General features: G+C 39.1%; 1 protein-coding gene across 1 annotated transcript; it reads right to left on the bottom strand.

Annotated features, from left to right (window-relative positions):
* Positions 1-17,800: 17,800 nt before the first annotated feature.
* On the bottom strand, positions 17,801-68,976 carry GPR63 (G protein-coupled receptor 63). The gene is made up of 2 exons (XM_060115319.1): positions 68,724-68,976; positions 17,801-22,888 (listed from the first exon to the last, which is right to left on the bottom strand). The coding sequence occupies exon 2, from the start codon at positions 22,736-22,738 to the stop codon at positions 21,479-21,481; it is 1,260 nt and encodes a 419-aa protein (XP_059971302.1). The 5' UTR covers positions 22,739-22,888; positions 68,724-68,976; the 3' UTR covers positions 17,801-21,478.
* Between the last annotated feature and the right edge of the window lie 3,113 nt (positions 68,977-72,089).

Genomic DNA, 72,089 nt, shown 5'->3' with positions numbered 1-72,089 from the left:
ATGCTTTCAACCTATAGTAAGAAAGCTTTAGAAATTTCTAGAAAACTATGTCTTCTGTTAAGGTGATATTAAGGATGCTATTCAACATTATCCCCAGTGTCTTCTCTTTGAAAGAAAACTGAAAGTGATTTCTGATTTCAGTGTCAGGAATAGTTTTATTCCTACTGAGACTGAATTTTGCTTACCTTGTGGACTCTGAGATTCTCTTAAATGACCATATTTCCCCCTTTGAATTGGCTGTAAGAAAGCTCAGATTAGAGTTTGTGCCATAGACATGTACTTTATGTGCTCACTTTACTCCCAACTCTATCTTACAACCTTACCCTTCTTGTCCTTGTACTTCCTTAAATTAATTTATCTTATTGAATTGTGGGGATCATATTGGCACCTAAATGAATTTTAAAGTAGACAGGGTATAAATATATATCTAACTAAATATTTTAACCTCCATTTCCATTCTTTTAAACATTGCAAAAACACCATGATTGGAACTCTACTGAATCTAAATTATGACTCAAATTAAATGAGTAAGTAAAGAAAGATTACTCCATCTGTACCAAAATTTCACTAAATTCTTCTCACCTTGTGCTGATCTATAAAATTTGACTAGAAATTGTGGTAATTTGTATCTCTGGTAAGAGAAGAGTCAAGGCGCACCAGAATTCTCTTCAGATTATGCAGATTGTCAGGCATGCTAATTGCTACCTGGTTAACTCAAGCTTAAATTATTAATGATAAGTTTTCTGCTGATAACTGCTTTGAGGCCAACACACATGGAGCCTTTAAATTAAAGTAGAAATCGGCACTCAAAATTCAGTCTTCCTAGAAATAGGCCCCTATGTACTACAATAAAATCATGCAAAGAGCAAACTAAAATTACCTGAAACATCATTTTAAAATATTACTAGCTACAGAATAGAAAACTCTAATTATGTCAAAAAGGATCCAAATGTACCCTAGAGTGCTTACTTAGTAATTTGCTTCCATTAACCTTCAGCGAATTACAAATTCAAGGCTATTAGTACAATTGAGAGAATTTCCCTCTGTTCTCAAGCTTCTCCCTGTATCACTCCACCCACAGAAGGCTATCAGCATATTCTACCCAGGAAAAAAGTGTATTTCACAAAATAAAACCTCAGCTTATTGTGATAAAAACCCAAAACTAAGAAAACCCAAATATATTTATATTGCTATCCTAAGAATAAAAGTAAAAAGATTTTTGGTCTTGCTTTGTTCATCCATTTGTTCATTTGTTTTGTTTCTGTTTTCATTTTCAATGACTTGATGAAGGACTCAGGATTTACTGTCCCTAAGCCTTGGCTCATTTTATACTTAGACAAGCTGAGTACAGTTATCTCAGGAAAAATCATGCTTTAGTCTTTGCAATATTTCTAACCTCAGAAAATTACCCATGTTCCTAGAGTCTAAAATAACTATACCCAGAGGAGCTAATTTTCATCTGTGCTTTGAACTTACACAGAAACCACAGCTGCCTTTATCTATCTGGCTTATAGGTTAATTTACCACAGAGTGTTCTGTTTGGTTCTCCTTGGTGGTTAGCTGATAAAAACCGCTTGGAAATATTGTGACTCCCTGTGTCTTGCCCTTATTATATTGTCCAAATTAGTTCATATCATCCTTCCTCTCTCTCCCGGCTCTCTCGCCCTCTCTTTTTTTGTGTCTCTGAAATTTGGTTTAGCTGTTGTCGAGAATGAATTGCTCCTTAGGGAAACCAGGAAAAATCCTGATTGTATGCCACCTTGAGCACAAGTGTGCCAGGTAATTTTAGTTTTCTCTCAGTTTGAAATCGCTGTTTTCTCTTCCTCCATACCTTCTTCCACCTTCCAAGGGAGGTGGGAAGAACTGACATATAACTGACATCATAAAGTCACTTACTTACTCACACTTTCAACTATAGCATATATATATATATATATATATATATATATATATATATATTTACATCTTTACTGGAGTATAATTGCTTTACAGTGTTGTGTTGGTTGCTGCTGTATAACAAAGTGAATCAGTTATATGTATACATATATCCCCATATCCCCTCCCTCTTGCGTCTCCCTCCCACCCTCCCTATCCCACCACTCTCGGTGGTCACAAAGCACCAAGCTGATTTCCCTGTGCTATATGGCTGCTTCCCGCTAGCTATCTATTTTACATTTGGTAGTGTGTAAATGTCAGTGCTACTTTCTCATTTCGTCCCAGCTTCCCCTACCACCCCACCATGTCCTCAAGTCCATTCTCTACATCTGCGACTTTATTCCTGTCCTGCCCCTAGGTTCATCAGAACCTTTTTTTTTTAAGATTCCATATATATGTGTTAGTATACGGTATTTGTTTTTCTCTTTCTGACTTACTTCACTCTGTATGACCAACTCTAGGTCCATCTACCTCACCACAAATAACTCAATTTCATTTCTTTTTATGGCTGAGTAATATTCCATTGTATATATGTGCCGCATCTTCTTTATCCATTCATCTGTCAATGGACACTTAGGTTGCTTCCACATCCTGGCTATTGTAAATTCAACTATAGCTATAGCATATCTACTAACAAGGAATTAAACTATCCCCAATCAGAAAGAATTAATATTAAAAAATAAAAGGTATGTACCCCAATGATGATAAATAAAGTAATATACCTAAGAGTTAAATCTTCAGTTCAAAGGAAGAACACAGTCCTTATTTGCTGGGTTAGGGTTAAAATATTAGATCTTTCTGGGTTTTATCTAATTTCTGGATCCCTTGTGAAACCATTACTTTATTAGTGGTAGCTGAAAAGTCTCCCTGGGGCTGTTCCTCAGGTGTGGTTTGTTACAAAGAGCACAGAAGAAAAAAAAAATTCCAATTATGATAAGCAGAAGAAAGGATCATCTTTTCTAAAAACAAATAAATAAATAAAATTCCCAAATGGTAAACTAGATGCCTTAACACTTGTGAAGTTTACATACTCCTCCCAATACCTAAGTGACTCCATCAACCACTGTTTTCTTCTAATGCTCCAAATTCACGGGCATAAAGTAGAACAATAAAAGAGAAAACAGTTAAAGGCTCTATAGTTAAAGAAAATAATGTGAATAAAGCTCTATGAGAAACATTTAAGCAGAGCAAAGATGCAATGAGATATAGTTGTGGTATGCAGTTATTAAGAATAAGTTATATCTATGGAGACTGACCTGTAAAAACAGCTATGATCTATTAATTAAAAAACAAAGATACTCCACAATAATGTATACAGTATGATGACAGATTTTGTAAAATGAATGAACTAACAAAACTAAACATGATAGACATATATTGGTTTCTATAAGCATAAAGGAAAATATATAAGTACATATAACTAATGGTTAACATTGGTTACATCAGGAAGGTATAAATAGAAAGAAGAAAGTAAAGATTGAAGGTTTTTTCCATATGTCTATATTGCTTTGACTATCAAAAATGAATATTATCTTATAATTAAATAAAATTAAAAAGTAAGGGGATAAAAAAAAGGTATATACCAAGGAAGACACATGTATTATATATGGGAGAGAATTTTCTATTTGATTCAGTAAGTATTTGTTGAGAACTAAGAACTGGTCATATAGCTTCAGTATAGTGCATCTGGCCACAAGTAGTAGAAAACTCAACTCAAATTGGCTTAACTAAAGACATTTATTGGCACACACAACCAGAAGTCCAGCAGTGATGTGGGTTTCAGGAGTGACATAATCTATGGACTCCAGCTCTATATCAGTGATATTCTCTTGGTTTTCCCTTCTTCTGTGCATTGACTTCATCTTCAGTCTTATAGGAAGAATCAGATTTCCATGTATCACATGTCCAGAAGAAGACAGAATTGCATTTTGAAAATTTCCCCAGAAGACAAAGTAGATAATCCTATCAAATCTCTCCTGGTGACTTGCTGGCCCAAATAGCAACACATTACCACTTTTGAAAAATTTATTGGCAAAGGAGATGGATATTAGGTCAATCAGGGCTACTTAGAGTGAGGTGTGAGCAGTCTACAGAGGAACATGGGCTGAGTTGGGGAGGGGACAGAATAGACACCAGAATAGCATTCCATTAGCAAAGAGAGCAGAGAAATGATGACTATGGTCAAACAAGTGACACAGTCCTCACCCTAATGGATTTTACATTGTTGTAGAAGGCAAACAATAAACAAGCAATTATGACTGTGAACAGCATTAGAAAAAAGAAGTATACAGAGTTTTGCTTTGGGAACAGATAGCAAAGGATCTGTCATTGACAAATGGGGTTGGAGAAGTTTACAGAAGACTACCCTGAGGAATGCTCATGACCTGAAGAAAGCAGGGAGAAGACAGAACATGGGAAGACAGGAAGGTCAGCAAATGGTTTAAATATCCGAAAGCAGATGGCCAGAGGCAAGAGAAAATGATGCAAAGGCTGTGTCTTCTGTACATTAGAAAAACTCTTACAAATTCCCAAGGCAATCACCCAGAGAGAAAAATGGACAACATAGATCATATGTAAATAAATAGAAAAGGCAAATGAAGATATGATATATTATTTGGTCCAATATCAAAGAAATACATTTTGAAATAAATATTCCATTTTTCATCTAGCAAAATAAAAATAGAGGGGTCCCAAATTTAATTGGGGACACATCTTAATAGAGATAACAAGAAGATGATTCAGTCATTCTGATGTCATTGCTCAAAATTTATTTTTTAATATTAATGTTTGGAATGTATAAAACATGAGATTTCAACATAGACACTTGTCATTTGTAATACTGCTAAATGTTTCTGTTTTGCAAACACAGGAATTCTGAAAAATTCTCCTTCACATTATTCCCATCCCAAAAGAAACTTATATGTAAGCTGAATTTTTTATTGTATTATTTAATATGTTGCCAACAGAAAGAGAACTTCTGCTTTTACTAGGCTTCAGTGAGAACTGAATTCTCTACTTATAATTTTACATATGTGAAGATTGAAAGAAATTTCCACAGATTAATTTCTGGCTCCAAATACTTCAAATATTGTTTCTCCTCCACTATCCTCATACTTCCGGTGCCAGGCACCAAAAGATGCATTCGCACAGCACCTTCATATCACATTGCAGTTGTGAGCCAGCACAGTGAGGAATGGGAGTATTCCTGGAAGCCATTCCTACCCTAGTCTTGCTAGCAATAACTTAACTGTATACTCATCCCACTAAATCTGAAATAAAATGTGTCCTCCATTCAATTTGGATCCCAAAATGCCTACTTCCCTCCAAAACACAAAGGAAATGTGACAGAAGGTGAGTCAAAGTGGACACGGTGGTCCTAGAGTGAATGAGAAAGTATATACAGAAATATTACCGTTAATATGTCTTATTTTTGCACATTGTGCAAATACATATGATCATGTGGCTACACCACTAAGTTCCACCCAGAGCCTTGAAAGGGGCTCAGGCAAATTAGAAGCCCTGAAGATTATTTAAGCTTCATTGGCTTTCTGGTAGGTAGATCCAGCTCTGACTGTGAGAGAAATGCACATAGAGAGGAAGACTTTGCAAATATAGGAGAGAGGGTGCAATGATAACTGGAGGTTTCCTTTATAGGAGAGAAGGCTGAAGTAGAGGACACAGGAGCAGGAAAGGAGGTAAAACTGGTCTCAATATAGACAAATTTGTATATGTAGAAACAGGAAGTTGAGGGAGGTCTCACCTTTTATCCTACAATTTCCTGTAGGAAGTAAAAGGCAAGGCAATCTGCTGAATGGGGAGCTGGGCCTAAGGAAGAATAGTGAGGTTAGGAATAATTACTTCTGGAACCTGTAAAAGACATGACCAGGGCAATGTGAAAAGTTCATTGAGTAGGACTGAAGTCAAAATAAAGTTGAAGAACATGAACTTGAAATGTCACTGATCTTTAGGGTTGTGTAATAGTCTCCAGCAGCATTCAGCAGCTCAGCTGAGAAACCAAATGTAATGAAAATGTGTTCATTTTTAACCACTCAATATTGATAGACCATCCTTTTAATCATTGTACCCCAATTTCTCAGAGAACCACTCATTCCTCCCCTCACTTTTAGACCATGCACTTCTGGGCTCCAGAGTACAGCATGTTCCTTAGACCCAAACCAGACTGTGTGGTTCTCTGTCACTTACAAGTGAAAAGAGTCCTCATAGAATTTAGAAAAAAAAAAAGGAACTGGAAGTAGGATAGTGCAAGTAATGGGGGAAAAAATGGAATAAGCAAAGGTAGGGTAGAAAGTAGACTTTCCATCTTGGGCAGGAAAGTTGGTAATCCCTGATGAGGAGTAGAAAAATATTTACTCTTGTATCTTGGGATTGAGACCATGTGCCTCTTGAAGTTTCCCAATAAAAGATTTGATAAGATAAGAGATAAGAGTGTTATTTATTGTGCCTTTCTGTAAGGTCCTACAATGAAAAGATTCACTTAGGCTCAGCTGAATTTGGCCCATCTCAAAGCAGAAAGGAATGAAAATTATGAATATGCTGATGGAAATGATTTCTGCCTGTGACCTGCAATCTGAGTTGGCTAAAAATCCAGTGAAATGAAACCAGGGGCTGGAAAAGATGAAATGCTTTGCTGTCAGTTAAGGTTCTTGCCAGAAAAGGCAGGGAAGAGTTATTCCAGGAGACAAAATTGGGATGTGTTCCCACTCAACTATCTGCTGTCATGCACTCTAGGAATGACTGACAATGGGAACAACTAACTTAATTGCAAAGAAGAAGCTGGGATGGAGCCTAGGATCAAGAGGCAAATTACTGGTGACTCATACCACAGCTATTGTTTAATGTTCTCCCTAGGCAGAGACCAAAATGAAAGCCATTTAGTTGAGAGTCAAGTGCATAAGCCAATGTCTGAGACTAACGGAACACCAGCTACTGAGAGACTGAAATTCCCACGCCCAGTTTCATATTTCAAAAGCTATGCCTTGATATGATGTCTGACTTTGGGTTGCTAGCCCATGAAATCCAGGGAATGAAAGGGAGGTGGTGGGTGGGAAGTCTCCTAAGTTGTTAATGAAGTTGCTTTGCTTGAACTCTAAATCAACTCCCAGGACCCTGAAACTCTACTAGCTCAAAGTAGAATGTCCCATGATGATATTAATAGATAGCTCATTCTCCCCAGTACCCACTAAGATGTAGCCATGGAAAGCAGTGGATGAGAGAGTACCTCCTAGAAAACAGAATAGGGACCAAGCTCTTTACTAAACATTCTGACCCAGTAGGTCTTGGTTGGGGCTCTGTACTTTTAGTAAGCTAAATGGGCTTTTCCCACATACACACAAATATTTGGAATATAGTAATTTAGAGACAAAAGAATCGAGATACAGGCAAGTTAGGGCACTAACCTTCATTGAGGATTTGTCCTATCTGTTCAAATGGTCACATATGCCCATCTTCAGCTCCTGAGGCCCAGGAAGCCCCAGCAGGAGAGCTGCAGATTAAGGCTTAGGCGATCAACAGGAATCTTGGGGAAATCTTGGGCCAGCAAAATATTTTCCCAAGGAAGCTTGCAGCCACAATTCCAGGAGCATAATATGAATCATAATCAAGGAGCTACAACAGGAATTTATGGCCAAGCATCAGATTCTAAAAGTACAGTGAATTCATAAATAGAAGAATTAAGAAATATGGTCAGAAGGTAGGAGAATCTAATTCATGAGTTTGCACAAATGCTAGGGTCATAGACACATGAGGTTGTTTAAGATCCACTTTTACATGTTATGCCTGTGTGGTCATATGGTTGACCTCCAGCACCAGGGGTTCTATGTGATTTACCACCCAGACATTCATGGGTCATGCACCCTCCCCCAGTGTCCATCCCCCAGTGGGAATCAATGGTGTATACTCAGACTTGCACAAATTTGGGGCAACTCAGCAGCTGAGTCTAAGCACCAGGATCCAGAAAACAGGATTTTCTACAGCTACCATTCTATGGGTTTGTGCCCAGTTCACCTCAGTCCCATGAGCACCCAGAATCCACTGGCTTAAGAGAGAAGAAGAGAACAAGCTAGAGGAAGAGAAGAGAAAAACCAGCAGTTTCACTTACTAGAGCAGGCTGCACATTTCCCATCACTGAGTAAAGGGCACCTTGAATAGAGGGAGGGTAATATTTACAGAAGTAGCTGGTTTCTCTAGGGTACAACTGTAGACATACCCATTGACTGCACTTTCATATGGCAACAACATGCTTCCTCCACTCACATGGGTTATCTCCAGTCCTCAGCCAAGGAGACTGCATGGCTGGCTTACCAGCTGACTTTCTATGCATAGACAACTGACTTTATGGCCTAGACTAATAAAACACGTAAGTATCATGTAAGTGTCCAGAAAGCATTCCTGAGACATTCAGGTTCTCCTCGTTGTTAAATAAAATGTGTACCAACAACCAGAACTCCTTCCTATACACAGCAACACATTGTCTGATGTCCCCGTACAGATGACAGATGATGGAGACACTTGCTGTCAGGTCGGATGACCTGATGTGGCCTGAAACACTTCCAGAAATCCTGCATGGTGCTTCAGGAGGAGTCTGTCTGGTCATGAGTGTGGGATTGTTCGTCTATTTGTCTCTCTTCTCGGCCAGGATATCAAGATTTTTACTCACTCTGGCTCACCCATAAATTTCACAGCCTCAGATACAGAGTTCATCAATAGCATAAGGAAATCTAGGTGCTAGACTATGTCAGGGGAAGTTTTTCTGCTGAGAGTATCAAAGGGAAGCTGGGCCTGCATATGGGGTAATTGCCCTGTGTCACTACCAAACAGTGAGGGAAGCCCATGGTCTCAGGTGGTTTCTTCTCTTTGGGATACTCTGGTCAGAAACAAAAAGGTCTACTGTGGCAGAAAACACCGTTTTCACCAAAACTCATTTCTTCTTCATCAGGGGTTGCACAACTAGACCACATTTCTCAGTCTCCATTGCAAGAAGGTGTATCCAATGTGGCCAAATTTTATCCAGTGAAATATGGGGGAGAAGTCATGAATGCCACCTCCAGGCTTGGCCCATAAAAATCTCCCAGGTGTCCAGGCATGATACCTTTATCCAGTCTACTGACTGGATATTGGCACATTGGAATCCACCTGCTGAAGATGTAGAGTTTCTATCATCCTGGATTCGTTTCTATCATCCTGGATCCCTGAATGATTACTTGGAGCCAAACCAGGAACATGTAAATTGAATTGTTATATGAAAAAGAAATAAACTATTGTTGTTCAGATACTGATTTGAGGAGTTTGCTGTCAAAAAAGCTAGCGCTACTTTATTGAATATACCCACTGATGTTCATGTCACATTTGTCGGGCCAGGATAATAACACCCAGAGTTACGGTTGGACCAGGGGAGATGACTGTCCAGGGTGGCCTGAGGAAGCATAGATAGAGAATTTCAATTGTAGTATAAGAAGGAAGCCAAACCAGATGCTAGGAAAGCATTCCCAAAAGTCAGCGTCAAGGAAGGAAGCCATTCACAACACAGTAAGTAATGGGGATTGAGTCAGGAGGGCTGTGAGCCAGTTGGGTTGCTGGGCATGAAGACAAATAGAGCACATGGTACAGGATTTGGGCAGAGATATGAGGGCAGCAAAGGTCCATTTTCTGTGCAAATCCAGACAACTTCAGCCCTCAACTTTAATAGCCAGCTCTTTATCCATTAGCTTCCTGAAGCCTCTACTCACTGGCCTAATTCCTGCAAACCCCATTTCTCAAGGTTCAATCATTTCCCAAATTCTTTTATTTAACTTTGGTCTGCACCTGCCACACATTGACAGTGTTCTCATATTCTACTTCCTCACCGTATCCATGCCTTAGATTTCAGTTTTCTCATAAGCTAGAAATTAATTGCTGAGTATATTACTGGGGGTAACTGACCCTTTTCTGGAAGAGAAAGGAACTGCTGTTTTCACTCTCATGTTATTCCTAACCCTTTAATCACATAAATACTACTTTGTGTCAGCCTGGGATTAAGTTGAAAGCACCCAGATGAGCACCCAGGCTGCAGAAGAGGGTAAACATTCATGAAACCCTGCTTCTGAGCCAATCAGGACCTCATGACAAGAGCCACATGCCTCTAGGCATTCCATGATCTCTTGGCCAACCTAACATTCCTGAGGAAGGAGGTATTCAGATCTGGGCTAAAAGTCTGAGTAGGAACTTCACCAAAGTTCCCTACTTTGGGAACTTTGCTACCAAAATCTTGCCTGCCTTCCTAGTGGCCACCATGTCTGAACCTCTTCCCAGGAAGAACCGCAACACAAAGAATCATTCTTTGTTTACTGTTTGGATTATTTAGATCTCAAAAGAGTTCTGCTGGTGCTGGCCTCCAGGAGCTGTGTGCCTGCCTGGCCTGATTGGATTTCTGCCCTATATTAAGAAGTTCTCTTAGGAAATTCTCTGAGGATATAAGGGTCAATAATGCTTCATAAGGATCTTTGGTTTTCTGTGCTTCTTGTCTGCAAATAAGAAGCACATGACTTCAGGCCATAATAAGGATATTCATCTTGTGGGGTGGCATCTATGCAAATTATCAGCACACAGGAGTTCTTAGCCTTAGCAACGCTGAACCTAGTATATACCAAAATGAGGATGTGAGGAATGTAGACAGATCACCAAAACTTAGGGCTAGAAGATCATAGAAGAGTTGAGGAAAAGCTGAGGGCGGGACAAGAGGCAACAGGATAAATCATGAAGTCCAAGCTAGGTTGAGTGGGACAATCAGGTTCTAAAGGAAAAGTCTTCATAAGTGAAGGAGAAATAAGGTGAAGAAAACAAGAATGCATAGGCAAAAGGTTGGACAGATAGTACTACAACATGAAAAAAACCCCTAAGTTTTGGTGTTCACACAGACGTGGGGTTGAATTCTTGTATCTCCACTTTGTAAGTCCTGTCGCCTATTAAAATTCATCTAACTACTTAAAACCTTGAAGGATTTGTAAAACAGAATGATAATATCTACCTGCTAGAATTATTATAAGAATTAGAGATTATGTATTTATGTAGATATAGTACTTGCATCATTCAGCAGGCATCAAATAAACGACGGACGTCTCTAATATGATTACTTGGTTGTGGACTTTCTATAGGCTTTAAACAGCAATCACAGTCTTAGCCAGGAGCCAATGACTGAAATCATTGTTTATAACACTGACCTAGCTTCGGCCAACAATGAATCTTTATTTAATACTTAAATCTTTTAGTATTTATTCATTGAACAGAGTAAGTAAACTCCTTTTATATATAAAAGGCTGAGCCAACTGCCAAAAACACAGTACTACCCATGCACATACCACAATGTTACCTGTTTTTATGTGGCTATGCATCTTTGTTTTAAACTGCCAGTATTTTAAAGATATGTTACTAAATATAAGTTTTCTTCATTTCTACACAACACTGTACTGATCTGGCTGCCTTTTTTGTTTCCCAAATTTTCTTTTTTATTGAATCGACCCTTTGTTCTGGCACCATGTTAATATACCTTTTGGTCTATTTATACATGTCACATCTTGGATTGACTTTTTATTCCAAGTTTCTTCCTGGCAAAGACAATGAGCACAGTGAGTATACTTAATAAATGTTACATAATAATAACTATTAAATGTTCCTTTAAAATCTCAAGCAGCTTTTTATCTTTAGCTTCTACTTTGAGATAATTATATACTTCCCCAAAGCTATTTATAGCACCCAACAGGAAGAACAGCTGAAAAAAAAATGTGTTCCCAGTCCTGCCAAAACTATGGTGAAAGTGACTTAAACTCCGAATTTCTGTTGCAAGTGTTGAAATGGCATTCAACACATGGATGTCTAATTCTAGCAATTGAAAACTTTTCCCGACCAAAATTTCCCTGATGGAGGTGGTTACTGAATACATCTTGTCCATATCACCATCACCAGTCATTTACCAACAAACTGAGATTACACAAAACAGTTACAAAACACACCTTTTACTTCTGTTATCCGTCCATCTGTATCTGCTCCTCAGCTGCACCAGGGGTCACGTCCTCCTCTACCCCAGCATATTTAGTCAAGACCACAAGATGTAGTCACAGACCAGCCTCATAAACAAGAGGAACAGAGGACCTCCTCCATGCCATGACTTGCACATTATAGGGTCAAAAAACTGTATACATATGTGCACTACTCTCAGGATTGCCAGGTTTAACAAATAAAAATTTAGCAGCTCATCCCACTACTGGCATATATCCTGAGAAAACCATAGTTCAAAAATAGACATGCACCCCAATGTTCACTGCAGCACTATTTACAATAGCCAGGACATGGAAGCAACCTAAGTGTCCATCTACAGATGAATTGATAAAGATGTGGCACATATATACAATGGAATATTACTCAGCCATAAAAAGACACGAAACTGAGTTATTTGTAGTGAGGTGGATGGACCTAGAGTCTGTCATACAGAGTGAAGTAAGTCAGAAAAACAAATATGCTAACACATATAGAGGAAAACAAATACCGTATGCTAACACACATATGTGGAATCTAAAAAAAAAAAAAATGTTACTGATGAACCTAGTGGCAGGGCAGGAATAAAGACAAAGATGTAGAGAATGGACTTGAGGACACGGGGCGGGGGAAGGGTAAGCTGGGATGAAGTGAGAGAGTGGCATGGACATATATACACTACCAAATGTAAAATAGATAGCTAGTGGGAAGCAGCCGCGTAGCACAGGGAGATCAGCTCGGTGCTTTGTGACCCCCTAGAGGGGTGGGATAGGGAGGGTGGGAGGGAGACGCAACAGGGAGGGGATATGGGGATATATGTATACATATAGCTGACTCACTTTGTTATACAGCAGAAACTAACACAACATTGTAAAGCAATTATACTCCAATAAAGATGTTGAAAAAAAAAAAACTTAGCAGCTCTGTCCACTCCACACACTTGTCTCCTAAACTGGCCTAAACTCAGTGTCATAAAACCTTCTGATTACTTTCTCCTCTAAGTCAAGGAAGCAGGTTTATATAGTGGGCAGGTTACTGGACTTGGAGACTGAAGCCCTGTGGGCTGATCTTAGCATTTGCTACTTGGTTTGGGTAAGTCCCTTATGATTTTTTTTTTTTGCGGTACGCGGGCCTCTCACTGTTGTGGCCTCTCCCGTTGCGGAGCACAGGCTCCGGATGCGCAGGCTCAGCAGCCATGGCTCACGGACCTAGCCGCTCCGTGACATGTGGGATCTTCCCAGACCGGGGCACGAACCCGTGTCCCCTGCATCAGCAGGGGGACCTCTCAACCACTGTGCCACCAGGGAAGCCCCATTATGATTTTAACCATAAACATTCTATTATCAAAAGGTCCGTTTCCAGACTTTTGAGAATCGCCCTTCTCTGTGAGCCACCATGCTAGGTGTTGGAGAAATAATAAACAAGCACAGGGCCCTGCCCTCAGGGAGTTTAGTGCCTAGTGGGAAAGAAAGGTGAGAACTCCAGGGGGAAAGGTAGGGCTAGAAATCAAGACTGAGATAATTTTTTTTTTTTTGGTTGTCATCGCATCTCTGTCAGATTACATTTCTCTATTTCTCTATTGTTCCTTCAGTGTGCATCTTGTTTTACTGTAAATGTTTTCATAAGAAGCCTTTTGCCCTGGAGAGAGATCTAACAGAACCTGTTACACAGTTACATAAAATACTGTGATGTCTTGCAATCCAAGTTAATCACGGCATTTGAGACTACAAATACCTTTGGGTAAGTCATCCAAGAAGACTCCATCTTTCTTCCTGTCAGAGGGAAATGTCTTCCGTGCCATTTGCAGTTACTTTGCTCATTAGATAAATCCTGGAAGAGGGGGTGAGAGCACAGTGAAATTCCCTAGGTACTAACAGTTTCCCAAGGAGTCCCCAGCACCCCTGAAGAAAAAGTTCTTCCAGTGTTAAATCCAGAAAAGCAAAAGTGATAGTGATAGCAATAGTTACCTGAGAAGTTTGGGGTGTGTAGACCCAGCTTAGGCCCCCTCAGAGATTATGTCTGAAGTGAGAATAAACTGCTTGCCCGCGCACTGGGAAGCAGTTGCTCCTGGCCTCCGCATATTGACCTGGCTGTGTGCCTTTGTCCACAAGCTCAGCTGTTCTCAGCGGTAAATCTTGGGTGATAAACTAAAAAAAACTGTTTTCTTAAAAATGTAAATATTCTATTTTTCTTCTTTCTACTAATAAAAATGTATCTATTTGATTAAGAGACTTTCCAGGATCATTTATCTGACCTTTGTTTACTTGGTTACTGGTTTTTTCCAAAGCTCACAAGCTCACTTTCCAGCCCCTCTCTCTCTGACGGTAAAATCCCACTGACTCAAAGTGGTTAAGAGCTCTAAAGCTGAGAGATGTCAGCTGGGTTTGAATCCTGGTTCTGCCTTCTAACTGCTGCAAGAATTTGGGAAAGTCATTTAATTATTTAAACCTGTTTCTTCATCTGCTTATTAGGGAATACAGCTGATCCTTGAACAAGATGTTAGGGAATCTCCACCCTTGAGGAGGTGGGAAATCCTTGTAACTTATAGTCGGCCCTCCGGCTCCTCCTCAGCTCTTCTGGCAAGAATCCAACCAACCACGGATCCTGTAGTTTCACAGTATTTACTATTACAAAATTTCAAATGTAAGTGTACCTGAACAGATGGTCAATAAGATAAATTACACAATTAAATTTTTTTCATCATTTGCAAAAATATATGACAAACTACGGTAACAAAGTTTTTTGGGTTTTTTTTTTTGTACAAATGATGCAATCAACTAAGGAATTCTAATTACTATACCTATCATGAGTTAATAGGCATGTTAAAACCCTGCCATTTTATGTCAGGCTGAAGGAGTCCTGGTTGGCAGCACAGCAGGAGTGTCAAAGCTGGCAGGAGGACCCCAGGGTTCCTGACTTTATCACCTCCACCTTCTCTTCCAAAGTTTTGGCTACTATAGATAAAACCCGTAGTACTTCAGACAAATCGGTTCATAATCGAACCCCAAATGTGCATCAGGGTGAAACTTTCCAACAGGGTTTGTGAGATCTATGCAATCTAGGAAACTGTCTGGGTATCTAAGCATTCCCATAATTTCTGCCACAGTCAGCAAGTTTTTGAAGGTTCTGTGACATTAGAACCCACGTGGGCTTTGCTGTACCCAAGGCTCCCTGGGGCCCAGACAGCTTGACAGTCTCAGTTCTGATTTAGCCAAATCTACTTAATGACTTAAAATCAAGAACAAACTAACCTAGGTTTTGTGTTAATACCCACAACTTTATGTATAGGTTTTTCTGTTATGATTATTTACCTAATGCATGGAGAGGAATCATCATCTAGTATGATGCTTAGTAAGTTTGTCTCACTAGAAACTCAGTTCTGAAGAGGGAAGAGATATGGGAACATATGTATATTTATAACTGATTCACTTTGTTATAAAGCAGAAACTAACAAACCATTGTAAAGCAATTATACTCCAATAAAGATTAAAAAAAAAAAACCTCAGTTCTGTTATCGGGGAATAACAGGGGAAGGTGGTCTAGAAAACTATGAACTGTGGCATTAGGCCTAGATTTGAATCTAAGCTATTACCTGAAAAAGTTACTTAATCTCTTGGGAACAGTTTCCTCAGTTGGAAAAAGGAGAAAATACTGTGGATTAAAATAGATAAAGGGTGTTTTGACTACAATAAGTGGACAAAAAATGGCACCCGTCATCATTATTATTATTATTACTATTAGCATATTTTTATGCTGAGAGTTAATACTGTTTTAATTATGCTTTCAAATTACTTAGAAGAAAGGCATCATCCTTGGCAAGTATCACAAATAAAATTTATGTAGGAAGAAAGTGATTTACATAATCATCTAATCAATTGATTATTACTTCCTCCTGAGAACTTTCACAATCGCTACAGTGAAATCCAGAGATAAATATTGTGCCCTGTGATTATGTGAATTTGAATATAATGCAGTCAGAATATGTTTCCCATCCTCTTCAGTAAACTTATCTTGGTCATTATATTAATCTCAACACTGAGATTTATGCGACTTAGTTTTTTATACTACCACTACAGCATCATAGAAGGATTTTATTATATTTCATTTTTAAATTTATATTTTATTTATTATTAAAAAAAATTTTTTTTGCCACATCATGCAACATGTAGGAGCTTAGTTCCCCAACCGGGGATCGAACCTGCACCCTCCAGCAGTGGAAGCTCAGAGTCTTAACCACTGGACTGCCAGGGAAGTCCCAATTTTATTATATTTTACATTTGGATGTCATCATTGGGATGGTCTTTTGATGTGTCCCTTTGGCCAGGCTACAGTCCCCAGTTATTCCATCAAACACAAATCTAGGTGTTGCTGTGAAGGTATTTCATAAATGTGATTAAAGTCTACAGTCAGTCCACATTAACTAAGAGATTATCCTATATAATCTGAGTGGGTCTGATTCAACCAGTTGAAAGGTCAAAAGCAGAACTGAGGCTTTTCTGAGGAAAAAGAAATTCCACCTGTGGACAGCAAGCTTCAGTTTGTGTCTGTGATTCCCAGCCTGTCCTGCATGACAGCCTGCCCTCTGGCCTTCAGATCTGCCCAGCCAGCCCCACAATCATGTAAGCCAATTCTTGCAGTAAATCTCTTAATAAATATCTTCTACTAGTTCTGCTTCCCTGGGTTAAATTCTGAGATAGCCATGAAATTTTTGTTTCTTTTTGCATTAAATCTAATTGACTGCACCTTGACATAGAAGGTAGAAACTTCTCCTAAAGGTTCTCTTTATTATGAATGAATTGAGTGGGGCTAATTATTTTCATGATAGATGTGAAAATGCTTTTAATTAAACAGGTTCCTCTATTTTGCTATATCTTTCTTACCTTTCCATTTCAGAAAGAACTATCAGATGTATAATAGATTCAATAACAAACTTCCTTTGTAAATCAACCTTTTATAATTTAAAAATAAATATATTTAGCTATTGCATATAAGTGAAAAAGAAGAGAAAATAAAACCCTCATGTCTAATTGGCAAAAAAGTTAAAACTCATATAAAAATAAATGATATTTCCTAAAGATTTAAAAGTAGGTTTTAGAAAGGCCTTAGATTTTAGAAAAGGAAGTGCAATAAGAAATCATTTCATCAAAATAGAAGCAAACATTGTCACTGCTTTGCCAGTGACAATCCAATTTCAAATGACTTAGCAGGAAAATTTTTATAACTCTCCTAGACAGAATGTCTTAAAACTGTCTCTTAATACTGATAGTCTTTTGCCAAGTTTCATTTCATCCTTAATTACTCTAAGAATTTCTAAAACTAGAATACACATACAGGCTTTAAAAGCTAATTTGAAAATAAAACCCCAAAGGAAGCAGGATTTGAAACTAAACTCAGATTTTAATTTAACAGAAAGTATTATTCATGACAATTTTTCTAAGATAAATGAAGCAGTCCTTTTAAAAAAAAACACTTTTAGAAATGTTAAACATTTATTCATTTTCTTATTGGGAGCTCTTTTCCTGGTTGTAATAAGAATATGCACAAATAATCATACATTTTGATTTTGAATATTGCAACCCAAAATTCAAAGTGGTTTTCTCATATAGGTTAGGTACTATTGTAAAATAAATTAATTTAAATTACAAAGGACTAGTACCAATATATGTCTAAGAACTGTATTACCATTTACTTGTAATAACAAACATGTGCTTTGACGTTTTCATTTATTATTATAAAAATCGAGTTTTCAATGAAAACTATGGTTGTGAAAATAAATTTGAATTAAACGGTCCTTTAAACGTAAACTAAAAATCATGGAAGAATAAAATGTCAAGCAAGTGAACATTTTTCCTGTGATATATACATAAATATTGTTATGTAAACAAAAGCAAAGATCAAGATTAAGTTAAATATCCTTGTCAGCAACTGAAATACATAGATTAAAATGGTTATTTTATTTTCTTCATGCTTCCACTGAACACAGCTGGCATAAGCACAGCAATAGGAAGTGGATGAATCTTTGCATTCCCCTCACAGGCTTTAGGAGGATACATACAATAAAGATACCCCTCTATGAGAAAAGAAAATATTAGAGGAATCAGACTCCTGAAAATCATGACTTTCAAATATTAAGTCACCTTTTTTGCTCTTCTGTGAAACTACATGGTTTATCAGAATTTTGCCAGTTGAAAGACGGTAAAGCTGACACCGGCGTGATCCAGCACTAACACAAGTGGCAGCAAATCAGGCACAATGATACACAGATTTTCCTCTCAATGTGGATTATCCATGCACTAGGCGATAATGGCTTCCAACACAAAACAAACATTTTTTGGATAAAACACAATATTTAAGTGGATATATTTTCCACAGGAGTGTTTCTTTGAAGTATGCCCCAGAGACCACTTGAATCAGCATCAGGCCAAATACTCAACAAAATAAAAGTGTGCATTTGTGGGCCCAATCTCAGACCCTCTGGGGGCCCTGGGGATCTGTACTGTTAACAAGCCCCCTGGGAATACTTAGACACAAATTCATATGGAAGTTTGAATATCACTCTTGCAGACTATTGGGGATTTCTTTTGACTCTTTCTTTGACCACAAATATTTCATTATCTCTTTCCTGCTTCTTACTTATTCGCCAGAAGGAAAAACAAAACCAAAAACATTTCTGATTTTGTCAGCCAGTGGTGATAACTAGTAGTGGTATTATTTTTTCCCTCAAACAAATATAGTAGAGTAGGCAACATATGATACTGCACCTAAATTTTTCAAAGGTACACCACAGTACTTTTTAAAAAAAGCTTTCAAAATGTATACATAATAAAAACGTTCAAAATGGTTTGTAAACTGTCATCTGATCAAGACGATCCAGTGTAAAGAGAACTGCTATTCAGTGTGGTTGCTGAATTCTCACAAAGGCTCCTCAGGGTTGTCTTTCACAAACACTGAGCCTCTTAGCAGGCACCCCAGAGCTCACACCAAATGATGCACTGCCCACCAGGCAGAACTAAAGTACCTAAGGATTGCTCATAAAAATAGGACAAAGAAAACAAAAGCTCAGTTTCAGCTCCAACCACAAAAGGAGTCTCAAGACCTACTGCCAATATGTAAGATGAATACAGATCATGCTGACTTTCCTCAAAGAAAGTCTAATTTCAAATATACTTATTAATATCTGCCTGAAATCTAGTTTATATTGAAAGTAGAAAGCATGATACACTTCAATGTGCTACTAATATCTACTACAGTGTTTATGTTCTATAAGATCCCTATGGATAAAAGCAATTTTGCCTGTGAATAATATAAATTAGAAACCAAAGAGGTAGGCAAGTATCATCAGAAGATGATCTCAAAACAACATGTTGAATAACAGGCTTGAATCCCAAAAGAGAAGTTAACTGGAAAATGAGTTCCAATACCATGACAACTGCCTCAAGAGCAGGGATTCCCAGGTCTTTCATGATGACATCCACCTTCCAAAGTCCTGACTCCTGATATGGTGCCATATGCTCTTCAGATATTCAATTTTAAGAAACATCTAATGAAGTAAAATGTAAAAAAATGATACTGGAGACCAAAGAGTGAAGTTGACATCAGCTGGGCTCTTTAAAAATCTCTACTCTCACATTAGAGTTGGACAAGACCTTGAAGATTCATCTAGTCCAACTCTCTGGTTGTACAACTGAAGAAAAGTGGCTCATTTCCCACTGGTCACAAAGCACTATAATTCTGAAAACATGCTATAAATCCAAAAAGTGTTCAAGGTTAACTTGCCTATTTATAAAGCCTATGATGTAGCCAAGAGGCTACACTTTCAGCACTTATGGCCATTGTCTGAAGCCCCATCCCTGGGGGACGTTTTATAATGTGTTCCTATGATTAGAGAGAGAAGGGCACCAAAGGCCCTGGTTACACCTGGGGTGGGGGAGAGGCAGAACATCATCAAGAGAAAAATAATTTGAAACCCCAGACCTGCCTTAATGAAAAGTTGCTCTAGGCTCAGACCAGGGCTTATCTTCACCTCTTTACAGGAGACACACCTCTGAGCACGTTCACATTCTTCAATAGCCAGCTATGCTCTGGGCAAGCACTGGGGCAACAATGCTGTTCTGCCCAAAACATTGAGAAATACAGCTGGACAACTGGAAACATCTAAACCCACAGGGCAAAGACCTATATACAGCTGTATTTAATTTCTCAGTAATTGTCACTTGTTTTGCAAACCAAAAAATTGCCTTATTTCCTTACACCCTTACTTACCTAAGATTTTTAGTTCCGCTCTAAAAAGGTAGTTATAGATGATTTTATATTTTCTTTTTTATTTTCCAGACTTTCTGTAATGGTTTCACATTTCTTTTGGTAATACAAAAAATGAAGCTATTTTTAAAAAGAAGGTTTTAGTCTAAAAGAAAATGAAAGGATACACAGTTCCCTCTTGACTCTGAAACGTCCAAACCTGAACCTGAACGAGGTGTCCGTGTGGTACAGTAGAAATGCAGTCTCAGGACTCGGAGATTTTTGGATCCCAGCTCTACCACTAACCTTGGGCAGGGTTTTAGTCTCTCTGAGACTTGCCTTCTTCATCTGCAAAAACGAAGAAATAATACTTCCCTCACAGGATGCTGTGAGGATAAAATGACGTACAGGGCCTGGCACGTGGCAGACGTCTAGTAAATGGTGTCCTTCTCCCCACTGGACTCAGAGAATCCTTGGGTAAAAGGAATCGCCACAGCCCACACCAGCCACAGCCTCACTGCACCCCATTTAAATTTGCAAGGGTGCTCCATCTCAACTCTGCCCTACTGCTCTAAAGAATCACTACTGTGCTTAGAAAAAGTTCTTCATTTTTATGTTCCCTCCTTTAAAACTGTACATACAAAACATTTTTAAAAAACTGTCTTCCTAGAAATAATGCAATGTTTCCTAAAGCACAACATGTCATGTATAAAAACAATTCTGAAAAACATGACTGAATTCGTTTGTACATTGTTTCTTAAAGTGCACCAAAGTAAATATTCATGACCTTTAAAATGTCACTAACCCCCTTGGGTTATTTTTTTAAATAAAACTAAATATTTATCTACAGAGATGTATGTGGGTTTTGGCTCCAATGTGATGGCAAAAAGCAGCAGTGTCTTCCAGAAAAAAATAATTGATAAACTTGACAAAGCATATCTTAGCAGCATACAGAATACCTACAATTCACTGTAACTGCAGGCTCAATAAAGCACAATCCTGATTCCTACTAGAAAAACAAAATCAATCAAAGGAACAGAAAACCATCTCCCCACCCTAAATCAAGGATTTCTCTTGAACCCTGGAGGTAACACGTGTGATCACTTCCCTATTGTGTATCCTTGGTAACAGACTTATAACTAATCACCATTCTTTCATCACACTGCACACACACACACCCTATGAAAAACAATATAGTTTAAGTGGAGAAGCCACGAGAAAAAAATTCAAAGTCAGATAAAGAACAACCATCACCCAAAACGTCAGGCAGTTCCAATATTCACACCACAGTCCGATGTTCCCCACACACGTAGACAGCACTGGGGCGTATCCGTCGCCTTGTGTGGCCAGGGAGCCGTGGCAAAAACTTGAGGGACTTAGGCATCATGTCCAGGCAAGCATCATGGAATTTCTTAATCCTCCAGTAGTAAATCAGTGGGTTCAATGCAGACTTGAGGTAGCAGAGCCAGAGTAGCCAGGTGCTAATCTCAAAAAAGTTGTGTTTATAGTAAAAGTGCTTGCTGAATGTTGCCACAAGGCTGTAAGTGGTGAATGGGGCCCAGCAGAAAATGAAGACAGCAAAGAGAATCAAAATGGTTGTGAAGGCACGTGTTTTAAAGCCCATGTCAATGCTCATCTGGAAGGGTCTCTGTAGACTCATGAGACCCAGTTTGCTGGCCTGGCTGAGGCATATACCTTCAGGGTAGCTATGGATCCTCAAGGCATTGTGCCGAAGGGTATTGAGTATGCCCATAAACGAATACAGTATCACCAGGAAGGGTAGGAAGAAAGAAATGAGAGAAATCAAAATCACATAAGCCTGGTAACCTGGATTGGTTGTGTACCCAAACACACACTGCGGGGCTCGGGAAGGTATCTGCAGGTCAGGGTTTCCTACTGCCAAAGGAAAAGCTACACAAAAAGAAGTTGCCCAAGAAACTGCAATGAGAACCTTAGCCCTATATGGATTTAGCTTATCCTGCCTCTGGACTATAATAAGAAACCTATCGATGCTAATGATGAGCAGGATGGCTACTCCCTCTATCACAAACAACCAGAAAAACATAGCAGATACCCTACAGAAGAACTTCCCAAAAATCCATCTGGTGGTAAGAATGGTGACCAAGGCAAAGGGCATGTTCAGAACTGCAAGCAACATGTCTGCAAAAGCCAGGCTGGCCAGGAGGATGTTAATGGCAGAGCGCATGGCAGCTTTTTGGTAAACCATGAGGCAAACAACCAAGTTCCCAAGAAAAGACACAAACAGAATAAATATCATTATAGCAGAAAGGATGATCTGGAGAGGCAAGTTTAGGCTCTTTAAAACTGCTGGTGTTGGGGGCACAGCTGTACTATTCAGTGTCAAGGAACTCATCCCGGTGGGAGCCATGGTTTCAAAACTGTATCTAAGCAGCCGACCAATGTCGGGATGCTGGAATGGTGGAGGGACCGTAATATTCATGTTGGTGTTTTCATAAACTACAAATGTTGTGTTGGATGCCCCAGTATGGGACGCAGTCAACACTGCAGAGAAGACCATGGTTTCAGCAGGATGGAAGGCGCCGGCAGAGATGTAGGTGTTCTTCAAGTATTTCAACACAGAGCAGCAGTATCATGTTTCACTGATGGGCTTGGAAACACACTCTGGAAAACGCACAAAGACTTCCATCTTCCATAGGAGTCCTTTTGCCTGAAAACAAGCCCAAAACACAAAAAACTGAATGGGAATGAGTTTTGTAAATAACATTTGACTTCTTACTTTTCATCATGAAGGACCAGTTTTCCGCTTTTTTTAAACCTTTAAAAATATTTAAGTCTCTAGCCTAGCCATCACTAAAGTACTGTTGTTCTGTTGTTTCATTTTTAGTCAACTACAATGGAAATTTCATGACATTCATGTATAAAGTGAAAGGGAAAAGAATGAAAATGTATTACTGCCTTAAAGGCAAAAATTATAACTTCACAGTTAATTTTTCTTTTAAATTTCCAGGAGCAGCATAGCCTTTCCACAGTCACTAATAATACAGATTTTATTAATAATGGTTCTCCTGAGAGTATTCTTGATAGCTCTTTGGTACAGGTTCATATTCCATTTTTACATTAGCACAAAACTAGTTGGCAAAGAACTTTGAAATCAGTATCCTATTTAACACATGATAAGCAGACACTTTTGCTTTAACACTTTCACAAGTAGGCACTAGGTTATTTCCAATGAAGGGTCTGAAACAGTTTCCTGGCTTTCTATTTTATTTGTAAGTGTTTCTTCCCAGAAATCCCACCACGTAACTACTGGAGAAGTTATTCAAGAAGAGAAGAAAAATTATCTGTAAAACGTCTTCGTCATATTTTTAAGACTTCCTTTCTTTTCTAAAGCTCTCTTTGCTTCTCCTATTCTCTCTTCTTTCCCATGCATCCATTTCCACCTTTTATTTTCTGATACAAATACTTCTATCTTCTCAATTTCTTCTCCCTAAACCTTGTATGTCAGCAATTTGATAGATGTCAACCAAGAAATAAAGATGGGGATTCTAAAGAAGATGACTAGGAAAATATTCAGGCGTGAATAATGAATTCTAGAAAACATTTCGTTTTCTTGCTCCAAAAAGTTTATCACCTTTCTCTTATCCTAACTCCCAACTTCTTAATTTCTGTGACCCTGGAGTTTTCTGTAAAGGACTTCCTTAATCTACTATCTTCCTAACCCACTTCTGTTATGTAGGTACTTACTTCTTTACTGGAGAGGTAGCTTTAATCTCTTTAATTAGAAAGAACTCTCTTTGGATTTCTGGGTAGATTCCTTTAATAAATCCCTAAGATTGAGGGGCATGGTGCACAGTGCTTTAAGACAATGCTGTAATTTTCTCATTATTTGAATTTACAATTACTCATTGATCTTAAGGGTAAATGCTAAAAGTTCATTTATTCATTTCCTATAGTATTGAGGGTAAAAGCATCCCATTTACGAGACCCAAGATCCAGCACTGTAGCCAAATCATGGGCTCTCTACTATACTCGTATCTCTCTACAATCCCCAATTTGTGGTCCAGGGCTAACCTTATGAAGAAGGAGAATATTCATCTGTTTGTTCAAAATATTAACTGTACTATACACTTTCACTGTTATAGCTTAATTTCTTTGTCTCTACTATATGTTATCCATCCTCACATGTTCATTTTGAAATGCAAAACATACCTGGATAAGATGCCCCACTAATCCAGTGACTCCCAAACTTTATTAACCACAAAGGGCCAATGGAAAAAGGGGCAGTGGTAGCTTTACACCATAATCACAAGTCTCTTTATAACTACCTAAATATACATACAAATAAGAATAAAGACTGTGCTTACTACATAAACCAGCCTCAATACGATTCTATCTCTAGAGAAAAATTATAAATGTGTACCTTAGGCAAATGTGTATATTAAGCCTAAGGTAACAGTGATAACTGTGCTTGACCAAGTAAACAAATATATCCATGCTGAAGGTAGCACACACTTTGTAAACACTTAGTTTTCTCGACCATGTTGAGGAACTAAAACAAAAAATGGAACGGAGCCAAAACAAAACCATAATTTAAAAGATGCTTTTTAAGGTTGTTACATGTGTATATATAGTCACAACATTTTACTGCCATTGTAAAAACTTCTAACTCAAGTCACTCAATTATTCATCCATCAAATATTTATTTCAGAGCCTACTATGAGCCAGGCACTGGAGAGACAGTGATGAACAAATGGTTCCTGGATTTCTGGTTAAACAGGACCAAACCACCACCTCAAAATTACACTGAAATGACAGTAAAGGGATTTTTAAAAATAAAATGTACAACTCAAAAGGACAAGAAGTATGAATGAAAGATATATCAATAGATAAGAGATTTTTTTTAATGTTTCAAAGCAAAAGGCAGATGGTGGTGTGGTAACTGAACAGAGTAGAACAGAGAACTTTTTATCTTCAATACTTACACAGAAATATGCTTAGAAGAAGCTGAAACACCCTGTAGGTCCCCAGAGAAGCTCTGGATTAGGAGGTACCAGTTACCACAGTAAGTGTAGGTGTGGCTGAAAACTGGGAAATTGAAAAATATATACACAGAGCCATCGGAACCCCAATCCAGGCTCAGGGGTCTTCTCTTCCAGCAACCACATGAAAGCACGTACTCCTGTGCCAGTAGCCCAAGTCGCTGGCACAACTGAACCTGATAAGCACTAAACTTTAGCATATTGGTGTAGGGCTGAACACAGCAGGACTGGATGAATGTCTGCACATTCAGCATGAGAACCTAGCCCCCATCTCCACCCTGTTCCCAGATGGCCAGCAGCCAGGTGTATGCTACCATGCAGAACTGAAGGACTCGTCTTTTCCAGTAACTTAAAAAGCCCTAGAGGAAAAAATTCTAGATACTAACATTTGATGGTGTCCCAAGAAAAATGCCAGCTTGGTGCCCAGTTATCCTGGATACTGAAGCACACCCACTATCAAGGCCAACCCACACACACAGAGCTTCCAATCAGTTTTTCAGTGCTCATTAAATAGAAATGGTAAATTTCCCAAATATATAAAGAATCTATAAAAGGATTAAACAAAAGCAATGTTATAGTTAGACATTAAGGAAAAGAACTGGAATTTCTAATAACAGGGAACGTAACATACATGAACTTAATAATGCCTTTGCCCTGGTATCTGTACATGCTCTTCATTCATTGTACTCCTGGCTACCAGAATAGAAATATTCTCTGGCCTTTCTTTTCTCACTGCAAAGCGTAATAACCAAAGCAGAGCTTTTGAATACTCATTGTAACTATGTTGAAAGGTTCTTTCCTCTTAGGTATTCTCATCAAATACCATTGTGACCTGCAGTTTCTTTGAATTTCACGGAAGACTAAATAAAAGTTTTACACTTAAAATTTGTACTTCCACAGGAAATGGGACGGTAGCAACATAAGAACAGCAGAAAATTAGCTCAGGTCAGTAATACTTGCTTAACGGTCCTAATGTTTAATCTACGCTAGTCTTTATTTGCCATTTGTCAGAAACTCTCATTACATATTCTAAGAAAAAATTAAAATTGTATGTGAAGGTTTACATATATGTGTATATATTCATACACACACATACATATATACACACACCTCACATGTATGTACACACGTAAAACTCACGTATGGCAGAAGTGATCGAATTTATGATTCTTTCTCTTATAGCATCTACAGAAACAACACTGGGGCAATCAGATTAATGACACAAGTAAGTGTTTTATGTTTGGGGTACGCCAGAATTTCACAATCACTGGGGCTTCACCGGTTGGAATGGGCAGTGGAGGTTGTAGAATTCCCCTGGTCTTCGTCCTTTAGTCTTATCTGCAATTCCAGTGCTGTAGATATTTGTTTCAATTCTCTGAAAAAAGTATATGCTCCTGGGCTTCCCTGGTGGTGCAGTGGTTCAGAGTCCGCCTGCCGATGCAGGGGACACGGGCTTGTGCCCCGGTCCGGGAAGATTCCCACATGCCATGGAACGGCTGGGCCCGTGAGCCATGGCCGCTGAGCCTGCGTGTCTGGAGCCTGTGCTCCGCAACGGGAGAGGCCACAACAGTGAGAGGCCCGCGTACCGCAAAAAAAAAAAAAAAAAAAGTATATGCTCCTAAAAGGCAGAGACTGATTTTATAAAAATCTCACTGTCCCCTATGACTACTATGCTTTGCACACAGCCAGTGCATATATGGTAAATTATATTTATTTGCTTTATGCTTTGTCAGATCAGAGAATTTCTTCTTTACTCATTTTAATATTTATTTATACATTATATGCACATAATTTTGCTTAAAAAATTATTGAGTTTTTCAATGACAGTCAAATCCTGTACTACCCTTCACCATTCCACTTCTGTTTTTAGAGGTAGTCATTTTTAATTATTTTAAAGGTTTTTCTCGAAAGTACTTATTCTTTATATATCTAAATAATATGAAGAAATTGCTTTTTGATTTATCAATATTGTATATTAGATCCTGATTTCCTATTTGGATAAGGGGTTAGCTGCCATAGCACCTCCTAACTTACTTCTCGTCCCTTCATACTACCAAAATCTTTATTTGAAAATTTTGAATTACAGAAGTTAGTGTTTCTATTAATGTATTTAGGCTAATAGTATATTTACTGATAAGCTAAAAGAATGTTTTCTTTCTTGTGTAAATTTTGGATTTCCTAGAATAAATAATTTACTTTTTATTTTCAATTTTTAAAAATAACTATCAATATTTTTTTACCTGCTCCACCTGAGAGATTTTTTTTTTTTTTTTTTTTTTTTTTTTTTGCGGTACACGGGCGTCTCCCTGCTGTGGCCTCTCCCGTTGCAGAGCCCAGGCTCCGGACGCGCAGGCCCAGCAGCCGTGGCTCACGGGCCCAGACGCTCCGCGGCATGTGGGATCTTCCCGGACCGGGGCACGAACCCGTGCCCCCTGCATTAGCAGGCAGACTCTCAACCACTGCGCCACCTGAGAGATTTTATACCTAGAAGTATTATCCTTTGGAAGGTCAGATTTATCAACTACATTTTTATCTTGGAGTCATTCTTTTGGCCTCATGTCCCTCCCTGAAGTGATACACTTCTCTCTGTTACAAAGATGCCAGCCAGAAACATCTCTTTACTACCATCTTGGAAATCCTCCTTTCTGCCTTGGGCTCTTGGCTTCCATATTTCCTAGGTCCTTTGTCTCCCACTTCACTGCTTCCTTTTTGTTCACTTCCTTCTTTTCCAGGAACCAATTACTTTTGAAGGAAGAACACAAGGGAGGTAAATTTTGAGTCCTGTATGTTTGAATAAGTCTTTATTTGTTCATACTAATTGTCTCAGTTTAGAATTCTCAGCTGAAAATAATTCTCTGAGAATTTTGAAGGTGTTGTTCTACATCAGTGGTTCTCAAAGTTGAGGGTATATAAGAATCACCTGGAGCACCTGTTAAAATACAGACTCCTGAGCCCCACCCCCTGAGTCTCTTAAGTCTGTGGTCTGGGGTGGGGCCTGGAATTTGAATTTCTGGAGGACAGAAAAAATTAAATTGAGAACTTTAAATTCCAAGCTCAAGGATTAGATGAAGATCCAGAAAGCTTCTTCAACAACAGTGATAGAAAACTTTTATCTCCTATTGCCCCAGAAATGGAATTTCTGAAAACTAAATCAAAGTCTAATCCTATGGGTGGCAATGTTACAATGCAAATTGAATTCCCAACCTTACAGAGTCTCTTCTGTTAAAGTTAGGGCCTGACTGGGAAGGAGTAGGGGCCTGAAAATTGGGATGAGGATATATGGGGATTTTGATGAAGCTGAGGCTTAGGACCTTGTGCTGCAGTCTTCTTTACCAATCGTAATAGCCTTTCCTCCCTTGCCTAATGAGGTTAGCTCTCTCTTTGCCTGAAAAATCAGTAAGGGCCTCACCTAAGATAGCATCTTGCAAGGGACTTTTGCCCTTCCTAAGGACCCTGTTCCATCTACCTCTCTTGCTTCTAGACCTACGACCAGAATCAAGTCCCAGCAGAATCCAGTGTGAGGTATAAATTGTGACCTAGAAAGAAGTACCATTTATATCAAAAGATATGAAAGATAATTCCAATTTACATAGACAGAAACCAGGGAGTATGTATGGAAATGGATGCTGAGGGTATTGAGTCAGCTTAGAAGGAATATAATGTTAGATCAGATCAAATTTATTGATATGGGCACACTAAACCAAGATTCTGGATTCTCTGTGCTAGCTCAAATGGCTGAAAATGCCTCTAATAGCATGTTCAGTTGGTTGGCGGAAGCCTGGTCCCAAAGGTAACCTACACTACATGAAACTGAGATGCCATAACTGCTTGGTAGAGAGGGAACTATCCAAAGACTTCAGCAGATAGGAATGTTGAACTGGATTTATCATGTAAGACCTGCTCACCCACTTATAACTACGTCACTTGGTAGGATCCAGAGGGCACTGACTTCACCAAGGCTTTGAGAGATACACTGGTTGAAAGGACCAGCAGCATCCTTGAAGGTCTCTATAGTAGCTACTTTCTGAAGACCAGGAATGACAATGGGCAATGTTGTCATCCAAGAAATGGGTTCCTAAATTGAATGGGGATGGTAGAGTGGCAGGGGCTCAGTGACAGTACTTAACAAAAGATGAGGTGAGCCTGATTATCAAAATGGGCAGCAAGCAAAAGCTGAAATCAGAATAGTCTGACCTGCAGAGATCACTGGTGTTTGATCATGGTGTTTCTAAGAGAGAAATAGTTAGAAAGCTACCAAGTGCTACTTGATCTGTATAAGCAGCAAAGCTATAAAATAGAAAAATGCAACTCCTCAATCAATTCCCAAACTTGAGCCAGGACACAGACCTAGAACCTCTTGTATTCAAGAAAGCCAGGCCCCTTTGAGGAAGGACCTTGCTACACAGCTATAAATTTATACTATAAATCTTCCAGTCTTCCCCAAAAAACCTGCAACAAGTTACCAGGGTATACACTGAGGAAGGGGAAATAATCAGAACTTTGTGGGATTGTTGGATATGGCTCTGAAATGACTCTCATTCCTGGAGACCCAAAATGGTACTGTGTTCCACCATTCGGAGTAGGGGCTTATAGAAGTCACATGATTAATGGAGTCTCTGCTCACTTCCAGCTACCACTCACCCCAGAACTCATGCCATCATTATTTTCCCAGTTCTGAAATGTGGAGTTGGTACCAACACACTCAGCAGCTGGCAGACTCCCTCACTGGTTCCCAGACGTGTGGAGTTAGGGTTATAATGTAAGAAAGGCCAGGTGAAACTCCTAGCACTACCTCTACCTATGAAAACCGGAGACCACTTTGTTCCTGTAGAGACTTCAGAGATTAGGGTCATCATCAAGGACTTAAAGGATGAAGGTGATCATTCCTAAAACATCCACATTCGACTTGCCTATCTGGCATTAGAGAAAACAGATGGATCCTGCAGAGTGCAGGTGCTGTACCAGATGTGATTTCTTTGCTAGAATAAATAAACACACTCCCTGGCAACTGGTACATAGCTATTAATTGGGCAAATTATTATTTTTTTCTTTATATGTGCTAGCAAAGAATGCCTGAGCAGTTTGGCTCCAGCTGGCACCCTACTACGCTACCTCAGGGTTCTATCAGCTCTCCATACTCTAGTCTAGTCTCTCATAATCTAGTCCACAGGGACCCTGACTGCCTCTCCATTCTGTAGAATGTCATGCTTTCCATTATGTGCTGACTGAGAAGTAAGTAGTAGCTACTCTATACTTGGTAAAACACAGGTGTGCCAAAGGTGGGGAAAGATTACTACAAAAATTTGGCCTACCATCTTTGTAAACTTTCTAGGGATCTTGTAGTAGGTCAAGATATCTCTTTCTACCACTAAAAAATAGGCACAGTACTTAGTAGGCTTTTTGGATTTTGATGGCATCATATACTTATTTGGGTATGTTACTCTAACCCACTTATTAAGTAGCTTGCAAAGCTGCCAGGTTTGAGTGGGACATTTAATAAGAGAAGGCTCAGCAACAGGTCCAGGGTGCCATGACAGCTGCTTTGCCACTTGGGCTACATGACCCAACAGCTTCACTGGTGTTTTAAGTGTCTGTGGCAGATAGAGGCTGCTACATAGTATGGCATTTGGCAGTCCTTTTGTAGGTGAACAGAGACCTTTAGGAGTTTGAACAAAGCTACAGAGCATGAGCATTTCACGTGAACGGGGTTATCTGACCTTCCAAAGCCATAAAATTGGGTATGCACAGAGCTCTTCAACCTTAAACAGAAGAGGTGTATATGAAATCAGGCCTGGCAAGTCCTATGAGCACAGTTAGGTTAACATAAGAAAGTGGCTCATATTCCCATAGCTCTTATTCTTGCTACACTGATCCTCTCTTCAAACGTCACCTGTGGCCTCACTAAGACAAGTTCCTTATGACCAACCAGTTAACTAAAGAAGAAAAATTCAGGCGTGATTTAGAAATGGTTCTATACAATATATTGGTGCCACCCAAGAGTGAAGAGTTGTAACACAACAGCCCCATTCAGGAGCCCTTAAGGTCACGGCAGAGGGAAAACTTCCCAGAGGGCAAAGCGTTGAATGGTATATAGTCATTACTCAGTATCCCAGGGGATTGGTTCCAGTACCCCCACGAATATCAAAATCCAAGGATGCTCAAGTCCTTTACGTAAAATGGCATAGTATTTGCATATAACCCACATATATTTTCCTGTGTACTTTAAATCATCTCTAGATTACTTTTAACACCTAATACAATGTAAATGCTATGTAAATAGTTGTAAATACAATGTAAAAGCTATGTAAATAGTTGGTGTGAAGCAAACTCAAGTTTTGCTTTTTGAAACATTCTGAATGTTTTTTCAAGTGTTCTCAACTGGCCATTGGTTGAATCTGCAGATGCAGAACCAGCAAATACAGAGGGCCTACTGTACCTGGTTGTTCATTTTGAAAGAGACATGTCAGAAGTACTGATCTACACTCATTCATGGACAGTAGCTAATGGTTTGGCTGGCCATATACATGCTCACTAAATAGCAACTTCACAGATAAGGAGGTAAATAATCTGGTAGAGAAGATGATGCATTCTACAGAGGTCAACCAACCTTTTTCTCTACTCTTGTTCTTCTCAAAAGGGATTATGAACAAAGTGGCCATGGAAGTACAGATGGAAGTTGTATACGGCTCAGCAACATGGGATTTCCATTCACCAAAATGAATCTGGTTACAGCCACTTAGTACTTAATCTGACAACACTGAGGCCAAAACTTGACTTAGTGAATATGGCATCATTGTCTGGGGCACCCGCCAGCCATCTGGTGGAAGGTTGATTACATGGACTACTTCCATCATGGAACACTTTGTTCTCATTGGAATACACTCATATCCTGGATAATTTTATCAAATTAAACTGTCAATCATAAGATCAGTATGTTTAATATCTGTACTGCCTTTCTTTCACAGAATATCCCATATGTATACAGAGAAAAATAATCAGAAAGCTAAAAATCTCTACCTTTTCAGTTACACATTTGGAATAAAACAGTGGAAATTCAAAAAGAGAACATTTAGAATTTTGTTTTTAAGTACTCAGAAGCATATCAAGATATTTAGTCTGTACTCAAAGCAGGAATTTGTATTCTTAAAGAGGATAACTTCTTTTCTCCTGAGTTTTTCTAGAAAGTAGAGTGTGAAAGAATGTCTTAAGCTTTTTTAATATATATAAATTAGCTTTTTAAAAATTTCATAGCAACTCTGAGATGATTACTATTATAATCCCCATTTTAAGTAAGAGGAATTAAATACCAACAAACTAGATAATTCAGAAGAAATGGACAAATTCCTAGAAACATACAACTTACCAAGACTAAATCATAAAGTAACAGAAAATCTGAACAGACCAATAATGAGCAGGGAGATTGAATCAGTAATTTAAAATCTCCCAACAAATAAAAGCCAGGGCCAGATGGCTTCACTGTTGAATTCTACCAAACATTTAAAGAATTAATATCAATCCTTCTCAAACTCTTCCAAAATACTGAAGAGGAAAGAATACTTCCAAACTCATTTTATAAGGCCAGCATTACCCTGATACCAAAGCCAGACAAGGATACTACAAGAAAATGAAATTTATAAACCAATATCCCTTATAAACATAGATGCAAAAATCCTCAACAAAATACTAGCAAACAGAATTCAAGAGCACATTAAAAGTATCATACACTATGATCAACTGGGATTGATTCCTAGGATGCAGAAATGATTCAACATATGCAAACATTAACAGAATGAAGGATAAAAATCGTATGATCATTTCAATAGATGCAGAAAAAGCATTTGACGAAATTCAAGATATTTTCATGATAAAAACTCAAAATAAATTAGGTATATAAGGAATGTACCTCAACATAATAAAGGGCATATATGACAAACCCACAGCTAATATCATACTCAAAAGTGAAAAGGGCTTCCCTGGTGGCGCAGTGGTTGAGAGTCCGCCTGCCGATGCAGGGGACACGGGTTTGTGCCCCGGTTTGGGAAGATCCCACATGCCGCGGAGCGGCTGGGTCCGTGCGCCATGGCCGCTGAGCCTGCGCGTCCGGAGCCTGTGCTCCGCAACGGGAGAGGCCACAGCAGTGAGAAGCCCGCGTACCACAAAAAAAAAAAAAAAAAAAAAAAAAGTGAAAAGCCTTCCTTCTAAGATCAGGAACAAGACAAGGATGCCCACTCTTACTACTTTATTCAACATAGTACTAGAAAGTCCTAGTCACATCAAATAGACAAGAAAAAAAAAATAAAAGGCATCCAAATTGGAAAGAAAGAAGTAAAATAATTCCTTTTTGCAGATGACATGATCTTAGAGAATATCCTATTAGAACTAATAAATAAACTCAGTAAAGTTCCAGGATACAAAATCAACACACAGAATCAGTTGTGTTTCCATACACTAACAACAAACTACCTGCAAGAGAAATTAAGAAAGCAATCTCATTTACAATAGCAACAAGTTTAACCAAGGAGGTGAAAGATTTGTACAATAAACACCATAAGGGCTTCCCTGGTGGTGCAGTAGTTGAGAGTCCGCCTGCCGATGAAGGGGACACGGGTTCGTGCCCCGGTCCGGGAAGATCCCTCATGCCGCGGAGCGGCTAGGCCCATGAGCCATGGCTGCTGAGCCTGCGTGTCCGGAGCCTGTGCTCCGCAACGGGAGAGGCCACAACAGTGAGAGGCCCGCGTAACGCAAAAAACAAAACAAAACAAAACAAAAACACCATAAGATTTTGATGAAAGAAACTGTAAGAAGACACAGATAAATGGAAAGATTTCCTGAGTTCATGGATGGAAGAGTGCTATTAAAATATCCATAATACCCAAAGCTATCCACGGATTCAATGCAATCCCTATAAATGCATACATAAAACCATACCACACAGTGGTTGTGAGAATTAAATAAGATAGGTTGCAAGAGGATTATAAAATACAAAGGGCCATCAAAATACAACATATTATAACCATGATCTTTCTACAGCACTTCAACTATTTTATGCAATTCATATCTTTATTGTATACCTTTGTGGGAGTATAAACTTGTTCAGCTTTTTGGAGGGTAAACAGGAAGTATTTTTCAATATCAAAAATAAACAATTTAAACACTGTCTGGAATTCCACATTATAGAAATAAAAGCAGAAACATGAAGATAAGGATATTTATTGCAGGATTATTTAAGAGTGAAAAACTAGACCCTTTCTAAATGATCATCAATAAAATAGTAGTTAAATGAATTATATACACACAATCTATCACAAACAATAAGCTAATCCATAATAGTGACACCAGAGAATGTTCACAAACACTGAGTGAAAAAATCAACTTGCAGAATGACATACAACATATTCCCAGTTGTGTGTGTATGTAGATGCATGTACATGTGTGTATGTACATGTAAATGTATATGTTTAAGCAGACCAATAGACAAAAGAACATACATCAAACTAACAAAAAGGATTTCCTCTCTAGTGTGAAAATCAGGGTGCAAAATTTATTTTCCTTCTTTCCTTCTGGCTTTTTTTTTTTTTTTGCTCTACGCGGGCCTCTCACTGTTGTGGCTTCTTCCGTTGTGGAGCACAGGCTCCGGACGCGCAGGCTCAGCGGCCATGGCTCACGGGCCCAGCTGCTCCGCGGCATGTGGGATCCTCCCGGACCGGGGCACGAACCCGTGTCCCCTGCATCGGCAGGCGGACTCTCAACCACTGCGCCACCAGGGAAGCCCTACTTCTGGCTTTTTAAAAGTTCTTTTCACATTAAACTAATACTGACCTTTATAATTCTGTGGAACTTTCCTCAGTTTCCTATATAAAACAGGACGCAGGATGCAGCCTATCTTCTTTATAACCTATCAGCCCTAACACAAAGCTGTGTACTCTAGTGATGCTAAAAATGCAATAACCATTTAGAGCACCCTTTAACCATGGAGAAGAGAAGCAAGCCATCTAGTTTGTGGATATTCTTGACAAACTGGGCCCAGTGAAGGCCCTGGGTTCAGACTTCTCAGGGCTCCCAGCAGACACCTCCTACCTCCCCGAGTCCTAGCTCACTGTACACACTCTAAAGGGTGACCTTGAGTCCACTGAGCCCAGGCTGCTGGGAAGGTCGAGAAATTAAAACAACAGCTGCTGTTCTAGAACTCTTCTGTCCCTTAAGGAGTCAAATATACATATACATTTGGCCTCTAGTAAAGACCAGCAGAGGACTAATAAGATAACCGAAGTGTTCTAGCAAATTCATAACTGGCACAGTAAAATAAAAACAGGTAAGAATTTGAAATACTGGCCTTACTCAGACTGTCTGCTTTTGTCTTGAGCAAAGTAAAAATCTAAAGAAAAGGAAAATGCCTAAGAGAAGAAGCACTCGTATCCTGCGTTACTGAGCATCTCTCTCCCACTCTGGGCCACAGGCAATGCTGGAGGAGGAAAGGCATCACACCACTGTCCTTCTCTGATACTCACCACACTCTCAGACAAAAATTTCACTTGGTCTCAAAGGATTCCTCCCTTCACCCGTATCTTTCCTCTCATTCAGGAAAGAAATAAAATTAACACTAAGAGAGGAAAGAGACCATGCATCACACATAAATCCATCTTCTTTACCTATAGTAAGCCCTTAATACTTGTCTAGAGATTCTAACTAGAAAAGGGGAACGGTAAACAAAGAACATACCAGGATGGACTCAAATATACTCAGTCTACTCTTGAGTTCTCTACGGGGAGCCAGAAATAAAGAACCAGGCATTTCACCTCAGAAGTAGCCCAACTTTCAACTTGATTTCATTTTTACAAAAGCAATCATCTTTATTGGGCATTCTGCTTTAAAATTTAGAAAAACAGTCTACAGATAAATTTGTATCACTATAGCAATGTCTACTTTTTTGGGTTGAATTATTATTTTTTGTTTTATCTGTAGATAGAGTAAAAGGAAGCTTTGAACAAACTAACCAGAGGAAAATATTTAACAATCAAGTAGAGTGGATGGGGTAGGGGAAGGCTTATTTGAAGTCATTTTTATAAAGAGAAAATCATCATTGCATCAAAATTTCACTTATTTTCAAGGTATATCTAACTTAAAACCTATATGTAATAAAGCTAAAGGGAAAAAAATGCTATGCGCACTTAAGTATGAACCATAGCAATGTTCTATTTATAACACGGTTCCATTCCTAATATATTTCTAATTCCAACCAGAATACTCACCACAAAAAAAGAAGAATTTTTCTCAGTAATGTTCAAAGAAACATTTAGTTTTCCATGGACATTTTAAAAATTAGATTATTAAGCATGAGGATTTATTTGCATTCATGTTACTTTTCCCCACAATCATCAAGGAGAAATTAAACTAAATATCAGCAAGGTCTTTGTTTCAGAGGAAAATAGTCTAACCAACTTCTGATGACAATTAAAACTGAAACTCAAGTGGCAAGAAAGATCAGCATTTAATAGAAAAGTAAATTATAATTAAAAACTAGGAAAACGTACTTTTTAAGTGGCTAATAGAAGATTAACCTTCTGGAACCTTTCTAGGAATACAAAACCAACAGAAATGATGAGTCCCACGGGTGATGGGTTTTGCTCATCTCCTTTTGTCTCCTATTTCTAATTCTTAGTCCTTGGCTCACATTCATTAGGTCTTTGTTCTGCTGAGAAATCTTTACCTGCCTTGAAACTATTATTGGGGAAAATGCAGGCCAATTTAATTTCATCAGCCTTTTTGAATAATTCAGACACATTATTTAACCTGCCATTGATGTTTCTCACAGTGGTGTTCGATTATAAATTCAAGGAAATACCAAGTCTTATTAGGTAATGAACCTGGAATCTTTTATCACAGCTCTGCCTAGAACTATAACTGCTGTGTTAAAACTTGAATATCTCCTTTTTTTGCCTATAAACTACTTGCATAGAGCAAAGGGTGAAAACAAGTTTTGTTCTGTTTTGTTTTTTATACCTAAGGGAGTATATGGGTACTCAAATTTAAATCCACATGCTAATTAAAAGCAATATAGGGCTTCCCTGGTGGCACAGTGGTTGAGAGTCTGCCTGCCGATGCAGGGGACAAGGGTTCGTGCCCCGGTCCGAGAAGATCCCACATGCCGCGGAGCGGCTGGGCCCGTGAGCCATGGCTGCTGAGCCTGCGCGTCCGGAGCCTGTGCTCCGCAACGGGAGAGGCCACAACAGTGAGAGGCCCGTGTACTGCAAAAAAAAAAAAAGCAATATAATTTAGTCTGATTTTGAGAAACACACATAAAAAAGAAAAAAAGCAGATTTAAGCTTGGTTCTTTTCTTCTCATGCCATATGCAATCTCCTCCCTACTCACTCCTTCAATTACTGCCTGAATGCAGACACCTGACAAATATGTTCCAACGGCCCAAATCTTCTAAGTTCCAGGCTCACATACCCAGCTGTTCACTTCACATCTGCACTTGGATATCTCAAAGGCACCTCAAACCTTAAATGTCCAAATTAAACTTAGGGGGGTGGTCTCTCCCCCCTCTAAGGGACCCCACACCAGAGTTCCCATGTTCACTGGCTGGGCTGCCACCCATGTGGTTATACAAGCCAGAAACCTAAGAGTCACCTTGACAGCTTCTTCCCTCAGCTATAATTCATTCCTTCTCCCAAGAACTGGAGCCATTGGACATACATAGACAAAAAAAAAAAAAAAAATTAACAACCTCTGGTCATCAAAAAAATCATCACGCAGAGTGAAAAGGCAAGCCACAAACAGGGAGAAGATAATTATAAAGAACTCATATCTGGAATTCATAGAGAACTTCTAGAATCAGTAAAGAAAAACCAGACACACCAGGTTTTTTTCTTTCTTTTTTTTTTTTTTTTTTTTTTGCGGTACGCGGGCCTCTCACTGCTGTGGCCTCTCCCGTTGCGGAGCACAGGCTCCGGACGCGCAGGCTCAGCGGCCATGGCTCACGGGCCCAGCCGCTCCGTGGCATGTGGGATCTTCCCGGACCGGGGCACGAACCCGTGTCCCCTGCATCGGCAGGCGGACTCTCAACCACTGCTCCCCCAGGGAATCCCAGGGACAGCATTTTTGACATCGCAGATTGCTGTATTAAATGGAATAAAAGAGCCTTTCTCTTTTTTGGGTGATGAGGGAGGCAGCAAACCATTTTGGAAGGAGTAGGGACTTTGGATCCAGGCTGCCCTGGGTTCCAATTCCAGCTTTCCCACCAGCTGTGTGTTTAGAGACACATCACGTTCTGAGCCTCGGTTTACTTGTAGTCAAAATGGGGAAAATAACTCCTATCTTTGGGGTGACTTGTCAGGAATAGCAATAATATATGTGAACGTCTGTTACAAGGTTGGTGTTTAAGAAATGGTAGCTATAACTGCATGTCTTGAATTTTCTCTCTTATTCTGGCATAAGACTTTTTCCCCTCCCTAATGTCATAGTGATTCAGGGACTAGAGCCAGGTTACCTAGGTGCTAATTTATTCACTGTGTGACCTTGGGCAAGTTACCTACTTTGTAGCTAAGGCTCCTCATCTATACAAGAGGATAGTTTTGATGCCCATCTCCTAAAGTTGTTACAGATATTAATATTTATAAAGTACCAGAATAGTGTCTGGCTAATATGTAAGCACTAGGTAAGTATTTGATATATAAAAGTAGACACTCAAAGCCAACATTAATTGGTTATTGTTATTAACAGGGGTAATAGGATTAGGGATGGGTCTGGGGCACCATTGCTGTGTGCTAAGCAATGGCCCGCAGGTAAGAGAAATAATAGACTCGAAGAAGTTTACTGAGATAAAAATTGGCAACTCAAAAGCTGTCACAGATTCACATGGCTGCTGTTGATCAGCAGGCACATCAGAGTGGTGGAGGTGTTTACTTTTAACTCATTCTTATAAGAACCTGTAGAGAAAAGTCTTCACAAGAATGGTTTCTGCTGTGTTCTCCACTGTCAGGAAAGAGACCTAAAGGAAGAGGAACATGACTCAGGCAGAAAATACTTCCATGCAACACTCAGCTGACACTGGCACTCCATAATGTCAGACATTGTCTCCTTTGGTTGGTAAATATATATATTTTTATGTACATAAATAGTATGTTTCACATACGAAGTTGGAGGTTGAACAAATCTATGGATTATTTTTTGAGTACCATTGAATATCATGGTACATAAAATGTTTTATTTTTATTTTTTCAGTTGCTTTGAATTAGCATAAATAATACCAGTGTTGTCTTCTTTTTTGTTGAATTTTTATAATAAATTTCTTTTATATCCTGCATTTCAGGTAATATGAATCTTCACCTAAGGCTTTGTTTTAATACAATTTGAGTATCTGGTAGACTTACGCAGATGTTTATATGTTGCCATCCTTCACAGCTCACCCTTATGTTAAAAAACCATAGGTACTGCTCAGAGAGAAGTCAAAGAATACAACATATTTTAAAGGTAAAACAAACTCGTAGGGGAGACCCAAGAATGTGTCCATGTCTATAAAATGAAAAATGAAATGCTTTTTATTGCAGAGTGATTTTCTCTCCATCTCAAATATTACAGAGGTTTTTTTTTAAAGAAGAGAAAGAATAAAAACAGATGGGTTCAGTAATTTCTTAGCGTGAACATTGAGAATACTTCTATGACTGGGGATTTTTGGAAAGTTCACCACTTCTTATTTTCTGCAGACTTCCATTGCTCATAGTAGGTATTTTAAGAATAAAGATTCACAAAGCTGTCTAATTGCAGTAAATGGAAGAGGGAGAATGAATAGCTAAGCTGCACCCCACATGTGCACTGTTCTTCCTTTACCTGCAAACCTACCCTGTAGGACAGAGCAGCCCAGCATTTTACCCCTGAGTTGAAAACCAGAGACGTCTTTTCTCAAGAAATCAAAGGAACTGCCTGGGGGAGAATTGGAGCTGGTGAGGGGAGTGCACATGTGCCAGTAAAGCCCTTATCTTCTTTCTGTTTGAAGGCCCACCCCCTGCTCACCCTGAAATAAAGCCTTTTGTTAAGTCCAACGTTTCCCCACACGGAGCTCCCTGACTGCTGCCTTATACAATACATAGGAGAGACTCCCAGAAGAGCAGAGGAAACCCACACTGGCCATAGGGAGAAAAGCTACCGGAAATATCCACCAGATAGATGACAAGAAACAAAAGAGTGATAAAACAAACAGAACAAATGTCCCTGGAAGAAACAGACTAATTAAGGAATAGAAGAGAGTATAAGTGAAAACTTTAGGGGAGTTTCAAGAAGATGACATCTGGAAAACAACAGGATGCATTAAAATAGCAACATCAAAGAATAAGGAAGAACTCTTGAAAATTAGGCATTGTTTGCTGAAATTAAAATAATCAGTGGAAAATTTGGAAGGTGAATATTAGAAATTGCCTAGAACACAGTGCAGAAAGAGAGGCAGAAAACTTAAAGGCAGAGACAGGCTCAGTCAAGTTGGTCTAATATCTAAATACTTGGAATTCTAGAAGATACAACGGAGTCAATGAAGAGGTGAAAATATCAAATAAATAATAGAACCTCCTCTTGTGCTCTGGGAAATAATCCAAATCTTCAGATTGACAAGTTTTGAGGGCCCAGCAAAATGGATGAAGGCAATTTTAAATTCAAACTGATTCTTGTGAAATTTAAAAACACTAAGTATAAAGAAAAGATCCTAAAAACTTCTAGAGAGAAAAGGGAGCTTGTCAAGTCTTTGAACACTTCTTCGCTTTCTGGTATGGTAAGGTACTTCAGCCTCTACCCATACGTTTCCTAACACAGGCCTGGAGTCAGCCCTTTTTCTAAGGAGCTTTGGTTTCTTTTAATGGTGAATGTGTTTAAAAACAAAGATAGCCTAGGTGTTCCCTGTATCTGCAGTATTGTGGCTTCTAGACTTTTTCAGTGGATAGAGCCGGGTGGGGAGGGGATAAATGTATATATGCTTTATCCCATGATACATACAAAATGGTTTTACCAAATAGCAGTATCACTACTAATAGCAAATAAGCTAAGTAAAGTTGAGAGTTTTTTTGCCTTTTTTTTTTTTTTTTTGGTCTTTAGAATATATAGGGTGTTCTAAGGGCATACAATCAGAGTGCTATGTTCAGAGATAAATTCTTTCTTCAGTGTGATTATCAATTTGACAATAGGTTTAGGTTCATTTTTTTTTTTACTGATTAAATCTTGAGGGCTTACATTTTTATCCCTTTAATTTTTGAATATGTGAAATATTTAAGTGGTTCAAATGTCAAAACTATTAAAAATATACTCAGAGAAGCCTCACTAATATCTCTGTCTTTTCTATTTAAATACTCCCCCATGCCCTATTTTTGGTTTATCCTTTTTCCAAAAATAAACGAATATATGCATATATTTGTTTGCCCTTCTTTACTTCACAAAAATAGCACATTATATATACTCTTTTGTACTTTGCTTTATTTGGTTTACAATGTGCTTGGAAATCACTGTTAGTTTATGGAAATCTCCAATCTTTTTGACAACTTCATAGTATTCTGTTATGTGGATGAGTAAAATTTATTCACCCAATCTCCTAGATAAGCAGTTAGGTTGTTTTCAGTATTTTGCTTTTACAATCACTATTGCAGTGAGTAGTTCTGTGCATATGTTGTTTTGTACTTGTGGAGATACTTCTTTAGGGTAAATTCTTGGAATTGAGCTTGCTGGGGCAAAGGGTAAACGCACATATGGTTTTGTTTGCTAAATTCCCCTTCCAATAGGTTGTATCATTTTGCACTCCCATCAACAATATGTGGAGTTGGCTAACAGATTTACCAATATCGGGTATTTAAAATTTTTCGCGAGTCTCCTATGTGAGTAATAGTATCTCTGAGAGTGTATTATTTACCTTTCTTTTAGTGAGAGTGAAGTTGAGCATCTTTTCACGTGTTTGAAGGCCGTTTGTGTCCTTTCTTGTGAACTGTCAATGTCTTTTACCTGTTTTTTCTTCTTTTTTTTTCACTTATGTAGGTACTCCATTTGTAAACTTTCTTATTGATGTGTAATGTGCTCATAGAATAAAGTACACAAATGTTAAGTGTCTACCTCAGTACATATTTAAGTTGTAACCACTAGCAGATCAATAGAGAGAACATTACCAGTTCCCAGAAGCTCCCCCTAAACCTCCTCTCATCCTCAGCAAAGGTATCCACTTATCTGAGCTTTATTATCATGGGTTAGTTTTTCCTGCTTTGGAACTTCCTACAAAGTGGAACCAAACAGTATGTCTGGTTACTTCAACTGTTAAACATAGTATTTTGTGTTGTCGTATGTAGTAGTAATTTTTAAAAACTATTATTGGTGTCTATATTTTGTTGTATGAATATACCAAACTTAATTTAACATTCTACTGTTAATGGACATTTGGGTCATTGCTGGTCTCTGGCTCAGGGAACATCCTTCTACGTATGTTTTGGTGTACCTTTGTACTCAGAGTTATGTGTATGTTCAGTGTTAGTAGTACAATCTAAGAGAAGTGGTTGTACCAAGCTACACCCCACCAGCACTCTGTGAGGGTTCTAGCTGCTCCAGATCCTCAGCAACACTTAGACTGTCATTTTCTCCTTAATGATAGCTATTTAAGTGGGTGCGTATTATTATTTTATTGTAATTTTAACTTGCTTTCCCTAATGAATAATATTGGTCACTTTTTCATATGCTTAACTGTACATTTGTATATCCCGTTTTATGAAAAGCCTACGAAGTATTTTGCTCATTTAAAAAAACAAGGGCTTTCCTGGTGGCGCAGTGGTTGAGTCCGCCTGCCGATGCAGGGGACACGGGTTCGTGCCCCGGTCTGGGAAGATCCCACATGCCGCGGAGCGGCTGGGCCCGTGAGCCATGGCCGCTAGATCTGGCCCACATCTTTGGTCTGACACCTTGAGGATTTTATTTTTACACCAGCCTTCTCCAAAGACTTCAATTTTTCTTCAGAACATCATTCCCCAAGGGCCAGAAGCAGCAGCATGAGAGCAAATATTACGGTTTATGCAGAGTTGATGAAATAACCAAAATAAAAAAGGTTGGGCAGTGACTAAAACAAGGACATTTCAAGGAGTAAAATTATATTTCCACAATTTAGAGAGGCAAAGTATGCCTAACATGATAAGGAAAATTCTACTATCCCTCATCCTCAGACATTATTTTCATAATGTGACTAAAAATTAAACTGTCTAGATGATTTCTTGAAATCCAAACACTTGGTTAGAGCGTGAATGAAGAATGCTTTAGATTTAAAAAAATTTTATATGTATGCTTTAGAACCCTGAAGTCAGTCTGAAACTGTGTTACCTTTACACCCCTTCAAAATGCAGCTGGCAAGGTTGCCATTCAGCATTTATATGATACTTCTAGGAATGACATTAATTTAACTTCATGTGAGGAAGGTAGACATGTAATTCCCCTTTTACATTTGTGGAGATTTATGAAGCAGATACTTATCCCCAATAAATGTGGGACAGCACAAAGGAGAGTTTGATCCTACATTAGTGATTTAGATGGATATGAGAAAGAAGATAATGATTCAAAAATGGGATTAGACTTGAGGCCATGCTCCTAAATGAAGTATCAATAACTAAAGAAATTTTTCACAGTGAACAAAGGGAACAAATAATCTTCAAGAGCTTCTGGCCCCTACCTCTGCATTTTTTTTTTTTATTTTATTTTTTTTGCGGTACGTGGCCTCTCACTGCTGTGGCCTCTCCCGTTGCGGAGCACAGGCTCCGGACACGCAGGCTCAGCGGCCATGGCTCACGGGCCCAGCCGCTCCACGACATGTGGGATCTTCCCGGACCGGGGCACAAACCCGTGTCCCCTGCATCAGCAGGCGGACTCAACCACTGCGCCACCAGGGAAGCCCTCTCTGCATTATTTTTTAATGCAGTCTGCTTCATGGTAACCTGGACTATACCACTTATCAGGTACCAAAAAGGAACACAAAAGAGGAGATACAACCCTTGCCTTCAAAAGTCTTGAAACATTATAAAGCTCAATGGAAATGCCAATTATTTTTAAGTTCAATAAGGTAACAATCCTTTATCTTCAGATGTACAAGTTCTTATTAATACAAGCAATATTACACCGTTCTTAAATATCAATGAAAAATCATGGAGATTAATAGGTAAATCATAAATGGAAGATGCAAAAGATCAACCAGTGTTTGAAACAATGTTCAGTCTCATTAGAATAAAAAGAAAAAGAAAAACACAAGATTATTTTTTGCTTGGTCAATTTTCAAAGGTTTATAAAAGATGAAAATAATTCTGGCAAACTAATACTCTATCAACGGAAATACAACCTTATAATAATTCAACAAGCTTTATCAACAGCCTTAAAAAAACATTCCTAGGGATTTCCTTTCCTGGCAAAGAAAGACAAGCTTGTGGCAGACCAATGCGCCAACCAAAAACAACCAAAATAGCCTAAATAATTCTTTTAAACCTCTTTGAAGGCACCTAAGAGCTACCAAAGCAGGGAGAACTTGAGAGGCCAAGATCTCAGAAAGAAGGAAGTATGTAAAAGTGAGGTAGCTCAGCATTCAAAGATACTTCTCCCCTGGAGGCATGGGCCAATTCTAAAATGCCAGCTCAAGAGGTTTTCTCAAAGCAGTTGAGAAGTTGAGAGCCTGAAAACTGGCAGCTGAAAGGCTTAAAAACAGCTGAGAAGCTTAAAGTTGAGTAAGAGAGGCAGCTGGGAGCCTGAGAAGCTGAGCAGAGCAGAGTCTGTATCAGTCTCAAAGGGCTGGAAGCTGTGTTCAGGGCCATGGAAGGTGGGAAAAATGACTTCTGAAGAACCCCCTGGAACAGGCACGACAGGAAATTGGAGAGCCCTCGTAACACCAAACATCAGCTTCTAATTAGTTCAAGTTTAAGTTTCTTTATCGTAATGAAGTCTCCAAACCAAGTTTACTTTTAAGACACAAATAAGACACCAAAAGCGCTAGCTATAAAGGAAAGACTGAAAAGCTGACCAAAAGGCATCATCATAAGAAAAGGCAAGCCAAACAATAGAAGACACTTGCAAAAGAGCAAAAGAATTGAACAAAAACCTCACAAAGGAAGATAACCAAATAGCCACACACACCAAAAAAAAAAAAAAATTTTTTTTTAATAAAAATAAAGGTGCTCTCCCTCATTACTCACCAGGAAAATGTAAATAAAAACCACAGTAAGACACAAATCCAACAGAATGGCTAAAATTAAAAAGGGAAAATCAGTAAGTGTTGGTCAGGATGTGGAACAAATGACACTTTCATACACTACTGCTGGGAGTGGAAATTGTAACTGGCTATGGAAAACAGTTTGCCATTTACGGTAAATTTGTAGTTATGCCAGCTCTATAACCCAGGAATCCCACTCTTGAGTATACACTGAATAGAAATGCTCACACTTGTGCACCAAAAACCAAGTACAAGTACTTTGCTAGCACTATTAAAAATAGCCAAAACTAGCCACTTTTTGCACTATTAAAAATAGCCAAAAATAGAACAGTAAAAATATCTATAATAGTAGAATTGATAAATAAATGTGATATATTCATAAAATGAAATACTACACAGACATGAAATGGAACAAACCACTGTAACACACCACATGGATGAATCTCATAAATACAATACTGGGCAAAAGACACAGACATAAAAATGTATATACAATATTATTCCATTTATATAAAATTCAAAAACAGGCAAAATTAATTTATGGTGTTAGTAATTACTGATCAACTTTGGGGAAGAGTAGGAGTAAAGACTGGGAAGGGGCTTCTGGAGGTTCTGGGGGGTTCCTGGGATGCTGGTAACATTCTTGATCTGTGTGGTAGTTATAACACACATATTCACTTTTTCAAATTTAACTGAGCTTCGCCCTTAGGATTTGTACAACTTCCTGTTGTATGTAATGCTTCAAAAAAAACTTTACTGAAAATATATAGTCATCCTTCAGTATCTGTGGGGGATTGGTTCCCATACCACCCACATGGATACCAAAATCTGAGAATGCTCAAGTCCTTTATATAAAATGGCATAGTACTTGCATATAAGAGATACATATCCTCCCATATGCTTTAAATCACCTCTAGATTACTTATAATACCTAACACAGTGTAAATGCTATATATAAATAGTTGCTAGTGCATGGCAAATTCAAGTTTTGCTTTTTGGAACTTTCTGTAATTTTTTTTCAAATATTTTCAATCTGCAGATGGTTGACTCCGTGGATGCAGAACCTGCGGATACAAAAGGCTGACTGTACTACAAGTTTCTAGAACTTTTACTTCTCGGATCCATCCTTTAGAAATATTTCTAAATGTCCTTTAAAATATGTATCTTCCAGACCTTGGGTTAGGCAAAGACTTCATACACATGACACAGTCCATAAAAGAAAAAATTAACAACCTGGACTTTATCAAAATTCAGATTTTTGCACTTCAGGTGACATATTTAAGAAAATTTAAAGCCAGGCAACAGACTCAAAGTACTTGCAAAACAGATATCAAATATAAGACCTGTACCCAGAATTTGCACAGAACACTTATAACTTAATAACATTCAAATCAAATCGAAAAATGGACAGAAGATGAATAGACATTACTGCAAAGAAGATATACAAATGCTTAATAAGCACACGAAAAGATGTTCAACATCACTGCCATTAGGAAAATGCATATTAAAATCACAATAAGATATTTCTCACCCGCTAGAATGGCTATAATAAATAAGACATATAGTAACAAATGTTGGTGAGGATATAGAGAAATAGGAACCCTCATATATTGCTGGTGGGAATATAAAATGGTAGAACCACCCTGGAAAACAGTTTGGCAGTTTCTCAAATAGTGAAAAATAAGTCTCCTACAGAGCTTGGCAATTCCACTTTTAGGTACTGACTCAAGAGAAACAAAAATGTATGTCCACACAAAGACTTGCACATGAATGTTCATAGCATCATTATTCTTTATAGGACAAAGCTGGAAACAACCTAAATGTCCCTCAACTGGTGAATGGATAGAAAAAAATTATTACAGGCATACCTCGGAGATATCATGGGTTTGGTTTCAGACCACCACAATAAATTTTAGCGAGTATCACAGTAAAGAGAGTCACACAAACTTTTTCGTTTCCTAGTGCATACAAAACTTATGTTTACATTATACTGTAGTCTCTTAAGTGAGCAAGAGCATTATGTGTAAAGAACAATGTATATACATTAACTAAAAAATGCTTTATTGCTAAAAAATACTAACCATTATCTGACAATTCAGGGTTGCCACAAAACTTCAATTTGTAAAAAACGGTAAAAAAGAAATATTTGCGAAGCTCAATAGAGTGAAGTGCAATAAAACAAGGTATGCCTGTATATCCTTACAATGAAATACTGTTCAGCAATAAAAAGTAATAATGTACTGATACATGCTACATCATGGATGAACCTCAAACTATTATGGTAAACAAAAGAAATCAGTCATAAGAAACCATGTGTTATGTAATTCCACTTGAATGAAATGTTCAGAAAAGGCAATCAAAGAGACAGAAAGTAGATCAATGATTGCCTGGGACTAGGGATGAGATGAAGAATTAACTATAAATGGCCATAAGTGACCTTACTGGACGCAGTGGGGGAGAAAATGCTCTAAAACTGATATGGTGATAGCTGCACCACTTGGTAAAATTATACCAGTAAACTATACGCTTGAAATGGCTGAATTTTATGATATATTAAATACATCTCTTAATAAAGCTCAAAAAAATTCATGTACATAGTAAGAAAATGGAACTAAAGGTTCACATTAAGGAAACAGATTGAGTTAATTATGTGATTTATATAATAGAATGCTATGCAGCTATTAAAGTTGTATTTGAACAGTATTTAATAAAGACACAGGAGGGGAGGTGCCGTGGGCAGCCAGGACTCCTGGCTTGGCCATAACCTGGTCTGGGGCCGGGTGGGACCACGAGGGCCCATGGCCGAGCCGGCTCCATTACCTCTGACTTTTGAGGATGTAGCCGTCTATTTCTCCGAGCAAGAATGGCGGAATCTAGAGGCATGGCAGAAGGAGCTTTACAAGCAAGTAATGAGAACCAATTATGAGATTCTTGTTTCTCTAAGGGACAGAGGTTTGAGCCCTGGTCCAGGAAGATCCCACGTGCCGCAAAACAACCAAGCCCGTGGGCCACAACTACTGAGCCTGCACTCTAGAGCCCATGAGCCACAACTACTGAGCCCGTCTGCCACAACTACTGAAGCCCACACGCCAACAGCCCGTGCTCCACAACAAGAGAAGCCACTGCAATGAGAAGCCCTTGCACCACAGTGAAGAGTAGCCCCTGGGCTTCCCTGGTGGCACAGTGGTTGAGAGTCCGCCTGCCGATGCAGGGGACACGGGTTCGTGCCCCGGTCTGGGAAGATCCCACATGCCGTGGAGCAGCTAGGCCGGTGAGCCATGGCTGCTGGGCCTGCGCATCTGGAGCCTGTGCTCCGCAACGGGAGAGGCCACAACAGTGAGAGGCCCACATACCACACACACACACACAAAAAGTAGCCCCTGCTCGAGGCAACTAGAGAAAGCCCATGCGCAGCAATGAAAACCCAACAAAAAATCAAATGGATGTGAAGTGGTTTATCAATGTGGGTTTGGTTTGCATTTCCTTAATGGCTAATCATGTTGAGCATCTTTTCATTTGTGTATCTTCTTTGGGGAAATGTCTATTCAAATACTTTGCCCATTTTTAAAGTGGGCTATTTGTCTTTTTATTGTTGGGTTATAAGTGTTCTCTATTTGTTCTGAATACTGAACCCTTAACAGATACATGATTTACAGATATTTCCTCCATTTCTTGGGTTGTCTGTTCCCTTTTTGATGGCACCCTTTGAGGCACAAAAGTTTTAAGTTTTGATGAATTCCAGTTTATTTTTTCTTTTGTTGCTTGGGGTTTTGGTGGCATATCTAAGAAGCCATTGCCTAATCCAGAGTCACAAAGATCCACTCCTATGTTTTCTTAAAAGAGTTTTATAGTTTTAGTGTGTATATTTAGGTCTTTGATCCTTTTTTTTCCTTCTTTGATCCATTTTGAGTTAATTTTTTTACACTGTGTGATATAGGGACCCAGCCTCTTTTGCACATGGATATCCAGTTGTCCCTACACCATTTGTTGAAAAGACTATTCTTTCCCCCATTGAATTATCTTGGCACCCTTTTGGAAAACCAATTAACCATAAATGTCAGAGTTTATTTCTGGATTCTCGATTCTGTTTCATGGATCTAAATGTCTAGCCTTATGCCAGTAACACACTGTTTTAATTACCATTGCTTTAGGATCAGTTTGTCAATTTCTGCCAAAAAAAAAAAAAAGGCAGATGGGGTTTGGGGAATATTGTCATCTTAACAGTACTAAGTCTTGCAGTTCATGAACACGGGATATCATTTCATTTATTTAGTACTTTTTTAAAGGACTTTTAAAATTACTTTCAACAACATTTTATGATTTTTATTGTGCAAGTTTGTTTCTTTTATTTATTCCTAAATATCTTACTCTTTTTGATGTTCTTGTAAATAGACTTGTTTTCTTAATTTTTTTTTGAAAAATAGTTTTATTTTAAAAGATGCTGAGAGTTCAACCCAGATGAAGACTGAGAATAGGTGTATGGATTTCTTTTTTAAATTATTTTTTGCTGGAGTGTGGTTTGTTTGCAATGTTGTGTTAGTTTCTGCTGTAACACAAGGTGAATCAGTTATACAAATACATATACCCTCTCTTTTTTAGATTTCCTTTCCATTTAGGTCACCACAGAGCACTGAGTAGAGTTCCCTGTGTTATGCAGTAGGTTCTCATTAGTTATCTATTTTATATATAGTAGTGTATATATGTCAATCCCAATCTCCCAATTCATCTCACCCCCCTTCCCCCCTTGGTATCCATATGTTTGTTCTCTACAGCTGTGTCTCTGTTTCTGCTTTGCAAATAAGTTCATCTGTACCATTTTTCTAGATTCCACATATAAGCGATATTATATGATATTTGTTTTAGGTGTATGGATTTAAATAAAAGATAGTGATTCCTTTAAAAAAATAAATAAAGACACAAGAAAATATTATGTGAGCATGTTGAGTGAAGAAAACAGACTACAAAGCTGTATATAAAGCATGCTCTTTATATGTTTTATCAAGTTCTTAAAAAGAATTGGAAGGAAACACATCAAGATATTAACAGATGTTTCTGACCAGTAGGATTATCGGTGACATATTTTTTCTTACTTTTCTGTATTTTCCAAATCTTGTAAAATGAGTAGTTTTCTTATATTTAAGAAAGACTTCTTCTTGAAGAATATTTTCATATATTATAAATATAAACATTAACATTTCTTTTTAATAAGACACATTCCTTAAAAAAAAACTCTACTCCTTAGGAGGAGACAGTAAGGAAGCAAAATAAGCATTCTCCTGCCTATCTCAACATGCCTATTGCCCATGGGTAGAACAGAAGACAGTGTTTAAAAATTTGGAAAATGGTGACAAGAAGAGTTACTCAAATGCCCCTTATCCTTTAGGAACCCTTCTACATGGTTGGTGGGAATGTAAATTGGTGCAGCCACTACAGAAAACAGCATGGAGGCTCCTCAAAAAACTAAAAATAGAGTTGCCACATGATCCAGCAATCCCACTCCTGGGCAAATATCCAGACAAAACTATAATTCAAAAAGATACATGCATCCCTATGTTCATAGCACTATTCACAGCAGTCAAGACATGGAAACAACCTAAATGCCCATCAACAGATGAATGGATAAAGAATATGTAGTACATATACACAGTGAAATACTACTCAGCCATTAAAAAGAATGAAATAATGCCATTTGCAGCAACATGGACCTAGAGATTATCATGCTGAGTGAAGTAAGTCAGAGAAAGACAAATACATATGATATCACTATATGTGGAATCTAAAATATGACTCAAATGAACTTATCTACGGAACAGAAACAGACACACAGACATAGAGAACAGACTTGTGGTTGCCAAGGGGGAGCGAGGTGAGGGAGGGATGGAGTGGGAGTTTGGGATTAGCAGATGCAAACTATTATATATAGGATGCATAAACAACATTGCTACCGTATAGCACAGGAAACTATATTCAACATCCTGTGATAAACCATAACGGAAAAGAATATGAAAAAGAATGTATATATGTGCATAGCTGAATCACTTTGCTGTACAGCAGAAGTTAACACAACATTTTAAATCCACTATACTTCAATAAAATAAATTTTTAGAAATGTCCCTTATCCTTTAGGCAAGTCTTACTATTACTATGCAAGAAATGTACTCTCATCAGTAAAGGGCCTAAGAAACTTAGGAGTAGAATTTTTTTATCTCACAGAGCACAAAATTTATATATGGTAATTTATCTAGTCATTACTTGTAATTACCCCATATTTCTTCCAATTATTTACCTACTAATTTAAAAAAACAGTACCTACCTTTTCACATTATTCTCTAGATCATCTTTCTGGTTTCCACAAACATCTCTTGGGAATCAATGCAATTTTAAAAAGAAAAAAAAAGTGCTAATTTTTGTTTGCTTTCATGCCCTATTCTGCAAAAGTTTTATTTTTTTAATGCAGCTGAATTTCTGGGTACAGCTCAGCTTACCATTCTACTTTTTAAAACTGTTTCCTTAAGCAACTCTGTAACCCATCTGACCCCATACACCTATCTATGTGAAGGTAAGACATTTAATTTTTCTTTAATAGTCACACAGCACAAAGTGAAAGTTTCCAAGGCCTTAAGTTTATCTTATCAAAACTAAATGTTTCCAGGACTTTGCTGGCAGCCCAGTGGTTAAGACTCCAAGCTTCCAGTGCAGGGGGTGTGGGTTCGATCCCTAGTCAGGGAACTAGGATCCCACATGCTGTGTGGCGTGGCCAAAAAAATAAAAAAATAAAAAAATAAAAAATAAAAATAAAAATGGGGCCTCCCTGGTGGCGCAGTGGTTAAGAGTCCGCCTGCCGATGCAGGGGATACAGGTTCGTGCCCCGGTCTGGGAGGATCCCATATGCCGCGGAGCGGCTGGGCCCGTGAGCCATGGCCGCTGGGCCTGCGCATCGGGAGCCTGTGCTCCGCAACGGGAGAGGCCACAACAGTGAGAGGCCCGCATACCGCAAAAAAAAAAAAAAAAAGAATGTTTCCACCATCATACATATTTCTTCTAAAAATGCTGCTACTCTCTTCTCCACTGCCTCTTTTTTGTTGTTTTTTGGGGGTTTTTAAAATTTTATTTATTTTATTTATTTTATTTTCGGCTGCATTGGGTCTTTGTTTCTGTGCACAGGCTTTCTCTAGTTGTGGTGAGCGGGTACTACTCTTCATTGTGTGTGCAGGCTTCTCATTGCGGTGGCTTCTCTTGTTGTAGAGCACGGGCTCTAGGCACGTGGGCTTCAGTAGTTGTGGTGCACAGGCTTCAGTAGTTGTGGCTCACGGGGTCTAGAGTGCAGGCTCAGTAGTTGTGGCGCATGGGCTTAGTTGCTCCACAGCATGTGGGATCTTCCTGGACCAGGGCTCAAACCCATGTCCCCTGCATGGGCAGGAGGATTCTTAACTAATGTGCCACCAGGGAAGCCCCTCCACTGCCTCTTAACAACAAATGATTTTGGCATATCCTTTGGAAGGAATCAAAACTCAATCAGAGTGAAAATAAGCTTTTTATTGAGCACTTCCATGCTCTTCCTCCAGATGTCCACTGTATCCACCTCAGCAGGGGTCAGAGTACCTGGTTACCATTTACTTACTAAGTGCCATTGGGCAGGCTACTTAATCTCTCGTGTCCTCAGGTTCTTCCTCAGAAAAATGGAGATGACCATGGTGCACCTTGGTTCCTGAAGCTGCGGTGGGGCCGTGTTAAATGAGACAGCACATGTAAGGTATTGGCACACAGTCAGTGCCCAGTACTTACGAGCTAGCAGTTCTACTCAAAAAAGAAAACCAGCGTTCTACCCGTCACCCTTGGAAATAACTATTTTCCACATCTCACCCAACTGAATTTAAACCTGTTTTTCAGCTCAAGATTCTGCACTGTGATTTTGACATGATACCATTGTTTCTCTTCCTGTGACCTTCTCCACTCCAGCTTCCACCCCATTTATTTCAGAAAAGGGACCCTCAATAGTCTCTTTTCAGAACAAAAGAGATGCAGCTTCTTTTGTTGTGTCATTGCTTCAAACCTGGTGGAAGTCTGTATATTCCTTCCTACACCTAGAAACAGTCCACTACAACCATGCCCAGTTTCTTCCTCTACTTCCAGGTGCAAAACTGTTGTACAGCTTCCTTGTTTTTCAGAACAACGCTTGTTGCTGCTGACTGTGGCTGCCCCTGAGAGCTGCAACCAAGTCAATTAAACAAAAATGTTTAGGGCATCGACCCTGTGCCAGGTAGTGTGCTAGTTGTTGGAGATTCATGGACATCCTATCCAAAACAAATGGGGGACACATATGCTACACCATGGTCTCTCTCTTGCTACATATCTGGGCAATGATACTGTCTGAGACGATTCAAGCATTATCTCTTTGTATAAGACAGTGTGTAAGATTCCCTACTCCTACCACCTTACTACCCCACCCCACCCGCATCAACCAGACACATCTTCTCTGATGGTAGAATAGAAATGTTACAGAATGTGGAACTGGAAGACCTTAATGACATCACCAGATACTTCAAATAACCTCTTGAGTGTATATTTGAATATACAATAGTCAAATATATATATATTTATATGTATATATATATATATATCTTAATTATATATATATATCTTTAAAAAGATGCTAAAATCCCTGGTCCCTTGGCTCTGTAAATATAATTCATTACCATAGCAAATTCCAATAATCAACATAAGGGAAAATATGTAATTACTAAACATTTTCATAAGTGGGAAGCTAAAAAATAGTGCAAGGGAAACAGCCTCGAATGAAACATCATTCTGCTCTTGGTGTGCAATTTCAAAACAGGATTGCTGAAGAGCAGCATTGAATCATCTCAGAAATAATGGCAATTCTGTTTTGACCTTGATTCACTACCATGATCAAAGTAATATGTTTAACTTGGGAAGATTCTGAAAAATCTAAAGGTCATACTTAAAATTCTTGGAGTTCAAAAATCTAAGAAGTAATACTTTAGTTTTAATATTCAAAGTGGCCACCAAATAAAGACAAAGGAAATGTCAACAGAATCATCATATGCCAAGTAAAATTACCTCACTTGCATATCTTGATATTCACCTGATACTCAGTCTTTCACCATGCTATTCATGTTCTAAATCTTTGATATATACTTTTCAACTTAACTTATACACTTATTTAAACTCATTCTCTTCCTTTAACAAATAGTTATTAAGCACCTGCTCTACGCCAGCTTCTGACTAAGCATGGCATACAATGAAAAAACAGGTATATCTCCTGATCTTAGGTAACTCTCAAGTCTAGTGGGGATACTCACTGTGATGGTTAATTTTACATGTCAACTTCACTGGGACACAGGGTGCCTGGATTAAACATTATTTCTGGGTGTGTCTGTGGTGTTGTTTCTGGATGAGATTAGCATTTGAATTAGTAGACTGAGGAAAGCAGACTGCCATCCCCAAAGTGAGTGGATATCACCCAATCCATTGAAAGCCTGAATAAATCAAAAAGGTCAAGAAGCGGGAATTCAAAGTCTGCCTGTTTGAGCTGGGACTTCAATCATCTACCTTCAACTGGTACTTATACCAACAGCCCTCCAGTTCCCACCAACACCATCAGCTTTCTTGGGTTGCCAGCTTGCAGGTGGCCAACTGTGGGACTCATCAGCCTCCACCATCACATGAGCTAATTCCTTATAATAAATCATATATATCTCCTATCGGTTCTATTTCTCTGGAGAACCCTGATTCACATCAAACAGACATAGAAACACAAAGTAACCACTGCATTACACCTTGTTGCCTGCGCTGTGAAGAAAAACTCAGGATGCCCCAAGAGTAGAAAACAGAGAAAATATAATTCCTCATTTATTTGTCCATATTTTCTTACAACATTCTCTAAATGTCATGCTCTATGATAGTATATTATCCACTAAGATAAATGCAAAAGTACTAGGCTAAAGACTAGCATAGGCATACCTTGTTTTATTGTGCTTTGCTTCATTGTGCTTCTCAGATCTTGCACTTTTTACAAATTGAAGATTTGTGGCAACTCTGCATCTAGCAAGTCTATTGGCACCATTTTTCCAACAGTATTTGCTCACTTCATGTCTCTGTGTCACATTTTGGTAATTTTCACAATGTTTCAAACTTTTTTATTATTATATTTTATATAATAATAGTATATATTTTATTATATATGTTATATTTGTTATGGTGATCTATGATCAGTGATCTTTGATGCTACTACTATGACTTGCTGAAGGCTCAGATGATGGTTAGCATTTTTTAGCAAAAAGTTGGTTTTTTTTTTTTTTGCAGTACATGGGCCTCTCACTGTTGTGGCCTCTCCCGTTGCGGAGCACAGGCTCCGGACGCGCAGGCTCAGCGGCCATGGCTCACGGGCCCAGCCGCTCCGCGGCATGTGGGATCTTCCCGGACCGGGGCACGAACCCGTGTCCCCTGCATCGGCAGGCGGACTCTCAACCACTGCGCCACCAGGGAAGCCCGCAAAAAGTATTTTTTAATTAAGTTATGTACATTTTTTTTTCAGACTGTTATTACACACTTAATAGACTACAGTATAGTGTAAACTTTTATATGCACTGGGAAACCAAAAATTCCGTGACTCAATTTATTGTAATATTCACTTAACTGCAGCGGTCTAGAACCAAACCTGCAATATCTCTGAGGCATGCCTATATATTTTGATTTTGAAGTTATAGTTTATTTTCTATTCTGTTTTATTTATTTTTTGATGGGAGAAGGGTGAGAGAAAGTAGGTCATAGGGAATAAGAGGTAAAATAAAATAAATAAATGAAGACTAAAAGCAGGAAGTTTTCACTGCAAGAATAAAGTTTTACTAAATGCATGTGGTCCTAAAAAAGTCTTCTAAAACCAAATTGTTGACAAATAATTTTAAATTCAAAAAACTGTTTCTTGAAACCTCACTAGCTGAAGGACTCTCTACTAAATCCTGCCATAAAATGAAATTCATGAATAAAAATAATTATTTCCTTTAACACAACCTTATTTCCATTTCTATTATTTCCAAATTTTAATATTCAATTAAGTTTGCTGTGTAGCCAACAATGAGGAAGTACTGCTCTAAAAAGGGTTACATAATTGTCATTCTAAATTCAAAGTACTGCATATCACCTCCCAACACCTACCATGCTCCCTCCCCACCAAAAAATCATGCCTTAGCAAAGAAAATATTTAAAGAAAATCTGGAATATTCATTTTGAACCTTTAGAAATGAAAAAAAAATAAAGTCGATAAAATGGCTGTATTCTGAACACCAAAGAACAATTCTTCATTATGCACCACAAAACCACAAAGGAGAAGGAATTTGGGGTGAGGCTGTGATGTTTGTTTGTTGCTGGGCTCCCCACTGGTAGCGCCCCAATGATGCTGCCATTCAGTAAGATGTCTGCTGCTAGTCTCTGGTCCTCTGCTCAAAAATCAAAGTGTCAGTAAAGCTTTGCAAGTTCATGAAGTGCTGATTCAACTGACATATGGGTGGTAACACCCAGGAACTATAGGGAATTCACTCACCCAATGTTAACTGCACACATAATAGTCATAATTTCAATTCTTAGCTTTCCTCTTACACAAAAAAGGCGGAAAGAACACTATATACTGCTGTATACACATCACTGTTTATACTTATGTGGAGTTCTTCCAGTTTTGTTATACTTCATTCATGCTTGGTTCTCATTTGATTTCTCCTAGCAGATGCTGCCTATGAAAGTGATACCAGAAGGAGGTGCATGAGTGTGCATACATGTGGGTGGACTCAATATAGATTCTATAATGGCAAGAACCATTGCACTGGAATGGCCCAAATATAGAGTTTGTCTAATGGCTGATGAAACAAATGTGAAAATTCTTCTTATATGCAGAATATTTATTATGCTGGAATTGAATAGAATAAGCATTTAACATAGATTCTGGGAGGGACAGTATTCAGTGAAATGATCACTCCAAATCTCAAGTTTATATTAGACAAATAGAAAATTCCCTTTCTACAAGGGCTGCAAACTAAATGGATGCTGTGTTATGTAATGAGGCTTTTCATAGGAGTCTTCCCTGGCTATCCACTAAAAAAAAAATTACCTGAAGGATCTTTTCCTGGAACGTTATTCCAACCTAGAATCTAGATATGAGCAAAGACCTTACCAGAATAAAATTCTATTATGTGAGCCTCGGAGATCATTTCTATTCTGGTGATTCCTTATGCAAGATGAGAAAAATTAGTAGGACAAAAAGATTTTAAAACTCAGAATGCAAAAAAAAATTATTTCATAAAAAGAGCACAGAAAATATTAAAAGCTTAGCTTTATGACTTGATGAATGAAATAATTACCCAAAGGTAATCAAGTTAATTACTTCAGTCTGCTTTTGTATTTGACTTCATTTTACCACTGTATCTAAGTTTTTATAGCTAATCCATAGTAACTGAGTACTAAGAAATATAAATGCTGAGGTTCTCAAACTCTTTGCATTTTAACTGATCATTACAACCAAGGCTGCATCCACATATCTATACTACATAGGGTTAAAGGAAAAATATTGAGTATAACAAAGAGAAAAACTAAACATTTCTTAAATGTTTACCAAGATGTAACCATCTGAAATAAACATGGAATAATTACTCCTTTTCAAAAGTGAACTACCCAGAAGAATCCTGCAGTCTGCCATCTTTTACTTGCTTTGGAGATTATAAATAAGGGCAATGCAGACCAAAGGTGGCTTTTTAACTTTCCCTACTACCATTTAAAGGCAAAACCTAGAAATCTGAAGCAATAGAAAAATAAATGTAACTGGCAGTGTCTTTCAAGCTTGCAAATATAACCAGATGTAACCAAATAATTTAAAATAGGATACCTACACTAACTTCCTAAAGAACAAAATATAAAACAAAATATTAAATGACTGTAAACAAGATTAAGTTTAGGCCTTAGGAAAGTGCTGATACCAATATACTATACAGAAATTCAAAATGTATCAGTAGAGGAAAATGATAAATTATAAGATTGGAGTTAAAAGAAAAAAAGAAAAGTAAGCATTTTTCAATCTTAGCTTGACACATTACTGTCTGCTTTTTTTTTTTGTGGTACGCAGACCTCTCACTGCTGTGGCCTCTCCCGTTGGGGAGCACAGCCTCCGGACGCGCAGGCTTAGCGGCCATGGCTCACGGGCCCAGCTGCTCCATGGCATGTGGGATCCTCCCGGACCGGGGCACGAACCCGTGTCCCCTGCATCAGCAGATGGACTCTCAACCACTGCGCCACCAGGGAAGCCCATACTGTCTGCTTTTTTAGAAGACCCCAACAGCAACCAGGACTTCAAAGGGCTAATTCACTATGTGAAAAGTGAACAAGAAATAAACTCCTCCATGCCAAAAGAGACAGCAAAGAAAACTGTGAGTCTTGAATCTAGTGCTAGATAGATGAGGGAAAATAATTTCCCCAAGGAATTCATATCCACAAACTAGTCCTGAGATTAAAAAAACAAACAAAACAAACCCTCAAGCAGAAATCTCATTTAAATGTACCTGAGCCAATAGTGTCCAAGCTAGTAGTAGAATCAAAATATATTTCCCCTCTGGAGGAACTCACCTTCAACCTAGGCCTGAAAAAATTACCACCAATAAAGTTCTAGGGAAAGTGAGCAGCTCATAGTCAAAAATAACAAAACCTTAAAATGATAAAGGCAACATGAGCAATCAAGAGCAGCCACCTTCTCACTGTGTCCTCACTTGGCCTTTCCTCTGTGCATAGGTAAAAGGAAGAAAGATCTCTCTGGTGTCTCTTCCTCTTCTTTTTTTTTTTTTTTTTTTTTGCGTTACATGGGCCTCTCACTGTTGTGGCCTCTCCCGTTGCAGAGCACAGGCTCCGGACGCACAGGCTCAACGGCCATGGCTCACGGGCCCAGCCGCTCCGCGGCATGTGGGATCCTCCCAGACCGGGGCACGAACCCGTGTCACCTGCATCGGCAGGCGGACTCTCAACCACTGCGCCACCGGGGAAGCCCTCTTCCTCTTCTTATATGGACACCAGTCTTATTAGATTAGGGCCTCACCCATATGACCTCATTTAACCTTAATTACATCCTTATAAGCTTCATCTCCAAATACAATCACATTGGGGCGTAGGGCTTCAACATATGAATCTGGAGGAACACAATTCGGTCTATGGCAGAAGGCAAAGATACTGATTAAACTAGATTAAGATGAGTATGCATAGTAAAACTGTCTGGGTATCCACTAAAATAATAGATATGGAGCTTATAGCCAGTGCCTTAACCCTCAAAATAAAAAGAATAGTAAAAGGGGATGGTAGAGAATCAACCTATTCAAAACAAGGCAACAAAGGAGAGTAGAAAGAGATAAAGCAGAACAGAAAATACATCATAATGTGATAATAAACCCAAATATATCAGTCTTCATTCTAAACATAAAAAGACTAAACTCTCCAGTTAAAAGCAAAGATCCAGCTATATGCTATTTACAAAAGACACATCTAAAAACATAAGAACATAAATCCAACTTGAAAGTCAAAGAGTAGAGAAAGATATATCAAGCCAATCAAAATCTATAGGGAACCCTAAATTGTTTTATTAATATCAATGAAAAAATTAAGTCAAACAGCACAACTAGAGACTTAGAAGGTCATTACATATGAAAAAAGGTTTAATTTACCATAAGAATATTTTAAAATCTAATTGTAAAGGCACTTAATAACAAATCTCAAAATATTCAAAGCAGAAGGTGAATTATGGAGATGAAATTGATAAAGCCATTGTTACAATTTCTCAGTAACTGAATGATCGAGCAGACAAAATCATTAATAAGGAATAAGAAGATTTAAACATCACAATTAAAATTTTCATCTATGGATACACATTGAACACTGCACCCAGAAACTGGAGAATATACATGATTTTCAAGCTACACATGGGACATTTATTAAAAAGAGAACATTTGCCCTAGCCCATGAAGATAACCTCAAAGAGCAGCAGAAGACTGGTATGATAGAGACCACATACTGTGACCATATTACAAGTAGGCTGGAAATCAGCAACAGCAACAACAAACTATGTTTAGCAATTAGAAAACACCATTCTCAAGATGGATCTTGGATCTATGAATCAAAGAAACCATAGCAAATATTTAGAACTGTATGATAACAAAAGCAGTACATAAAAATTCTGATAAGCAGCTAATGTGATGATTCAAGGACAACTCCTTGTCCTCTGATGAGGCAAGTTCACAATTAATGAGCTAAGCACCCAACTTAAGAAATTAGAATGAAAGAATAAACCTAAAAACATGGGAGAAAGAAAATAAAATAGCAAAAAATGAAGGATTTAGGGAAAAAAAACATGTAATAGTGATGATCGGCAAAGGCAAAAGTTGGTTCTTTGAAAAGATCTTTTCTTTGAAAAGATATATCTCAAGATTGAAGAAGCAGAGGGACTTCCCTAGCGGTCCAGTGGTTAAGACTCCACGCTTCCACTTCAGGGGCCAAGGGTTTGATCCCTGGTAAGGGAACTAAGATCCCACATGCCCGGTGGTGTGGCCAAACAATTAAAAAAAAAAAAAAAAAAGATTGAAGGAGAGACAGAGAGTGAAAGAGCAACAGACAGAGACAGACAGACAGAAATCAGCAGCATCAGGAGTAAAAAATAAATGGGACATATCACAGATGTGGCAGTGATTAAACAGATAAAAGGATATCACGGAAAACTTTATGCTTATACTTTATGCTTTTGAAAACCTAGTTACAATGACAAATTCCCCTTAAGAGTGAAATGAATAAATTAGAGAATTCATACAATAAAACACTAAACAGAAACAAAAACAAATTACAGCTATGAAATTGATGAATTTCAAAAACGTAACAGTGAACAAATGAAGCAAACATAAAAGTATATAATACATATATCATAATTCCCTTTATGTAAAGTCCAAAAATAACCAAAACTAAAGAATAAGTTGCTTTAGAGATAAAGCAAGGGTTGCCTTTAGGTGGGGAATGGGTAAACTGAGGGATTCTAGGTATTTCATACTTTTTTTGTGTGTGTGTGTGGTACACGGGCCTCTCACTGTTGTGGCCTCTCCCGTTGCAGAGCACAGGCTCTGGACGCGCAGGCTCAGCAGCCATGGCTCACGGGCCCAGCCACTCCGCGGCACATGGGATCTTCCCGAACCGGGCCACGAACCCGTGTCCCCTGCATCAGCAAGCGGACTCTCAACCACTGAGCCACCAGGGAAGCCCCTATTATACTTTTTAACCTTGGTGGTAGGTGCAAAGGTATTCTATTTTTTTTTAACTTACAAATATGTTTTATGCACCTTTATATGTACAAGGTACTTCGCAACAAATATTCTTTTAAAAATATGTAGTGGGCTTCCCCGGTGGCGCAGTGGTTGAGAGTCTGCCTGCCGATGCAGGTGACACGGGTTCGTGCCCCGGTCCGGGAAGATCCCACATGCCGTGGAGTGGGCCCGTGAGCCATGGCCGTTGAGCCTGCGCGTCTGGAGCCTGTGCTCCACAACAGGAGAGGCCACAAAGGTGAGAGGCCCGCATACCGCAAAAAGAAAAAAAAGAAAAATAAAAATATGTAGTAAAATCAGTTTCAAAAGCATTTTCTAAACCTCTCCATGTAAACAATGAACATCCACACAATCTCATGAAAAAATGTACCTGTTCAATCTTTACATGCCTGTTAAATTCCATGCCAAAATACAAAGATATGATTCCTGTTGTTTGAGATATTAAAGAGGGACATTATACTCATCTAAACAAAAAATTCATTCTGAAGTGCTAGAACAGGAAAACACCAGGTACAAAGGGCACAAAGAAGCTCAGCCTGACTTAGAGAAAGGAGGAAAGGACATGGTCTCCACACAGTGGAGAAGACACTGTCTGAAAAAAGAATAGCTGGCCCAGAAAATATGTTTGTGTGTGTGTGTGTGTCTGTGTGTGTGTGCGTGCTTACTTTCTGTTTCCTTTTTACAGCCAGCATCAAATTCTAAAAATGAAAAATGTACATGAAAATACAAATGCCATTCTTCAGTCATTAGGGTCATGTCTGACAGCTAAAGACAACGTCAATCATAAAAATGAAGGAGAAGATTTCTCTCTACATTAAACTATCAATCCATAAGTTTTCACACATGTCCTTTTCCTGGTGTTTGCCCATTTTATACCCCTAGATTTGTTCCCGGGAGTGACTATGTTTGTGTGGTAGCCAGAGGGATACTTATCTGATTTTAAAACATAATTTCTGGCTATGATGAAGTTTTGTATTATCGACAGAGAGTGAGAAAGAGATAAATATATAAAATATAGATATAGAGATACAGAGATAAACACACAGAGGACATTAAGAGTCCAGGTGTTGGCAGCAAAGGGCAGAAAATAGAATCTTTAAATCTTAGAGATGACTATACATAAGGAAACAGTATTTATTTACTCTACCATACAGCAATTATGTATGTACCAGTAAATGTGGCCAGGAGGTCAGATGGTAATACAGTAAGGAGACCGAAAGTGAAAAAGAGAACTCTCAGAGCACACTATCAACTGCTATTCCTGTTTAGGTTGTAACAGCATTTACAGCTATAACTGGGCACTAATGGATGTTCTGGTGTTGAGGCTGGACCTTATAGATAAGTCTTTGTAAATATCTAGGGATTTCATTTGGATAATGCCCTAGTCACTCAGGTCAGGGTTCAAATGCTATCTGACTTGAGTCTTTCATATTACACTGACCAAAAACAACTGCAGAAGGTAACCAAGGAAAGCTATGATTAAATCTACAGATTTATATTGGGACTAATAAAATGCCTTGAGGTCAATAAAAAACATCATTGCCTTTTATCCCTACCCCAAAATTCTACTTCCAGGGTTTTACTCAAAGGAAATAGCTACAGATATGTACAAAAGCTGAGCTTTAAGATATTTACTGCTATATAGTAGCAATTTAAAAAAAAGAAAACCTGTCTGATATTATGGCATCTCCCCAATGAAATATGATACATCCACAGAACAAAATACTATTTAGTATTCAAAATATGTTACAGAAGATCACTCTATGATATGGAATGTGGTTCATCTTTGTATGAAAATTTAAAAGAAAAACATATAGTAAGTATCATTTTTAGAAAATGAAATATTATAGTATTTTTCTATATGTATATAAAAATATATATCAAAATGTTAATAGGCATAACTCTCCTTTCCCTTTTTTTGTTGTTTTTTAGCTTGTCTGGATTTTCTAAATTTTCCATGCATATGAATAAAGAATAAAGATTTGAAACCTCACAATAGCAACTGTACATGAAATATAGGCACAAAAATGAGAAGTGACCAGCATCACTGCACCTTTAAGTAGAAGCAAATTCAACCAAGGCCTATTAAGGAAGATGGAGGAATCTTAAATTCAAAACTCATAATGTATCATTAAAGAACTCAATAATTCAAAATAAGGGGAACACATTTGAAAAGTACTGCTGGGAACAAGCTCAAAGGCTTAAAGAACAGACTTTCTGCTAGTGCTGAACAGTGTGAAACTTTAGAAGTGCAAGGTTAATCAAAAATGGAGCAGGGGGCTTCCCTGGTGGCACAATGGTAGAGAATCCACCTGCCGATGCAGGGGACACGGGTTCGTGCCCCCGGTCCGGGAAGATCCCACATGCCGCGGAGCGGCTGGGCCCGTGAGCCATGGCCGCTGAGCCTGTGTGTCCGGAGCCTGTGCTCCGCAAAGGGAGAGGCCCCAACAGTGAGAGGCCCGCGTACCACAAAAAAAAAAAAAAAGAAAAAGAAAAACAACAACAACAAAAATGGATCAGGAAGACACTATACACTTCATACATAGCATGAAGGAAAGGGAAAAAATAAGCTACAATGATGAAAAGTGGATTTTATAGAGGTACACACTTAGGCAAACGTTTTTCCCTCTGGAAGGCAATAGCTGCTATGCCTGGAATTAGCCCCTTTCCATTCCAACTCCCTTTGAATCTGTATCTTCCCAGGACCAACTTGGATCAGCAGCGGACAACACCCTCAGCCGGAAACTGTAACCAACACCTGGCACAAACGTTCACTGATGCTTAGGTAACTTTGAGCTGAAACCCTTATTTTGATTGAAACTTCAAGCATCTTTAAATGCCTGCAAATGTTCTTTCTCCAAAATTACCTATGCATTTGTTTTTGTTTAAAAAAAGACAGGAAGAGATGAAGGCACCTTCTTTTGGAAGGTAAGAGCTACAATAAAGAATCATGTCCCTTCTGCACTCCCTTCCCAAGGCAAATCCTTAGAAATTTCCGCATAAAAAAATGTGCCTAAAATATTTTTAAATGCTTTAATGATATAGATTGGGCTTCATCAATTGATAGAAAAGAAGTTAACCAAGAAACTTTGGTCAAAAACCCCAAAGGTACCTAAAGCTTATGACTACAATGACGCATAAGGGTTTCAACTTAAAATTATTTAAGAATCAATTAACATATTTGCTAGGTGATTGGTACAGTGTCTGGCTGGGGATTTTTTTTTTTTTTTTGCGGTACGTGGGCCTCTTACTGTTGGGGCCTCTCCCATTGCGGAGCACAGGCCCCGGACGCGCAGGCTCAGCGGCCATGGCTTACGGGCCCAGCCGCTCCGCGGCATATGGGATCCTCCCGGACCAGGGCACGAACCCGTGTCCCCTGCATCGGCAGGCAGACTCTCAACCACTGCGCCACCAGGGAAGCCCTGGGGATGTTTTTTAATCAAAGTTGGGCCTGGGAGGATTATCACTCAAAGGAAATACTATTAATAATAGTGTTATTATTAATTTCAAGAGATGATCACTAGATTACCCTACTAACTGCAAATATACACTCTTTTGCCCATGACCTGAAAGCTGTGTTAAAATCCAACATTCTCAACTCTTCATTACATTTTTAATGAATATGAATGAGCTTTCCAGTATATTAAGCTAGTTTCATGCTTGAGTTTTCTGAATCTTCTGACATACAGAAATGTGAACAAATTACTTTTTCCAATCCTGTCCGTATTTACTGGCACAGAGGCTAAAAGGCACTTCATCCTATGTGTCAAACTCAAAGAGTGAAACAGCTTGCTGTCAGCTTCAAAAACCATTTTTTACAAGCATGGCACACTGCCTCAAGCCAACTAAACACTAAAGCATGCCCACACTGCAAATTATTTGGAATGTTCTCCATGTTTTGTGGTTGCAAAAGTACCTATTTGTGGATCATCCAGTTCAAATCAGGGCCACATCTGACCTTAAACAGAAAATTCCCAGGAAACTGAAACTATAATTGAACAAGATCCCATCAGTTCTAAAAGTCTGTTATCTCATGTTCATAGTCAAACATTTCAAATGTTATTTTTTTTAAGCTGAAGAGACACAACATAAACTCTGTGAAACATGGTACTGTCTGTTTCAAGTAAACACTAAGAACTCACCCTAAATATACACATCATAGTAGCAAAAAAAAAAAAAAAAAGGAAAAGGAAAAACTTGCCATATGCGATAAAGTAAAGGGCATTTGTAGCAAATATAAACACATTTCTGGTAAACGTCTAGCAAATGACAAAAAGTCTAAAAAATCATTTCATTTCTAACTTTCATACGTATGCTAAAATGCAGCAGCTTCAGCTGTGGAACATGATAAGAAATATTCCAAAGCTTTGCCTACAGATTGGAGCACTGTATCATAGGTATTATTTTCCCAAGTATAAATGAGTATCTCTCTCAAATCAAATACTCAAGACATCATTTCACAAATTGGAGTACCAAAACTTACCCAAGGTTTGCCTCCCATGCCTTTGATGTCTACTCTCTAAGACCCAGACCTATGGGGAATGCCCTGAAGGTAATTACTGAAGTGTTAAAAGAAGAGAACACTATATTGACAAGCTAAATTTTACCAGGGATTCTTCTACTGGAGATAAATTACTGAAGCTTAAGAAATGCCTGATTCAATCATCCATTGGTGTGATAATTCAGTCCATTTTAAAAATATGCGGTTAGGATCACTGGCATATGGCTCCCTGGTCCAAGCCTTGTGTGAGAACAAGAACATGTTGGAAAATACAGTGTTTTTTTAACTTAACTGATAGTGATGAAATTGCTGAAGAAATGACAAGCCGTAGCAAGAAATGTTTTTAGCTTTTGATCTTTCAGACGTGCTCTTCTTAGTGAAGGAGTATTATTGAGTCCCTGAACAGTTTTCCCTTTTATAGATATATAGAGATACATAAATATATGTATACCTATATCTATAAATAGATATGGATTTTGTGATATATATATTTGTGATATGTATATGTGATATACATATGAATATATATCTTTAGTTTCAAAAAGGATTATTCACAAAACAATCATCTCAATCAAATAAGTCACATACCAAATCTCAAGGTACTCATATTAACCCACACAGTTCTAGGAAATAAGTCACATCCACCTTAGAACCCCAAATTCTTACTGAATGTGGTACTTTCTGGCCTAGAGTCCAGCAAACTTAAGATAAAATAGTAACTGCAGTTAGGGTTTTAAGTATGCGACTTTTTCTAAGCAAATTTTTTTCCAAAAATGCTCAGTTTGCTACAAATTTTCAGAAAATGCTTGAGATGGAGAGTTCTTTTTTTAAAGTTTCAATTCTGGTATATTTGACAACAGAGTGACAAAACCATGCTCAGAGATGAAAACCTATATCCCAAACAAAATATTATCATATTAATGTTTATTCTGGAATGATTTTCTTTCAAAACTTCCCCACTGCACATAAGTTGTCTCCTACTGTATTCCTCATCTATTTTGGTAATATATCTTTCCACACACAAATTATATGTAAAGCATATACTTGAGAATTTAAATATTTAATGACACTCTTTTCTTTTAAACAAGCTCCCACATTCTATTTTTATTTTTCAAAATAATCTGGACGATATAATCAATTACATCACTACAATTCTGGCTATGCAACGCTTCACAAAATATAGGGACTTGCCATCAGCACCTCTGATTTGTCCCTGTCATCAGATGTATACAATGTGAGTGAAGAAGACAGAAACAAGAACAGACATTTGTGGTAGAGACCTGGGGGTGTGAGAAAATGGGCTTCCTTCACCCACAGGATACATGAAAAAAGAAAACTTAGCCACTTGGGCAATAAATGTACTTATATATTAGGTTTCATCAAAGAATTACACCTATTACATACCTCATCCAAGAGTAAAACTGTCTGAAGCAATGTCGGATTATGCAAGAAACATCAGGTTTTATTTATGATTCTTAGAAATACTACTCCTAAAATTAATGGGAGCCTTCTTAATCTAAGCTATAATGAAAACCAATAAACAAAGAGAAAAATCTTTAAAAAACATGACTGAAACCCCACCTTACCTCACTGAAAAAAAAAACAAAAAACAAAAAAACCTGCATCCTACTACAGGGATCTTTGCCTTTCATTAAGTGTTAAGACCAAGACTAAATATTTCATGGGGACTAAACGATCACTTGGAATACTTAGGTCAGCCCTGGGGGGCAAATTTCACAAAAATGCATTGTTAGGTTTTGTTGTACTGGTGGTTGTTTTGTTTGTTTTAGCACCCGAATCCTCCAAGATATTTTTTTTCTTAAAAAAAAAAAAAATGTTTCCCAAAAGGAGAGGAGGAGGGCGGACGAAAATCAGTGCAACGCTGTAAACCGACCAAGGCTGAAAGAGCCACAGCACGGAAAGCTCACCCACAAGTAAAAGACAACCTCTCAGAACTGGTGGAGCTCGAAGGAGCCCTCGGACTTGGGCAAACGAGGTGAATTTCACCTCTGAAGAGTGAGGAGCCCACAGTGTAAAAGTTCAGGAGGATTCCATCCCCTGCCTCTCACTTCCAGCGCTTAGCATCTCGAGGGGAGAGCCCGGCAGAGAGAAACCCGGCACCGGGGGCCGGACAGCAGCGGAGCGGTTTCCTCGAAGGCCTCACCGCTCGGGAGGGCAGGGGACGGGGCAGGGGCCGTCGGGAGGCGAGGCGAGGCGGGACCCAGGGACACCGAGTCCCGGCCGGGCCCCACCGTGTGGCGCTGGCTGCCGAAATCCCTCTAGTCCAGCTGCAAAAACCTTCCCGAAAACCCCGAGCTTCTCCGGCACAACTTCGGTCTCACCAGCCTCGTCCCCCGCCACACACTCCGCCCAACCGCACACCCTTCCCACCGCGACGAATCAAAGCGCTCCCCGCGGGCGGCTACCTGTCCCTGGGGCCGGGGACCCCAAGTCTCACCTCATACAAAGGGCTGCGCGCGGGCGCCTGCGGGAGAGCCCGGGGAGCATGGCCCCAGCCAGTCCCTCCCGGAACTTTCCTGACATAGCACTTCTCTCCTCTGCTGCAGAAAACGACGCTTCGAGGCAGAGGAGGAGGAGGAGGAAGAAGAAGAGAAGGCGGGGATGGCGGTGGCGATCCAGGCGGCGGCGGCGGCGGTGGCGACGGCGACGGGAGCTGGAGCAGAAAGTGAGGAGCATCGCGGCCGAGCGCCGCCGCCTCGCGATCTGCCGAGGGGTTCCCGCCCCCAGGGTAACCGAGCTCCCTCTTAAAGGCGCCGCGTTTTAGGACGGGCGGCGAGGGGGGAGGAAGCAAGAAAATAGGGAGGGGGCTTGCAGACACGGAGAGATTCCAGGGGCCAGAACCCGGGCTGCCCCAGCTCTCCGCCGGGTCAGGTCGCCCCTCCGCCTGGGCCAAAACAGGGCAAGTGCTGGGACCTGGCACCGGCGGGCAGCCCTCGCCGTTGGCTTGCGCCCACGACGGTGTTGGAACTTCGCCCCTTCTCCTAATCGCCCCATCCCCCTTGGGGGCTTGTCTTCCCGCCTCCACAGAGGCACCGCCCACACCTACGACCCCGAAGCCCGTGCGCGCCGCTGGAGACTGCCCAGTGGAATTGCGTTTCCTCCCATGTTTCCTGCTTTTTCTTCCTGTCTCCAACACAGTGTTGAGAGTCCCCCCACCCACCCCAGGAGTGCAGGAGACCGAAAAAACTAAAGACCAGCTGGGGCCCCTAGACTGACCCCTGAAGGTGTCACTGGTGAGGGGAGACTTACCAAATGCCCTGCTTTACCATGTGCTCTGTTCTCTTCCAATGGCCAATGGCCAGGTGGCCTCCAACTGGACGTCTTGAACTATTGACTTTCATCAGCAAAGACTGGCTGTAAAGATCACCAAACTGAATTCAGGAAGGCCCTTAAGAAAAGATATCAACCTTAAGATCTAAATGATACTGGGAAATACTGCTTTCAAGTGACAAGTGATACTGTTTTTCCAGCTATCATCAACATTTGTGATCACTGCACAGCGGTATATGCCCAGTGTGTCGATGCTCAGAGACACAGCATCAGCAGCTATCAACACCTTAGGAAGAGACCACAGTAACAGTGGGTGTGGGTGTGGGTGTGGGCTTGCTTTTCTACCTCTTGACTCCAGCTCTTGCTTCTTCTTAGTACTGTGGGACCTCAGCACAGTCTTTTGTACCCTGTCCTTTGTAGCCTGCCCCGTGTCCTCTGGCTGAGGTGGAGGTGGACAGGCAATTGAAGATTAAAATCCAGCCTGGGCTCCAAAGAATGGGAGTGCTGGGCGGGTGGGGACTCTGAGGGAGAGGTATTTTGTAATAGACACAAAGGCAGTCACATCACTTGCCTAAGACTGGACCTCGGTTTTTTCCTCTCCTGCCACTTGCTGTTGTGAAATAAGCACATGTTAACTTGTGGAGGAAGACACCTGGAAGACCATGCGCAGAAGGTTGGAGAAACCTTTCTTACCAGATGGAGAGGAAACGAATGTTGGGCTCTATAAAAGCAGGAGACATGGCCCTGTTTCACCAAAGGATAAGATGAGAGAGGAGGGCCTCCCTGGTGGCGCAAGTGGTTGAGAGTCCGCCTGCCGATGCAGGGGATACGGGTTCGTGCCCCGGTCTGGGAGGATCCCATATGCCGCGGAGCGGCTGGGCCCGTGAGCCATGGCCGCTGAGCCTGCGCGTCCGGAGCCTGCGCGTCCGGAGCCTGTGCTCCGCAACGGGGGAGACCACAACAGTGAGAGGCCCGCATACCGCAAAAAAAAAAAAAAAAAAAAAAAAAAAAGATGAGAGAGGAGGTTAGCAGTGAGCAAGAGTGAAGCTATACTGGTTTTATGATAAACTCCTGTGTAGTCAGGATAGTTGGATGTAATAGATACCCTACTCAAACTGACTTTTGAAAGCCTACAGCAAAGGAGGTTGAAATGTATTGACTCATATGCTTATAAACCCCAAGAGTAGAACTGGCAGAAAAAAAAAATGCTTTTCAAAATCCTTGATTTTCTAGAGGGGTGGGATAGGGAGGATGGAAGGGAGATGCAAGAGGGAGGGGATATGGGGATATATGTATATGTATAGCTGATTCACTTTGTTGTACAACAGAAACTAACACAACATTGTAAAGCAATTATATTCCAATAAAGATATTAAATAAATTAATAAAATGTTGCTTTTAAAAAAAAAAAATCCTTGCTTTTCTCCAGGTGCTCAAAGAGTGTTAGGACTCTGTTTCTCTTCATATCGTGGTTGTGCTTTCATTGCACTGGCTTTACTTTCTCTAATCAGGGCCTAGACCTACAGCCGCAGGTTTTCCCCCTCCTCCCACCTCCTTAGCAGTTGGTCCCATTAACAAGAAAGCAGGCCAAGGAATGAGTCTCATTGGACTTGCTTAGATCCTATGCCCATCTCTGAACTAACCATTATAACCATGGATTGGTATAATTGGTATAATAATAAGCAGGTAAAGTCCATAGATGGCCTATTCTCCACACCTCCCATTCCCTAACACACACACATACACGCAGCACCTATCTCTCTGGCTACTCTGCCTATAGCCTCCGGTTCAGAAGAATGCAAGTAACTGACCCAGCCAGCCACATCCTTTCACCTCAGAAGCCACTCGGAAGGGCCTCAGTGATGTTAACAAACCACTTGCAAACAAACAATACCTAAACTGTAATTGTATTCAATAATTTTTTCCCTAAATCATGCTACCTCTTCCTCCACACGCCCCCCACAACCCCACATTCATTGTTAAGCCTTGTGTTATTATGTGATCAATTCATAATAATATAAAGAGTCCATGGATATTTCTTGCTACCCATATATTCACTCAATTTGAAAAAGAAATGCGGCCTATGAATAATCACATATCAGAATCCAAATGACCCAGGGCCCAATTCCATTTCCAAACTCCAGTAAGTTCCTCTTTTTCTTTTCAGAGATAGCAGAGGAGTTTATATTTTGCCTACCAAAACTGCCAAATAATTTCAGCCTTTTTTCTTCCCACACGAGAACTTTCCTTTGGTTGCTCATAAAAATGTTTAATGTATTCTTCACTTCTGTATTTATAGAAGAAGTTCATAGATATTATACACAAATAGACTTAAAAACCTGGAGGAAACTTTAGGATTAACCTAAAACAGCCCCCTTCGTTTTAAGGAGGAAGAAATAAAACGTAAGAGATTGACTTGCCTAGGGTCACAGGACAGCTTTTAGCTTTTGTGATCTGCCCTGCTCTGTGCTAGGCATCTCGAAAAGTATAGAAGCAAAAGCATGCAACATAATCACTGCCCTCAGAACAGTTA

Source organism: Mesoplodon densirostris, chromosome 12 (genome assembly GCF_025265405.1).
Source record: "Mesoplodon densirostris isolate mMesDen1 chromosome 12, mMesDen1 primary haplotype, whole genome shotgun sequence".
In the NCBI taxonomy this organism is placed as follows: domain Eukaryota; kingdom Metazoa; phylum Chordata; class Mammalia; order Artiodactyla; family Ziphiidae; genus Mesoplodon; species Mesoplodon densirostris.
The sequence above is the reverse complement of the archived record's forward strand: the minus strand, read 5'-3'. Positions and strand labels throughout refer to the sequence as shown.

Excerpts from the sequence above, each read along its gene's own strand:
- GPR63 (XM_060115319.1), bottom strand. The coding sequence starts at position 22,738 with ATGGTCTTCTCTGCAGTGTTGACTGCGTCCCATACTGGGGCATCCAAC.